The sequence below is a fragment of the Protopterus annectens genome, chromosome 1.part2 (assembly GCF_019279795.1).
Source record: "Protopterus annectens isolate FY-2018-M chromosome 1.part2, PAN1.0, whole genome shotgun sequence".
Lineage (NCBI taxonomy): Eukaryota > Metazoa > Chordata > Ceratodontiformes > Protopteridae > Protopterus > Protopterus annectens.
In genome coordinates, this window is record NC_056727.1 from 381497168 (window position 1) to 381569256 (window position 72089).

Sequence of the window (72089 nt, forward strand, 5' to 3'; positions counted from 1 at the left end):
TTCCCTGCTTGGGGCTCCAATAACAGTTGCTGGGGAAGGGGGATTGGTGGGCTGAAGAAAGCTGTAGGGCTCAGCTGCCATGGGACTTTAAAGGAAAAAGAAGAAAACTAGAGCTTATTGATTTGCATACATTTATGGATTGCCTGTAAAATTAAGTCACTACAGCTTTGCTAAGCATACTCTGGTTCCCAGTTTTCTCTGTATCTCACAGAGCCCTCCCTATTTTTTTAAGTGTGTGTGTGGGTGTGTGTGTGTGTGTGTGTGTGTGTGTGTGTGTGTGTGTGTGTGTGTGTGTGTGTGTGTGTGTGTGTGTGTGCGTCTGCACGTGCGTGTATGTGTGAGTCCCATGAGTCACAGTCATAGTTCCATTCTTCTATGCTAGAAGTGTATATGTATGAGTATGTATGTGTGTGTATGTATGTATATATATATATATATATATATATATATATATATATATATATATATATATATACATACATACATTCATATATTTTACTTATTTATTTATACACAAACCCCATTCATACAGACACACACACACACACACATATGCGAATTCGTACATATATCATTCTGTAGACAGTAATGTGTGCTTCCACCTACTGTATGCTTGAATGAATTGAGAATGGATTCAAAAACTACTGTAATCTATTTCCATGTACAAAAATCTCAGACAAATAAATAATACAATACTCCACAAAATGCAGCAAGATCACATTACTGTACAAAAAATAACCTATAAGCAACCTGTTATATATGGCATTTCCATTAAGTTTTCTTAATATACCAGATATTACAAAGATTGTTCCATGCAAAGTACATTTGTTTCATGCTTATTTCTTCTGCTTCATTACTAATAATGTATGTGGATTTTTAAAATCTTCTACAAGTTTAAACATGTGCATCTCATCAATGTCAAATTCAGCACAGAAGGTCTAGATGGAAACTAATCAAGTGTTATCAAAAACATCACTTGGGTGAACTTCAAAGGAATGTTTGAATGCAAAAGGCTTTGTGTTCTACAGTTGTAATAGAGAACATTGGGAAATTGTAGAATCTTAGAAGGCAGAAAGACACCTTCTAAAGATGCTGAAAGCAATTACCGAAGCAGGTGCCTTGAACTGACAGAAATGAAGGCTGTGTTCTGCTCTTTAGTTGTCATGCCACAAAAGAATAAAGCATATGTTCGAAATGCCTTCTTTTGCAAATGTGGTTTCTTGTTTTTGTAATTTATGCAGCACATTTTTTCTTTGTTAACCGCTTTTCAGATGCTCTTTGAAATATGGTGTTTCATTGCTTTAATAATAAAAAGTCCATAAAGAAAATGGAAGCAGAAAAAAAGAAAACGAGACAAAGAATAAAAAGACCCTTATGAAAACTCCAAAGCCACTTTATGTTCTATGTTACCTGTGTTATTACCATAAATAATGCTGACTGTTGAGTGTGTGTGTTTTTTTCCCTTCCCAATGTAGTTTTAAGCTTTTTTTTTTCTGTGACTTTCCAAACACAGAAACTTTAATTATAGCATCATATTTATCAGTAGGCCCTTTTTGGAATCCCCCTGTGTGCTACTTCACCCTCAGTTATACAGTTGTATCAGTAATTTAAACTGTGCATCTTTATTCATTTATGGGGCCCTGGATAAACATTTCTCTTCTGCTACTACATCTTTGCATTGCTTTTGTGTATACTTACCTATCACTGTCATATATTTGCCTTCAAATACATCCCTAGTGTTGCTGTATTCTTTTCTTACAGGTACTACACCTAACCTATGGAACACCCCCCATCAGGTGCTGTGAGTAACAGTAATGCTCCAAAAGAGCCTGTTGGCAGTCAGCTTGCCCCATCCAGCAGCACTGTTGCATTAACAGTTCCTCCACCCCCTCTCATAGCAATAGTGGCACTCCACTACCGCCTCAGTAAACTCCAACTTTGTACATGCCAAGGGCACACAAAAGTGAGGCAATGTACTCCATCATGGATGTCCTCAGTTGTGACAATGCATCCAACATATTGCCTCTTTCTACCCATCAGCATGTGTCCTCTGCCTGAGGTTATGATGACTGCTCTGTCTCCTTCTCCTATAGTGGTTAGGAATCTTACTAACCTGTCTGATGCAACAGGTCATCCTCACATTCCTGTTATATCTGTGTAACTCTGCAGCTGTTATTCAACATTGAGGTAGTTGCACTCCTATATGTATGCAGCAGATATAGCAAGGTTTTTATATATATATATATATATATATATATATATATATATATATATATGGTTCTACTTCACATGTTGGAAATACCGGAACACTGAAACTCTGATCATCAAGACCAGAGGATCGAAGTTCTGGAATATGAGCGACAAAAAAAAAAAATTAAAATATGAAAGTTTCTCATTTTAGGTTTTTGCAGGGGGAAGCCCCCCTGCTACATAAATATACCAATTCCTAGATTGCACAATAATGAAGATAATGAGAAAGTTCCTATTCCACACTGTACAGTGATCTCCATTCACAAGCTTCTATATTTCTGAATTTTGATCCTCTTATCTTCGATGATCAGAGGTTCGCTGTTCCGTACTGCTGTGCATGGCATTTATCTGCATACTGCCAGTCTGGTTCTGTGTTCACTGTCTGTCATGCATAATTCCACAACTCTGACCATGTTGACCATTCCACAAAGTTAAGTCTAAACAAAAAACTCCAGTCTTAAAAGCGCTCTTCACCCTAGAGAATGCAGACATCTGTGTGGTCATGGAGATATAGTTTAAAGCCAAGCAGAGCACAACGATAGTACAAAGTTATAATGCCTTCTATACTTTTAGATCAGCTACTATGCAGACAGGGACTATAGGTGTAGGTGTCTCTATTTATTTCAGAAATAAATATACCTCATGGCTGGTTAAACAATACAATGCACTTGAACTACTCCATGTTCAAATCACAGTAGACAATATCCAATACCACTTCCTTGCAAGCTATATATATAAGTCCCCCTCTATGACACAGGAACCCCATACCATGTATTTAACCTTATTGGAAATGCTCACCATCCAACCCAATACCATATTCATGGTTGACTTTAATTACCCCACTATTAACTGAGAATCCTATATGATACCAAACATGCAAGTGCAAAGATTCCTGGATTTTGTAAACATAAACTCCCTGGACCAGATTATCAATACACCTTCCAGGGGTGCAAACATAATGGATCTGGTCCTCATTAATTTGGGAGTGTGCTGCACACCCCTAGTGTAACATCTTCCCTGGTAAGGTCAGACAACAAAATGGTCAACTTTGAAGTAAAAATAAAACCTGGACCCCCAGCTAATCCTGGAATATTTAGGAACTACTCTAAGGCTAACTTCTTGCTGTTAAGTGATAACCTGACTGAATTTCAAGCCCCCATAAACCCTGAAAACACTGCTGTCTATGCAAAACTGTTCACAGAAACCTTATACATGTGTGCTAATAGCGGCATAGAGGCAGCTGTACCCACAGGAAGAAGTACAGAACTACCTCCAACAAGCCACACTGGTGGAATCACAAAATCAATAGGCTGTATAACAGAAGGAAGAAAATAATTTCAAATATTAAGGGGTGCACCACCCAGCAGGATAAAAACACTCTCATCAAACTAAACAAACAACTCAGAGGACAAATAAAGTCTACCAAAGACAAATTTGAGGTAAATTTGGCATCTCAGTCCAAGGACAACCACAAGGCATTCTTTAGCTATGTCTGCAACCTCAAAGGCAGTACATAATTGTGTGTAAAGCTCATTGTAAATGGAGATACCTATACTGAGCCAGAAGATATAGCAAACTTACTGGTTGACAAATTCAGCTCCATCTTTACCCGTCTCCCCCTCAGTCTTCCCTCAGGAAATACCATCAAATACAACTCCTCCTGCTATCAGTAATGAAGTGGTCCTTAATGCTCGCACTAAGGCCAAGAACACTGCATCAGTGGAGCCCAGACAATATCCCAGGATGCCTTCTAAAGAGCATGAAACATGACCACAGTCCTTCTGGAATTGCTGTTTAACTATAGCCTCCAAACAGGCTTCGTGCCCCATGAATGGAGAACAGCAACAGTCATCCCTCTGCACAAAGATGGACCATCTACAGACCCGGGAAACTACAGACCTATAAGTCTTACTAGTCTTATATGCAAGGCCATGGAAATAATTATCATGTAAATGATCAACAATAATATAGTAAACCACCAGACACCCTGTTTGGTTTCATCAAAGGCAGCTCATGCCTACTCAGCCTGGTGGACTTCTTTGAGAAGGTCACCAAAGCAATGGATCAGAGCAAAATGGTTCATACTCCCTACCTTGACCTGGTCAAGGAATTTGACACAATACACCACTTGGGCATCGTTGACAAACTCAGAAGGTTAGGTACAAACGTGTATGTCACCCAGTGGATAACCAACTGGCTCACAGGCAGGACCCAGGAAATGGGAATTGGGTAGTCCACCTCAACAAGGAGACTAGTCACATGTGGAGTCACTCAGTGATCAGTCCTTGGACCACTTTTTTTTGGTATTTACTTCTCTGAAGTCAAGGCCAATGTCAGTGGTTTCTGGCTGACTAAATTTTCAGACGATTGTAAATTAGGAGCTGTCATTGAATCCCACACTGACACAAATGTTCTCCAAGAAGGGCTGACACAGACAAACAACTGGTGTCAGAGACATGAACTAAAAGTAAATACCAAGAAATGCATAATAGTATCCTTTGGGAAGTCATCCACCCCTGGTAACTATCATATTGACAACCTAACCCTTAAAGTTAACCCAGTAGTCAAGGACATGGGGATACACATAGACAGTAATCTAGCCTTTGACTATCACATGTCTACAACAGTGAGGAAATCATTCGATGATGCACAACTTATAAACAAAGGTAGAGCATCTAGGTATAAGGAAGTCATTGCTCCACTGTATTCAGCATTCATCAGACTTATCATGACTTAACATATATATATTTATGTGTGTGTGCGTGTGTGTGTATGTATATGTGTGTAAATGTATATAAACATTTATTTATTTTATTTTACATTTGTTTACTGGGAAAGTCCAACTGGGCCAGTGAGAAAAGCTCCAAGTAAAAAAGTTACAAAATATATGAAGAATAAAACAGTAAGTTAGAGATACATTAGATTTTGCACAAAGACAGTGAACATTACATAATACAACATAAAACAATACATTGCACATGAATACATTTAGAATTAGAAGCATAATTTACAATTCAAAATCATTCTGATAATGCAGAGTAGTGCAGAAAGAGTACTAATGCAGGTTTTGATAAATTAGCAGTGACATTTTGGGTAGATTAAGCTGTCAGTACAGCTGAGTAACAAAGTTGTAATAAGTATTTGCAGGTGACCTTATCAGCAACAACATATGCAAAATCCATAATTCACAGAGAAAGAATAGAGGGATGATAAAAAGAGATCTGTTGAGTATGACCTCCTTGGCCAGATAAGTTAGTAACTATCCTGGACTGAAACAGGGGCATAGCCAAGTACCCACCAGATAGGCTTTGACAAGTTTTTTAAAGTTAGGTTTACTGGTTGTGGATCTTATGTCTAGGAGCAGGTTATTCCAAATGTTTACAATGCAGTTAAAGTAAAGGGAGCCACCTGCAGCATTCGTAATTCTGGTTATGTTTATTAATGATTTGCTACTGAAATTAAGTACTTGATTATTAGACTAGTGGTTTAGAAGGGCTTTAAGTGATGGTGCTTTATCTGGTTGATAGAGAATTTGATGGGCCATTATGAGTTGGTTGAGGACTAGCATACTTTGAAATTCTAGCCAAGAAAGCTGTTTGAGGGACAGACAATGGTGGGATTGGTAAGTTACTTGCAAACTTTCCTATTTTATTGTAGGATATGTTAAGTTTGGATAAGTCTGATTTGTTAAGACTGACAAGTATGGGGAATGCATATAGGAGAGTAGAGAGTAAATGGGTTCTAGCAATGATGGCTTTAATATTACTGGTTAGATATTTTTACTCCTGTATTTGGTTCCATTTTTATGTGGACTTTTTTATAGTTTGGGCAATGTGTGAGTCAGAGCTCATGTTGTTGTCTATAACAACCCAGAGGAGTTTACTTTGGGTGACTAGAGTAATGAGAGTGTTGTTAGAGGAAGATATTTTGAAAGGAGCGATGGGGTCTAGGGCTTTTGCAGGGTGAAACAGCATTAGCTTGGTTTCATTAGGGTTGAGTACGAGCTATGTATTGTTTAGTCAGGTTTCTACTGCTGTAAGGGATTCCTAAGTTATATTTTGAAGTTGTTGGAGTGTAAGGGCTGCGCAGATAAGGGTAGAGTCATCAGCATATTGTTCCAAGGTGGCATGCAGAGTGGCAGTGTGGAAGCTGTTAGCAAATATAGTAAAGAAAAGACAACCCAGGATAGATCCTTGGGGAACACCCACAGTAACAGGCAAGTGAAGGGATAGATTATTTTGCCATTTAACAGCTTATTTATATCCTATTAAATATTCTTGGAAAAATGAAAAAGTGGAATAGCTTAAGTTCTGGAAGAGAGTTTATTAGTTTGTTACGTGACACAGTGGCAAATGCCTTAGAAAGATCCAGAAAGATAGAGGAAGCAAGTTTGCTTTCATTATGACGTTGATTAACAGTATTAGTAAAGCTCAATAGGGCAGTGGTAGTACTGTCATTGGGCCAGAATCCATGTTGAGTATTTGCTAGTAGATTGTTAGTTAGGAGATAGTTTAGAATTTGAGAATGAATGAATCTTTCCAGAATTTTTGCTAAAGGAGATAGAATAGCTATTGGACAGTAGTTAGAGATTTCTGTTGAACACCCACCTTTGTGGAGTGGTATGATATGTGATATTTTCCAGATTGTTGGGACATGTTGTACTGAGATGGCCCAGTTTATGAATATTGAAACTGGGTATGTGGCAGCAATTTTGAGGTATTCAGAAGGAAGATTGTCTGCTGCTAACCTTGTGGGTTTACGTTTGTTAAGGAATTTAAGTATAGTACTTGTAGGGACTGGCTGAAAGGAAAATGCATTGACATTTGGATCTATTGATGGGAGGGGTGGGGGAGGTGAAGGCCATTTGTTATTTGTCAGAGCAAGTATGGATTTAGTGAAATAGTCATTAAATTGTGTGGCATTATCATTAGATCTGATGGCAGATGGAGAGGATGTGGTAGCTTGACCTGGCTGAAGAATTTTGTTAACGGCAGTTCAGAGCTTTTGTGGGTTATTTTTATGCTTTGATTGTATGTGTAATATTTTTTCAAGTCTAATTTGCTTTTTTGATCTATTTCTCAGTTCAAGGTATTTTTGTTGGTTTGCTATGGTTTTGTTTTGGATCCATATTTCCCATGCCTTATCTCTTTCTTTTAGTAGTGAATTTGTCCCTTTGGTGACCAACCAAACCCCTGTGTATGCCGAGCATCAAAAAAACAGTTTGCTGAGAGTACATATAAAATGTGTGTATATGTGTACATTACCATGTTGCATTTGGTTATTAAACATGACCAAATAAGTTTATACCTTACAGCAATGTAATTTGGAAAGAGTCAGTGCAAGATATACTACCGCATTTGCTGCATGTGCAGATGACAACTGAGATATTTCTTTGTACACTATGAAAAGGAAGAGTAGCAATGTAAATGACAATAGATACTACCGCCATACTGTAAGTAATAGTACTATAATGATGTGTACATGTACATATCATGCATATCCAGTTATGTGTCAGTAAGCTAATTCCTGGAGATACTGATGTCCACAGCTTATTGGTAGACAAATGTTTTGTGCATGTCAGTGCTGTGTATGATTTGCACTTCCCATTTAAAAATCCTCAGGATTTTACATTAGACATGCAGTCATTAAAAGGCATCTGTGACATTGTCAACAGAAAAAATGTTATCCATTCATCAAAATCATTTGTGAAAGATGTGAATGCAGCCTTTATATATGTCAGTTGTTGCACATGCTAGAGACATTGTTATAACGTTTGTGCTCAGACGGGGTGTGCATTGCTTTGTCTTCAAGGGGCAAGAGAAGAAAATATCGTGACCCTTCAAATCAGGCAGATGTGCCTCACTGAGATTCATGATATCGCCTGATCAGGCAGATGTGCCTCACTGAGATTGATAATATCGCCTGCAGCATGTTAATTAATAACGATAGTCCACATATTCTTGTGCACAAAGGACCTAAGTCTACACCAACAAATAAATAAAACTGAAGTGATAGGTTCCTAACTCAATATATTCCAAATCTATGGGATAAGTTATAACTACAGTCCAAAAAACAGTACTTTGATAACCTTCTTCTTCTTCTTTCAGCTGCTCCTGTTTGGGGTCGCCACAGCAGATCAACTGTTTCCATTTCTTCCTGTCCTCTGCATCTTGCTCTGTCACACCAACCACCTACATGTCCTCTCTCACTACATCCATAAACCTTATCTTAGGCCTCCCTCTTTTCCTGTTACCTGGCAGCTTCATCCTTAGCATCTTTTTCCCAATATAGTCTGCATTCCTCCTCAGCACATGTCCAAACCAACGTAATCTTACCTCTCTGGCTTTGTCTCCAAACCTTCCAACCTGGGCTGACCCTCTAATATACTTATTCCTAATCCTGTCCATCCTCGTCACACCCAGTGCAAATCTTAACATCTTCAACTCTGCCACGTCAAGCTCTAACTCCTGCCTTTTTGTCAATGCCACTGTCTCCAACTCATATAACATAGCTGGTCTCATTACCCTCTTGTAGACCTTCCCTTTCACTCTTAATGGTACTCGTTTGTCACAAATCACTCCTGACACTCTTCTTCACCCACTCCATCCTGCCTGTACTCTTTTCTTCACCTCTCTTCCACACTCACCATTACTCTGAACTGTTGATCCCAAGTACTTAAACTCATCCACCTTTACCACCTCTACTCCCTGTATCCTCACCATTCCTCTATCCTCCCTCTCATTCACACACATATATTCTGTCTTTGTCCTGCTGACCTTCATTCCTCCTCTCTAGAGCATATCTCCACCTCTCCAGGGTCTCCTCCACCTGTTCCCTATTCTCACTACAGATCACAATGTCATCTGCAAACATCATAGTCCACTTTGATAACTAATAAAGCTAATCTTGATAGCTAGAAAAGCAGACGCATAATTACACCATATTTGTCATTTATGACCATATGTGAGAAGTGAACATTACTGAGTCCTTGAAAAGGGTTGTGAGATCTTTTAAGTGTCAGTTGTGCAACAGATAGTACACTCACATTTGGTGCAGAAGGCTATGGGTGCTATTTCCACACCAGGTAGATGACTGACATTGTATGCAGCATAAGGGGAGTGCTGCACTTCTGAGTGTGCCATTCTTTGGATGAGACATTAAACCAAGGCCTCATCTGCTTGAGCTAGTGATAGCTCAAGTAGATAGAAAAGATCAAATGGCACCTATTAAAAAAGAGTAGGGGTCCTTTATTTATATATAAAAAGAACTCTTATTTACAAATATTTATACATGTACAAATATAAAGATGGACAAATCTATTTACAGTTGTTCATAACTTGTTTATAATCATATTAAATTGTATCCCTATTAGACCTCCACTCCTTTTTCCATAATCATCTTATTTTATTATTATTATTGCTAAAATCCATTTAACATTAACCATAATTTCATTTATTCTTTCATTCCATATAACCCATATAAAATAAAATACCCTTTTTCTATTCTTTTAACATAGTCTTTACTTTGATTCTTTTAATATCCATATTTAATCATATCCATGTTTATTTTTATCTATTTATTTTATATTTTTGAAAAATCTTCTTTAGATATTTTCCACATAACTTTTTTATTCGTTTACATTTCAAAAAAACATGTTCTGTAGTTTCTTTTTTCTTTTTATATGGCATTTTCCTTTTACTAGCAATTTATCTATCACCAGTCTCCAGAAAAAAAAATATTCACTTTCGATTTTCTGATTGCATCATTTGCTTCTTATCTTTATAGCTTTAATTTTCCATTTATTAGATTTTTCAATTTTTTTTATTTACCACAAAAATATTTTTTCTTTGCAACATTTTATTTCTTCATTTCCTCACTCTTTTTTTCTCTTCTACTCTTTCTTACCATACCCCAAAATGTATCATACTTATATTTATACAATGTTACTGCCAATGTCTCATATTTTTCATTTATCCCCTATGAAACTTTGTACAAATTTAATGAAGCAGCAAATACCACTGGGTAATTAACCCTAAACCTCTTTCCTCTTTATTAACATACAAAATTCCTCTTTTTATTGTGTTTAATGTAGAATCCCATATAAATGGGAAAATACCTGCAATAATAATTTTTCAAATACTATTGACAACATAAATACACTTGGTAAGTATGCTATGTTTCCTATTAGTACAGAATTTATCAAATGAGCATTTTTTTCTTAATGATAGTTTATATTTTCTCTAGAAAAGACATGTTTGTTTTATTTCTTCTATTGATTTTCCCCAATGAAATCTACATACATCTTTAATCCCAAATTGTATGCCTAACAGCAATTTCATTCATTGTAAAGTCTATACCCCCTGTCTTTACTACATCACCTAAACCTTTACTTTTCTCTTTATTTAAAGCCATCCCTGTGATGCCTCTGCACTGGCCCAGTAATAAAGGAGCCTCAATCCTCACCGCTGACAACAGTGGGGAGCATACACACTGGGAGGATGACAAGTACACACACAGTAAAAGTCAATTTCCCTTATGAGCACACAGAAATCACAGTCAGTCTGGGGCTGGTTTCTCCCTCTTTCTCCAGATCTCCAGTAAGACTCTCCACTGGCACAGCTATAGAGTTGATATCTCAGGTGAGTGTCCAAGCCAAGACCACCAGCACCCTCTCTGTTCAACCAGTGCTTCATGTCCCTGCCCAAGTACCTGACACACACAAATACTTTGAAGTTTGATTTATGCACACACACACAAACACACACACACACACACACACACACACACACACACACACCTGAGAAAGGTTGGCACAGGTTTATTAGCTATGCCCCCTTCTGCCCAGACTATAAGGTAGTTCCAGCTGCCACCAGCCACTACTTATCAGCTAATTAAGTCCCTTAACAAAAGGTGTCCAATCCTACTGTGTAATGTTACTATTAATCCAAATGGTAGTCTGACCAAGAGCAAGGCTATTTAGGAGTGGCCTGTACAGTGACACCAAATACATACACAAATACTCTCAGAGCTTAATTATGTCTCAACTCAATAACACAGTTAGTTCAGAGTTCAAAATCACAGGAAGTATTTAAAACAACAATACAGAACAGTCTCAAATAAATGCAGAAAACATCTAAACCAATATTTACTATATTCTTAACTATATCTAAAAGAGTTACTATGCCCCAAAAACCTACTTACAGAGCAAGGCATATGCAGATGGTGAAGATGAGTGGATGTTTCCAGGTCAAAGACAACATACAAAATGACCAGTCTCTCTCTGAGAGAGTTCTTAAACTAATATCAAATATTACTGCTGGATTAGCTTGGATGACATCACTTTTTGTCACCTGACTTCAGTTTCCAGGCTAAAGAGAAACTAACAGAATTTAACATCTCTGTGTGAAAAATACATATCTCTCAGATGTTTGCATATCTTGTAAGTTGTAAAACAACAAAACACTTTTACATTTTAAACCTAGTAATTACTTCTTTTCCAAGACAATACAAAATCGTCAAGCTCTAGGCATTGTGACTGCTACACTGAAAATGAGAGAGACCTTTTATAGCACAATCTTAAAGCAATTCAATTTCAACTTATTTTCTTGAAGTTTTGCAAATTAAGCCTTTTATGTTCTAGTTTCTACTGTTAAAATATACATTTGCACAGGCATATAGTTTATATGCATTTCTGTTCTAAGTCAGCAGGGCATGCTGTGGTTACATTTTAGCTCAGTACAAAACACACAGTTCTGTATAAGTAATATCAATATTCACAAATTACATAGAATTATTTATAAAATTCCAGATAGCTGGACTGGCTGTATGTCCTTATCTCACAATCCCTATCACCTTTTTCTGTCTATTACCCTTTTATCAATATAATTCTTTTTTTCTGTTACTTTTTTTAATGGGAAGTCTCTGGGACAGGAATCTATCCCTCCAGCATGTTCTGTTTATTGTGTTGACAAGTTTAGGTCCCTGGAGCCTGTGTTCAGAGAGATTGGTCCCTGGAGCCTGTGTTCAGAGAGACTGGGATTTCTTTAAGTGTAACATGTCGTTTAACATAGCTTTGTATGTTAGGGAGAGATCGCCTCTGAGTAGGTGATATGCGATGGAGTAGATCTGGAGCTTTTTGAGATGGTCTGCATATGGCATCTGTTTGAGGCTGGTAATCCTCTTAGTGAGGTATTTCTGTGGCCTTTCCAATTGTTGTAGGTGTCTTGTGAGATACATGCCAAATGGGGCATTGTATTCTATAATAAGTCTGATGAGGGATGAGTAGAGAGGAACAATGACCTCCTTTTTTCTAGAGGAGAACCCTTTTGTGATGAAGTGTGGCACATAGAATGATTTCCTGACTACTGTGGTGATGTGGTTATCAAAGTAGAGACTACTGTCCACCTGTGTCCCGAGGTCTTTTATCACACTTTCAGTGTTTAGAGAGCTACCGCTTATGTGGTAGTTCATGGGTACCGAGCTTTTCCCAAAGGGGATGACAGTGCACGTCTTGGCATTGAGCTTGAAGCCATGACTTTGACACCAAGCATCTGTCCTTGTGAGGCCTTTTTGTAGAATGTCTACATTATTAGGTGATTCTATTATGGCTCCCAGGTTGCAGTCATCTGTGAACTTTGGAAGCCAAAGATCTTCTATGTTGGCCTGCACTTCAGAGAAGTAGATGCTGAGCAGGAGACGACCAAGGACTGAACCCTGTGGTACTTCACTCATCACTGGTTGGACTTTGAGTCGGCTACTTTTACTGTGTGGGTTCTGTCAGTGAGCCAGTTGGCCACCCATCTTGTGACATAGGGATTTATGCCCAGTTTAGTGAGTTTATCTATAATTCCAGAGTGGGGGATGGTATTGAAAGCCTTGGCGAGGTCAAGATAGGCTGTGTGCACTACCTTGCCCTCATCTACGGCTCTGGTGACTGCTTCAAAGACGTCAATCAGGTTTAGTAGACATGATCTACCTTTTACAAACCCAAACTGAGTGGGGTCCAGGGTTTGGAGGTTACCTATGTCTTTGTTTAAAAGCTCCAAGATGATACATTCCAAGGCCTTGCAGACCAAGCTCGTCAGGCTAATGGGGCAGTAGTTTTCAGGGTCCATGGTGGCACCCCTTTTGTGGAGTGGGATAACCATTGCTGTGTGACATTCAGTAGGCACATAGCCTGAGGTGAGGCTATGGTTGAACATGGTACTTAGGTGGGTGCCAGTTCGTTCTGTAATTTGTGCAGTACACAGCCTGGGATGTTGTCTGGTCCCATGGATGCTGTGTTCTTGACTTTGGAGAGTGCAGTCTTTACTTGTTTGTCCGTGATTAGAGGGGCTTTGCATTCTTCTGTTATTAAGATGGGCCCTTTTGAGGGTGAGGGGGGTAAAGTTAGCACTGAACCTATCTGCCAGGATGTTGGCAATATTGGTTGGTTCTGTATATTTAGTGCCATTGTGCTGTAGCTCAGAGCAGATCTGAGCATTGCCATTGACATTCTTGACATAGCTGTAGAATGCTTTGTGGTTGTCTTTGGAATCAGTGGTGATTTTATTTTCATAACTGGCTTTGGAGGATTTTATGAGGGATCTCAGCATCTTGCTGAGGCTGACCAGGGAGTTCCTCCATTCTTGGGATTTTAATCTTTTTTGCAACAGCTTCTTCCTTCTGTTTTAGAGTTTGTTTATGGCAGGGGACCACCAGATTGGTTTCCTTTTTTTGGAGGATAGCATCTTGGTTCTGTTAGGGATAGCACAATCCATGCACTCGTGTATGTGCTTATACAGTGCATTTGTGTAAGATTCAGCAGTCGTACCTCTATTTTCCATCTGCATGGGTGTCGTGAAGTTTGCCACTTCTGTCTTAAGAAGAATGAAGTTGGCTTTGGAGGAGTCTTTGACAGTGGTTTCCTTAATGGGGGGGTGGGGGAGGGATATGAATGTCCTGGGTCATTAGCTTGTGGTCGGATCTGACCAGCAAGGAGTTGACCTCTTGTGTGGAACACTGGTTACCCATATTGGTAATAACCAGGTCCAGGATATTGCTGCTCCTGGTGGGGTGTGGACAAGCTGATCCAAGACTTTGAAATTTATGAATTCCATAAAACGTTGAGTGAATGAGTTGGTACATGAGTAGTTTTCCCAGTAAATGGTGGGGTATTTTACATCGCCATAATTAAGGTATTGGATTGTACCTTAATATTTTCCATTATCTTATAAAATGAAGAGTGGGAATCCTGGGGTATGGTGGAGGATCTGTAACAAGCTACATCCTGGATTGTAGTCTTGCCCAGTGTTAGTTGCACTTGGATAATTTTGGATGCATTATGTTGAGCAACTAGCCTGGAGGTATGGATATCCTTAATGAATATGGACAGGCCTCCACCTTTAATGCTTTGTTCCAGGTTAGGTGGCCAAAAGGTATGGTATGAATTATAGCCTGGTAATACAGGGGTGCTCTCTGGAGCCTTGAACCAGGTGTCTGTCACTGCACCAATGTCGATGTTCTTCATTTTAAGGAGAGCCTCAAGTGAGTGCATTTTGAGGTTTAGACTTCTAGCATTGAGTAGCATTACCCGCAGAGTTTGCTTGCTTGTACCTGTTATAGTGGTGAATTTGGCATTTGAACCTTGCCTAAAAAAGGAACTATAGGGGTGGCAAGAGCCTTAGCCAGTATCCGGAATCCCAGGGGTGACAGGTGCAGGCCATCTCTGGCAAGGCATCATGGTCTGTCAAACATGTCATCACATGCAGACAGATACTGGATCCCCTTAGAATGACATCAGAAGCCTAGCCAATTGTTGAAGTCAATCATTTTGCCCTTGTACTATGGTATCATTCTGGGTGATGGTGGGATGCTACTCAGGGCTAGGGTTATACTTGCCTAGGCTACAAGATCTGAGAACTCCTCCATGTCTCTTTTCATGTAGGCCAGGGAGGTACATCTCACATCATTCACACCAACATGGACAATGACAGAGTTGTATTTGTACTTGCTGTGGAGTGACCTGAGTGCGTGTATTATGTGGCGGATCCTGGCACCCGACATGCAGCTGACAGTAACTTTCTCCTTGTTTAGCCTGGTGAGTGGGACATCAGTGTGCCTGACTATAGCATAATCTAGTGTGTTGGGTATGCTGTTTTGCCTTATGGGCTGAGGTTGAGTGGCACACTGATTTTGTGGGGAATGTGTCATTTGGGTAGTGTTGGGGGGTGAAGGTTGTCTGCATTTCTGCTTGGGAGGTCTCTGTTTCTTGGGCAGATTTTTATTGAGAGCCTCCGTGAATGTGGGTGTGTGCTTTGTGTTTCTATGTGTGGGTTTTGAAGGACTATGTCTTGAGTGTGGTGTGGTGCAGGTGTTAACCTTCTCCTCTTGACTTTCTAGTCCAGTAATGGCTGGAGAGAGCTTGGCTTCCAGTTTGGCTATATAAGTGCATCTCTCACAGGTTGTATTGTTGGGTGGTAGGAGGAGAGGGTTGTCAGTGTACATGAGGCAATTGCTACATTGCCCCAAGATGCCCAGATTCATCAGGTGGACAGGAGAAAGCACCGGGAGCTGACCCATGGACATGCCTGGATAGGTGCTTATTAATTTAGGTACTAAGAACTGTTTCCTCTTGACAAGTGAGGAAAGTCGAGTGCTGTAGTAATTTGTAGTTTATTTGGTGCTTTCAACAAGTTCTGAGCAAGTGCTGAGCACAAGGAAACAGTTTTGAGTGCTGAAACTAAAAAACTGGCTAGTTCTAAGGGAGCAGACTTTCTGGCACCAGGAATAGTTTAACCGTAGTTAAATGGTGCTGCGTGATGTGCAAAACCACGCAAACACAGGTTTTTAAACAGAAAGATGAAAAGGATAGAAATAGCCCAAAATGGCCAATAAAACTACAGATTCTGAGCTGAAAGCACTCCTCTAATGACAGATAGACTGCTCAAATCTCACCACTCTCACTGATGAACAAAGAAGCTTCCTTCTATCTTAGTAAGGTCTGGGCAACATAGAAGCTACAAAACAGCCCAGAATTCAGCAATATCTGAAAACTGGACTCCACTGGTTATAAAAAGGTGGGAAACTGTTAGAGAGGATTTTTTGTATTTTTTTTTTTTTTTGAAAATTAAAACAGATACAGTAATACAAACACTTTCAAGGCAGAAAAATGGCTAGCGCACTTGAGTGCCCTGACCAATTAAACAGTTGAAAAACACATAAAAATGATCAGTTAAAGTGCAAATAGTAACAGAATTTAAAAACAGTTCAAATAAGTAGCAAAGTTAATAAAAAAAACAATAGCAATAGTGTGGTTAGCAAAATAAGCAATAAAAAGCAAAAAAGAGGTACTTAATCCACTCAAAGTCTCTCTTTTCTCCTTTTGCTGCTGTAGAACTCTGCAGGACACCCAGGCAGGCTCTTGCTGAGTTTCTGCAATGTTCAGTACTTTTTTTACATAACATTTTCAAATCTCCTTTCAAAGTCTCTCTTTCTAACTCTGTTTGAAATTGTACATGAATTTTCTTTTTGTTTCCCTGTTAAATACTATGACATTAAGATTCCATGGGTTACATATTCTCCAAGGTAAATTTCCATTGAAAAAAACAGCCTCAAATATAATGCCACAAAATGTCTGTTTGTTGATAAGAATAAATCCTCTTATCTCATGTGCTTTTACACCCAAAGGAGCTATTAAATTGTCCCACACTTCGTATCTGTCCATTTATTTGTCTTATTTACTTTGAATCCTTACCACGTACTTCAGTTTTTCATTTTCTTCTGCCTTGTTCTCTGCTACTCACCTTCTGCCTTCTTTTACTTTCTCTACATATGGTTTATTTTCCATCTCACCACCATCTTTTCTGCAAGGAAACTTCTACTTCATTTTCTGGGTCACTCTGCACCACCATTTCTTTGAGTAAATCATCCTGCAGCCCTACAAAGTATAGGGCCGTATTATACATCAATCATTTGTTGTCTCATTTCCATCAAACAGATTTCTTTGGAACATCTCATCAGAAACCTGCACACCTCTCCATCATCTCATTGGACCTCCATCTGCCTCCCTGTTTCTCTGGGTCACCTCTGCACCTGAATGGAAACAGGAAGTGCTCCTGCAAAATAGGTCCTAATCACAACAATGATGAGTAGCAGAAGTTCTTCAATCCCCTGGCCTAATTTTCCTTAGCAGTATAAATACCACCTTGGGTCTCCCCTGAAAAGAGTATATTACCCTAGTGGGACTAACCCAGTCAACAAAGGATAAAAAATAAAATAATTAAATAAACAGTGTCTATTTAAAGGTGTATATGGTCAGGCACCGTATGGTCCCTTTGATCAATTGTCTAATGTTTTTCTATGCTACTATGAATATTATGTTGATATAATGTTACTTGAACTTCTGCCTTTCTATTTGTCATATGTCACCTCTGAAATTCAGCAGCCTAGGAGTTGGAGAGTCAGCCCATCTGCAAATCATTGGAGTACTTCTCATATTAATTTCTAAGGCCACAACATTCCTTGGATATAAGCCATCCAAAAGCAGTCACACAGCAGGCTGTAGTTGAGGTACCTGTTCATAACTTGGTCAGTTGGTTAGGAGTGTGGTGGTTAAAATACTGCCTCTTATTCTTGCTGAGATCATGCTGTACCAGAAACATTATGGTCTCTTGTCAGTACAGATGTGCCTGGTGGTGGTGGTTGGCGGGGAGGACTTTAATTAAAAAAGAAAATCTGTATTTATTACTAACATTGATAGTCACGATTATCATTGGCTTTACTTGTGTTAATTAATTTCTATTGTTATTGATGACAATGCTTATTGGTTGAATAGTGGCAATTTTTACTTTGCATCGATTGCAATAATTAATCATGCAGTCATGTATTGCTGTGCACTCAACTTGCTATTCTCCTAACAACACGTGTCGGTATGTAACAAAAAACACTGAAAAGCAGAATAGAGGACACAATGTCATTTAAAAGGCTGGTATCCCTAGCTTTTCAGAAAAAAGCATACAATTTCAAACTTGATTTTCTAGCAGAAAGCAAAGACCACCCACCTCCATGGGTACCTGTCTAACATCTTCTTTCATTGAAAAGGATGTTGACCCCCTTGATATGAAATAGACTTCAAAGCTACAGATATAAACAGGATGCTGTCCTGTTCTGTAAAAGCATCAATGAGGTCATTAAGGATTTTATAAGTCACAGGATGTGAAAGAAAGAATGATGTCTGCAAAGGCAGTACTCCCTCTGCTCTCAGCCTATATTTTTAGTCAACAAACATAATAAACTGGGGAGCTACAAATAAGCTATTCCAAAGGCTGACACTGGAAAATAATTAGGTATCCACAGATGAACTCACTCCACTGCAAGGGTAGAGCAAAGGAATTGGAATTCCAAAAGCCTTACCTCCTAATGAAAAAAAATTGGAAAGAACATAAGTCAGCTTTTCAGATAATCATACTTGCCTCTTTCTGCAGTCATACTTAGATTTCTGCTAGCTGGAAGCTAAAACAGACAGTTGGACTCTGAAAGAACTTTACTGGAGGACTGTTGTAATGGTTTACACTCTGGTTTACTAATTGGCTAGACTTATATAGGCCCTAGGGCCAATAGCCTAGTACCTACCTATGAACCTATGAACCTATGAAAAGGGAACCAAAGACTGTGACATTGCATCTTGTTAAATCAGGGTCTGGCCAACCCACAAAAGTAGATCCATTTATAGTGAAGAGGGTATTCAGGCAAGTATAGCTACAATGAATTGGACTTCTACCTTCAGTGGAGCCAGTGCTGATGTACATGGAAATATCTTCAATTTTCTGAATTTTCCAGAGACAATGAATATTGAATGCAGTACTATTTTCTATTACTCATCAAGGATCAAAGGTCCTTGAATAAGGAAAATATGGCAACAAAGAACTATTGATGAAAATAAAATAAATGTTTTCATTTGTTTGGACTTAGCAATGTTACGTTGCATGCCTGACTACACCACATGAAATTATGTGATTTTTCTGATTTATTACAGTTGTATTGTATGTTTATTTGATTAATGCCTACTCATCGTTAAGTAATTAATTTCTTTTTAATACTTCTATAAATTCTGCTTTGTATAAATCAAACCTGGTAAATGCTAGCTGTTTTAAATTTTAGCTTGACTGGAATGAAGAACAAATGGTTTGGAAGGAGAACAAATATGTGTTGAGTTAGATTATTCTCACCCAAAGATTAATGCATAGCTTGTAATGTATAATAATGAAACCTAATAGTTCTGACACACTGTAACACAAGAGGCTCACTTTAACAATTACCATCTGTGCCAGGTGAGACAACTAACCATCTACCTGTATGGTATGACAACCAAGAGGTGTAAAAGATGCATCATTAGTGAGCAGGATTTGGCATCCCACTCTATTACCTGCCATTACCAATTTGGCAGAGACTGTGATGCAGGCATTATGAATTTTCATAAAACACCTTAAGAATCAATGCTATCAGAACAACTTTACACAGCTTTTTTGAGTAACTAGACAAATATCTAGTAAGGTTATCTAAAGTTTATGTGAGGCTGTTAAAACATATTTTTAATATACAGTGATGCTCCTGCTTGATATGCATTAAGTCTGTAACTGGAACTGAATATATACATACTTTGTGTGTACAAAGTCCTGTAAAGTTATAATACTGTTGGTCCAATATAGTAACGGTATGAGGTTGTAACCATAGTCGAGTAACTTGTTTAAGGCCATCTATCTCAGTGAATTCTTTTGCTAGCCTGTGACACTGCATGGCTGTTTAGCTTGTTCTCTATTGTTTTGTGTGGTGCTGTGTCGAATGTTTTGCTGAAATCTCAGAAGTCCACATGTTGAGGCACATTTGTTTGCTACCAGTGTTACCCAACCAAAAAACAGCATTAAACTTGTTTGGCAACGCTTTTCTGTTGGGATGCCATGCTGTCATGATTACAGATTGAATCTATTGACTGAAGAATTTTCTTGATCAATATTGTTCCTGATTTTATGTGCACCTGATGCAGGTTTCAGCATCTTCCTTGAGTCCCCTTTTCTGAATGAAAAATACAGACATTTTCCAGATGTCATGAACATTTCACATCCAAGAGAGTTGATAGGTTTTATTAGAGAAATTACTTGTTCTCCCCTAAGTTTGCCTATGTATTTGGTAGGGTTTTTTACCACTACCATTTTACATTTTATCTTCACCATTTCCATGCAAAAAATCGGACTTACCAATTTTATTTCTGGCTAATTCAACTGAATTAACATGAAACATCTTCATTGTTTTCCTCTGAAAATGCCATGAATGGAAAAATTTCATGATCCCTCTTTTTAACTTTTTGCGGTGCTTTTTATATTTATTTAGATGACCATGTCCTTTCTTAATGAAACTGCCCATCTTCTGTGTTCATGCATTTTCTTTTCTTATTAAGTTGGAATAGTGCTATAAGCAAAGTGGCCCACAGAACCTATCACTGTCTGTCACCCAAAGAACCAAAATGTCTTAAACTACCCTGCTACTTTGAACACTCTCAGCTTCTCATCAACAACAACCTCATCAATAAATCTAAACACTGTTCTGTCATTTCCAACATTATCCAGTTTTATAATCCTCCCAGGGCCTTATATTCTACAGATAAACTCCTGTTATTAATGTTAAAATCCAACAATACTGGAGAGATAACTCCATCAATTCCATGTCCAAAATCTGGAACAATATCTCACTCTCTTAATAAGACTCACCCATGCACACTGTCAAAACTAGACTAACATCCCACCTACTAACCTCCTGGCTCTACATCTGCTGCTTCCCTCAACTAGCACACCTTTAAACCTACTGTTAAGAATGACTCCACTTCTGTGTCATCTCAGGGCAAGTGACCCTATAAATTCATTCCCACAATACCCACCTCCATGTTTCTCTCCTTTTATCAGACTCTTGGCTTCTATAAAACAACATTATCACCTTTATCTTTACTTCTTCCCTCACATCTTTAGGTTTCTTCTATTTTCCTTTCCTCTTACTAACATCCCTATCAATCTTGGTCCTTCCCACTTCCACTTATTTTGTACCTTCCTTTTCCCCACAACGCTTCACTAATCATTATCACACAACACCCAATTTTCAACTGCTATAGATGGCTTTCCCTCTGAGCCTCAACATCTCAAAGAATTTATTAATTCTTATAATATCCAAGACAATTCTTCCATCTGCTTGAGCAACAAAATAGTTTTTTCTTTTCTGGCATAACCAGTTTTGTATAAGTTTTGTAAAAAAACAAAAAAACACTGATATTATTACCTACTTCTAATGCATGCTTCTTTGCATGTAAAAAGTATCATCTAAGTGGAATCAATTCATGAATCACATGATCTCCATCTTTGAGCTCACTGAACTTACACAGAAAAAGTTAACTGTAAGGGGGACTTTTTTTTTCGCTGTGTACTATTCAGAGTGCTGATGGCTGTGCAATGCAGCAAGGTTTGTTTGTGCTACCCAAGGCAGCCTAAACTAAATTTTTCACTTTTTTTCCTTAAGCTGTAAAAGGGAATTACACTCTGCCAAGTGGTGCACAAATGCAGAAGGCAATATTTAGCCAAAGCATTCAAGCAGCTCTTGAGGAATAATAATCTGAGACACATGAAATGAATCACACTGTGTATGTAGCAATGGGCACAGCATGCATTACAGTGATAAATTCAACCATCTCACATTTCATTGCCACATCAATACTAACATGTATGTCTCACAAAACCAGGGCTTTAGCTCATGCCATAGTAATAGAGAAGGGTATGGGGACCAGGAGAAGTGCATTCTTTGTTCACACAGCACACACAATTCATCCTTAAACTTATCTGTGGGGCAGTTTTAGTGAATTCTGACCTTGCTTAAGTTTTCCACATCAACACATTTAAGCAACAAAATGGGTGTGAAGAATTATTATGAACTTCCTCAGTGAAATAATCTGGGAACAGGTTTTGATCCCTGCATCACCTGTACTGTTTCTCTAAGCTGAATACTCTTGCAGATTATGTCACAAAGATAGGAGAGTAACAGCTTTAATTTATTCACTCAGTACTGTTCAAACTGCTGAGTAAAACCCAGCAATGCCACTCGTCCTTTTGCTATTGATAGCAGTCCAAATAAAATTTGTCAATTTTCACTGTGGGCAGTTAAATGCAGTCCAGTGCTATTGAATGCTGACAGTCAGTGGAACACAATGTCAAACCTACTGCAATTACTGGTACATGGCTGCTAACTATAGTATTTCAACTGCTGAAATTATCTAGCAGACTTTGTTACTCAGAAAAATAATTTCTGCTAAGATTTTAAAGTTTAATCAAATGAAAAAAGCACATTTGGGAAAACAGTGACCGATTGTTACTTTTCCCTTACCTTGTCGTGAAATTTCTGAGAACGGTGTAGCCCCTCCTCCCTCCCTCCCCTATCCTAGCTATAGCTTGATTATTAGTCTCACTCTCACCTACCCCTAAGCGGCATATTTGAATTTCCCACTAAACTCTAACTACTCCTGTTCCCCAGATGCAGCATGCTCTCCATATAAGGTTTTTGGCTTTTTTGGCTTTCCTGAACTAGGACCAGCTCTTGGTATTGCTTAACACCTAGGCGGTAAATCTAGATGCTTATTACAAGTCTAAGGCTGATGTTAGTTCTACTTGTTTGTATCTTCATGCGACTCTTATAAACAGCCTCCTGATACTCTGAATGAGGTCTTACCAATATTACATGTACTGAAATGATGAAACTATATAATAGCAAACCCTTGCGACTGAAATGTTAAATCAGTTTTCTAACTAATTAGTGCTGACAACACTAATACCAGGTGACTAGCTCTAAACCAGATACTTACTGTTTAATGTTGATTCTGTACATTTACACAGGAATTGCTTGTAACAGAATAATTTTCTACCACTACTCCTCCAAACTTATTTCACCCCCCTTGTCAAAATGACACCTAAATCAGAAACTTTATTCCTACTACCTCTACTATTAATTCCTTACTATCTCACCTGCTATCACTCACAAATAAATTCTTCCTAGTTCCTCCCTACAAATTTCACAACAAACTCTAATACAAAACCTACTAAACATATCTTTATCTGTCCATACATCTTCCCACTTAACACACCTCTTCCTAAAATAAAGTTATCTCCAACAACACCAATCCCCTCAAAAGACAAAATAAAGACACCCCTTATCAAGCAATTACTCTACTCTAGACACCTAATCCTATCAGGTGACATCCATCCAAACCCTGGCCCTCTACCCTCTACCCAGAATCCCAATCTACCTTCATCTACTCATACAAATCCCTACCCCACAAAAAACAGGTATCCTTCTGTTCCATTAATCTGAGAAGTATTGTCAACAAAGTTCATGACTTCCATGCCTGGCTACCTATTTACGCATCAGACATAGTAGCACTAACAGAGACTTGGTTAAAACCCCAGAACCTTGACAGTGAATTCATTCCCCCCTGGTTATAACATTCTCAGACTTGATAGACAAAGAAAAACAGGTGGAGGAGTAGCAATTCTCTACTCCAACCACCTGACTCTCATAACATTAACAATCCACCCCTTCTTTCTCACCTGCTGAACTACTACTGACCAATTATAAACTTAACAACTTCACTACCATCACCTTAGCTGCCATCTATATCCCCCCTGGTGATAATATCACCTTACTAGAGAGCATCCAATCGTATATCTTTCACACAATTCTAAATGAGACCATCATACTAGGTGATGTAAATACTGATTGGCTAACACTCCAGACAAACAACCCTACCTCTTTTATTAACCTACATGGGTTTGAGCAGCTAATCACTACCCCAACTTATCAAAAGAAATCTCACCTCCCAAGCTCTCTCCTTGACTGAGTTCTGGTTTCCCACCCTCACAACTACCAGAACCCCCATACCCTCCCAAATGCCCTAAGTGACCATTGCCCAGTAATAGTCACTCGGCAGACTCCTCACACTACCAAACCACACAAGCATATTGATACCCGTAAATTAGAAGGCTTCTGCCCCTCTACCTTCATAAACCAACTCTCAAGAGTAAATTGGACACATCTTACAACTCTTCCCCTAGATGAAGCTGTCCACTCCTTTAATACCACCTTTCTTAATATCCTTAACTCCCTTGCCCCACTTTGTAAAATCTAAATAAAATGTAAAACAGATGCTTGGATAACTAAAACCACTCATACCCACATGAGAAACAGAGATAGGGCATGGAAACTCTGGACCAAAACCAAACCCCTACCTCACTACAAACCTACAAAGAACTCAGAAACCTAGCCTTAAAACTTATCCACAATGACAAAAAAAAACTTTTACTCCAACCCTCCAAACTCCTTCAAATCAGACCCAAAGATATTCTGGAACTCCATTAACCACATACTAAACCTAGGAAGCCTTTCCACTCCAAACCCATGTCCAAACAAATCACCAGAGGAAACAGCCACCATCTTCAACCATCATTTCATTGACTCTATAGCCTCCCTAATAAACTCACTCCCCACCTGCAACATAACTAATAAACCCTGTCACTCTCCTTCTCGTCACAACCCCCATGACTCTTTTTCCCTAAAGGGCATGTCAACTAACTACATTAAGTCTCTACTGTCTAAACTAAAATCTTGCTCCCCCTCTGTTGACAATACCCCCTCTTATTTCCTACAGCTTGCAGCTGAACCCCTAGCCTACCCTGTATCCATCCTAGTCAATTGCTCAATCTCCAAATCTTATGTCCCCGCCATCTGGAAAAAGTACTATACCTTGCCCATACACAAAGGAGGTAACTCCTCTGAAATAACTAACTTTCGACCTATCGCCATACTATCTCCCCTCCCTAAAATACTGGAAAAATGTATCCATAAACAGGTTGTGCACTACTTGCTCCAGGAAAACCTACTCACACACACACACACATGGCTTTCAACCCAAACACAGTACCTCTACTACTCTAATATCTTTCATAAACACTATATCTCTTGCTTGTGATAACAATAAACTAGTCTCATGCTTATTCCTGGACCTCTCCAAAGCTTTCGACACTGTCTCTCACCCTGACCAAATTTACAAACCTTAACTTTTCTTCCCTCACAATATCCTGGTTTGCTAATTACCTATCCAATTGCCTACAATCAGCCAAATGGCTCACCGCTCAATCCTCCCCTCTTGCATTAGAAATGGGAGTCCCCCAAGGATCCATCCTTGGGCCTCTACTCTTTAACATTTTTCACCAATCAGCTCCACACCTCTTGCCCCCAGTCATCACTGGTACAATATGCTGATGACTCTACTGTCATTACCATTGCAAATAATCCATCAAACCTACACTCCTCTACACAAGCATCATTCAATTCCATTGAGACTTGGCTCACTAACAACAAACTAATACTCAACCCAAAGAAAACTAAGCTCTTACTCTTTCCTCTCAGCTCTCAAATCTACCTTCTCCATTCAATCTAGCAACAAAACAAACATCACTGCTGAACCTAGCACAAAATTACTTGGTGTCACTATAGATGATCAGCTAAAATTCAATCACCACTTTACAAATTGCATCAAAAAGACACACCAGAAAGTGGGCCACCTCTACCTCAATAAGAAATTATTAACAAACAGGGCAAAAATAACTATCTTGCAGGCTTTTCTTTTCCCTACTCTATTACATAGCTGTCAACTATTCACAAATCTCAACAATTCACTTCTCTCCAAACTCAAAAGCACCTACAATAAGGTTGCAAGATTTGCAGCAAATCAAACCTACAAGTCTCACCACTGTATCTCTCTCAAGCAACTTGATTGGCTTGAACTCCCCCACCTACTTAAGCTCCAGCAACTTCAACTCGTACACCCCCTCTTATATGTGCCCTCTTTTTGCCCTAGCCTCACCTCTATCTTAACCAAACATCTACCTGCAAGACCACTTCAAAGCTCTGACCTTGACCTACTCCAAATCTATAAACCTAAAACCAAAACTGGCAGTCTACTCTATAGCTACAATCCTGCCACATCCTGAAATAATCTCCCCCTTGAAATTAGATCACTAAATCAAACTAAACATTTCAAAATTGCCACATGCAAATTCTTCAAGATAAACTGGTCTTGCCACTGCACCCATCCCCCCTAACCTCCTTCACCTCCTCTGACTCCCCAAGTACCCTACTCCCTTTCTACCTTACTCCACCTCTCCCTCCCTTTTCTCATCTCTCTCCATTCTCCTCTCTTCAAAGTCTAATCCCCTTTCAGTACACCCCCCCTTTACTTCCTTTTATCGACTATTCCCCCTGTTAATCAATCCTCCCCCATTCCCTCCTTACTATCCCCATCTCCTTCCTTAGTCTCTCCTACCTATCTCTCTTTTTCCTTACCATCTCCACCACCCTCTACCCCCCCCCCCAACAGTTCTCATCCTACTCTAGAGCCTACTACATCCTTTGCTGGCCTTACTATATCCTTTCTGCATGTGTATTTTTTTTCTCTTCCATGCTATAACAATTGATCTACAAAACCTGAATCTAGCATTCTAGAAGACCTATATTTGTTACCAACTACCGTATGTACAATTATCCTACTGTGAATGTAACTTAATTATTAACCACTTCTTACTTGATTAATGTCTTATTACTCCTGCCAACTCAAGTGTATTGATTTTCTTATTTGTAAATAACTCGTATATATTTACCTAATATGTAAACTATTTTTGTTACAATGTACAATGTTTGCATCTCTATTGTGGAGTTTTTCTCCTCGGATCTCTGCTGAAAATAAGCCACAAGCTTAGACAGACTAACCCGGTCAACAAATGTAAAATAAATAAATAATAAATAAATAATCTGCTTGCAAATGATGTAAGAAAAAAAAATTAGAAAAAAGTTATTGTAGATCAAATACTTTACATGTACAGGTTTAACCGAATTTGTTATGTTGAAAAGGGGGTCCGTATGGATCTGAATCCTCAAATAAGGGTATTGAAAGCTTCTTCTTCTTCTTCTTTCAGCTGTTCCTGTTAGGGGTTGCCACAGCAGATCATCTGTTTCCATTTCTTCCTGTCCTCTGCATCTTGCTCTGTCACACCAACCACCTGCATGTCCTCTCTTACCACATCCAAAAACCTTATTTTATGCCTTCCTCTTTTCCCCTTACCTGGCAGTTCCATCTCTTGCATCCTTTTCCAATATATCCAGCATCTCTCTTCAGCACATGTCCAAACCAATGCAATCTCGCCGCTCTTGCTTTGTCTCCAAACCGTTCAATCTGAGCTGACTTTCTAATATACTGATTCCTAATCCTGTCCATCCTCATCACACCCAGTGCAAATCTTAACATCTTTAACTCTGCCACCTCCAGCTCTGATTCCTGTCTTTTCATCAATGTCACTGTCTGGAAACCCATATAACATAGCTGGTCTCATTACCCTCTTCTAGACCTTTCCTTTCACTCTTACTGGTACTTGTCTGTCACAAATCACTCCTGACACTCTTCTCCACCCATTCCAGCCTGCCTGTACTCTCTTCTTCACCTCTCTTCCACACTCCCCATTATTCTGAACTGCTGATCACAAGTATTTAAACTCATCCTTCACCAACTCTATTCCCTGCATCCTCACCATTCCTCTATCCTCCCTCTCATTCACACACATATATTCTGTCTTAGTCCTGCTGGCCTTCATTCCCCTCCTCTCTAGAGCATATATCCACCTCTTCAGGGTCTCCCCAACCTGTTCCCTACTCTCACTACAGATCACAATGTCATCCACAAACATCATAGTCCACAGGGACTCCTGTCTGATCTTGTCTATCAACCTGTCCATCAGTATTGCAAATAAGAAAGGGCTGAGAGCTGATCCCTGAACACATCTGTCACTCCAACCTCAGACTTCACCACTGTCACAATACCCTTGTACTTATCTTGCACCATGCTTACATATTTCTCTTCCACTCCCAACTTCCTCATACAATACCACAACTCCACTCTAGGCACCCTGTCATATGCTTTCTCTAACTCCACAAATACACAGTGTGACTGACCTTCTCCATACTGCTCCATCGACACCCTCAGTGCAAACATTGCATCTCTAGTACTCTTTCCTGGCATGAAACCATACTGCTGCTCACTAATCATCATCTCCCTTCTTAACCTAGCTTCCACTACTCTTTCCCATAACTTCATGCTGTGACTGATTTATTTTATCCCTCTATAGTTACTACAGCTCTGCACATCACCCTTATTCCTAAAAATTGATACCAAAAAACTTCTTCTCCACTCCTCAGGCATCCTCTCACTTTCCAATGTTACGTTAAACAATCTGGTTAAAAACTCCATTTCCATCTCTCCTAAACGCCTCCATACTTCCACAGGTATGTCATCTGGACCAACAGCCTTTCCATTCTTCATCCTCTTCATAGCTGTCCTTACTTCCTTCTTGCTAATCCATTGTACTTCCTGATTCAATATCCCCATATCATCCAACCTTCTATCACTCTCATTCTCTTCATTCATCAGCCCCTCAAAGTACTCTTTCCATCTGATCAACACACTCTCCTCTCTTGTGAGTATGTTTCCTTCATTATCCTTTATCACCCTTACTAGCTGCACATCTTTCCATGCTCTGTACTTTTGTCTAGCGAATCAGTACAGGTCCTTTTCAAACAACATTTGACATTTTCAAACAAGGGTATTGAAACAACCATTTCATAATATTTCCTAGAGTTGCCACAGACAAAGACATAAATTAATAAGGTGAAAAAGAATTTAGATGTAATGATGACATAGCATTGTATTAAGTCACATTGAAAGTGCAACAGAAATTTATGAAAGTTGTCCTTTCACATTTGATAGTGAATGTCTGGATGATTGGGATACTGCAAACTGTTAGGATATGCATGTACTCACATGATATTAAGCAACAGCTGCAAACACTCCAGGTATATCCCTTTATTTATGTCTATTGCCTCATTTCATTAACTATGCTTTCATAATAGCAAGTGTATCTCTGTTTTATTGCCATATGTTGTCTTTACCAATGCTTAAAGTACACTATTCAGTATGAACAACATTTCTTACTATGGGACAATGCTGTGGCAATTAAAGCCAGCATTTGGCAGTTATGACTGTTGATCCCCTAAATCACTCAATGTCCATACTTTCAGACTTTTTGTTAAGTCTCTTATACCTGGCACACCCTCTGTAGATGTATATGAAAGAGGAGAGACCATGAAAGCTGAACGTTCTTGCAGTCAGAGTAATCATAGCCACCTGCAATGTAAAGAAAAAGAAAGGAAACATTTCTCACTGCTCGTCCTTGCATTGCTAGGACATGTGCATGTAAATGGGTAGGTCCCTACACCATGTTTACATTTCCTAAATTGTACACCTCATTTGCATACTCACAGTGCTGACTCTGCACTATATATAGGTAATTGTTTCCTAATGCCCTTGTATCATACTGGGGAGACTGTTCTGAAACACAGAGCTAGAAACTCCTAGTAAAACAAGACTTTGTGAGATTTATCTATTTTCTATAGTTCTGTATAGTTAAAGTATGGTGTTATTTCTTAACTAATGATTTTAGTTTAATATTAAAAGGTGAAATGCAGTTACCGCTGAAAAGCACTTTTATTATTTTACATTTTTTTTCTTTTATCCTTTCCTTTTGCCATGGTCATGTCTGCATTTCTACAATTATGCTACTGAATGCTACATAACAAATTATTTTAGTTTGCATGTCATGTTTGCATGCTTAATGCTGATGATTGTACTGTACGTTTTTAGGAAGGTCTGGCATTTTTATCTGTGTTAGCAGAAAAAGAAACAGTTTTCTGTTTAAGTATTTTTAGCTGACTGAACTCCACACCACTGGATATGTCAGCTTTAAGAGTTTGGTGTTACTTTTCTAATGCTATGTTTCTAATTGTTTTTGTTAATGCTGCAATGTATGACATATTATATGGATATGTCAGTTTTAAGAGTTTGGTGTTACTTTTCTAATGCTACGTTTGTAATTGTTTTTGTTAATGCTGCAATGTATAATACAGTTAAACCTGTGTTATCGCCATTATAGAAGTGATATAAGATCTGTGCTCATAACCGAGTTTTAAATATGCTTTTTTGTTGGGGGTCCTAACTTGGGTGTAGTCATAATGAATAATTAACACATCTAATGCAGGGATTTGGCACTCAAGAAGAAATCTGTACCCTATAAGTGACTATAGAGTAATGCAGAAAATGGGGTTATTATCTAGGCCATACGTTGCCATGGAACTTTTCTGTTAGGGAGGTTCATAGGTTAGTACTAAGCTAACTGCCCTTGTGAGCCATTTTAAGCCTAACCAATTATCCCTTGTGAGACTCAAACCCTGCACCTTGTGTTTGTAAGGCAAACACCTTAACCATTAGGCCACCCTCCCAGGTAAAGATGTCCAATCTGCCTGAGGCAGGATATAGCAGCAGGTGGAAGATGGCAATAATGCTGCTAGAGGGCATGGGAGAATCTACTCCTAGATATGACAATGGGCAAGTGATATGATAAACTCTGGGATGGGTGTAGTCATAATGAATAATTAACACATCTAATGCAGGGATTTGGCACTCAAGAAGAAATCTGTACCCTATAAGTGACTATAGAGTAATGCAGAAAATGGGGTTATTATCTAGGCCATACGTTGCCATGGAACTTTTCTGTTAGGGAGGTTCATAGGTTAGTACTAAGCTAACTGCCCTTGTGAGCCATTTTAAGCCTAACCAATTACCCCTTGTGAGACTCAAACCCTGCACCTTGTGTTTGTAAGGCAAACACCTTAACCATTAGGCCACCCTCCCAGGTAAAGATGTCCAATCTGCCTGAGGCAGGATATAGCAACAGGTGGAAGATGGCAATAATGCTGCTAGAGGGCATGGGAGAATCTACTCCTAGATATGACAATGGGCAAGTGATATGATAAACTCTGCACACCATAGGGCTGCTGCAATTGCCCAGGAATAGGTAGCTACAGGAGGAGGCATTTCTACCAAACCACCACGTACTGAAACTGAGGAGTTCCTGTTCACTGTTAGAGATCAAGATAGCTTGGCAGAAGATTCCACCAGAATCCTTGATGTTGGTGCAGATGTAGATGACAGAGACAGAGTGTTATAAGCAGACTTTCAAGGTATGCAAAAATCAAGTGTCATTGTTATATCTTTATATGCATATATCTAAGATGTCTGATATAAATATATAGAGAGAGTCAGCAATAACTGTATGTTAGACTGCAGACATACAGAAATAGTATAGTTTGTGCTGGGTTTAGGGGGAATCCAACTTTTCCATACATTTTTATAAGAATATTTTTAGTCTGCACTTCTGAAATGGACTTTCTTTTTCTTTGTTTCATTTGCAATGTGATACTTAGCAGACCTGTTTCCTTTCCATTCCTCACATACAGACTATTCTGGATTACAGGCTGCCAGCCCACCTGCACATCATAAGCACTCATTTGTTAATAAATAATGTTGAATATAAGGTAGATTCATGTCTATACTACAATAAACTTTTTCTAGCTTTAGCATTTGTTAAGAAGTTTAACATACCTTTATTATCAGGAAAATATATGATTAATTTTTTTCTCCATTTTTCTGTTTGTTGTGTTTATTGCTTGTTATCATAGCTAATCATGAGAGTGGCTTAGTGGAATTTCTACCACCTGATACTGGACTACTGGTAGCCTGTGATGATGATGGTGGTGATGAAGAACAGTCTAATGGTGCAGAGGGCCAGTGTTAGACTGTGGATGTGACTCCTACATCCCTTGCCTATGTCTCAGATACAGCCAGTATGCCTACGCAGACCCAGGACACGGAGGTCTCTGATATAGGACAAGTTGAAGCTGACACAGTTAATAAGGCTGGTGAAGCCTAGCTCTGGTTGCAGAACCAGTTGTTTCTCCCTTTAGCCATTGTGAGGGCATGTTGCCACACAGGAAAGTTGGTAGGTGTGCTCAGAGAAGGCCTGCTGTTCATTCTCCTCCTTAAGCTGATGTGTCATTAGGTGCCACCACATATATGTATAGGGCGGCAGTGGAGGCTCAGGCAAGTTCCATCCAGGCCTCATAGGAGAAAATTCAACTACTAAATGTTATGCATTCTGATGTGAGTGACTTCCTGATCCATGTGGGCAACTCCTTAGACAGGATGAATGATACAATGGATCGGACAGTTTCTGTAATAAAACATCTGTTGTGGGTGAATGGACATCCATGTGGCTGTAGCTGCAAGATCCCACTCCTACAGTGACACTACATCCTCTGCTCCATCTGTGATTGCAGTCTACACCCAGATATGCTAGATCATGGGGTTGTGGTTATGGATGAAGTTGTGAGGAGAGCTTGTCCAGCAGACATCACTCTTGTTCAGGTAAAATCCCAACTTCTAGTCAGGGCCATCAGAGTAGCAGTGCAACTCATGGCAGTGGTGGTTCTCATGGTTGGGGTGATGATGTGGAACTGAGTAGTCTAACATGTATGGCTCATACCTGTCCAAGATGCCAAGATGTAGTGTTAGGACAGTGCTTGATTGTGTTTATGCAGACAATGACATATTGAAAAAGTAATTCAATTACCTATACCACTTCACACATGTGTAAGCCATCTAAACATTACTGTTGAGTGCTATACAGCTGTTGTTACTTGCCCTGAAGAGTGTATGCTGTGGAGGATAAATGTGTTTCTTACTCACACGCACTCACTTCTTTGTTGACAGCCTGGCCCTCATACCTACCCCCACCCTATGCAAATGATGATGATGACTGTGCCCTACCCTTTGCCCATGGCTTTGTGACTTAGGGCTGCACATATGCATATATACATATATATATATATATATATATATATATATATATATATATATATATATATATATGGGCCCCTATCAAATGATAGAAAGCTCATTTAATAGGAACTCATTTCACTGACACCATAAGATAGAAAGCTCAAAACACTGAAAACTCATTTGACTGAAACTCAAAACACTGAAAATGCTATATGCCCTTTTTCCCACGGTAGTGCAATCCTGGCGTTAGTATATATAGTTGGGGGGGCACAGCCCCCCACATAGTTTATATAAATATTGTTTTCTCCAAACAGTTATTCATTGTAGTTATAAGAATCCATGTGTAGTGTTTAAAATGTATGAAGTATGTGGGGGGCTATGCCCCCCTCCCCCCTAACTATATATATATATACTAACTCCAGGATCGCACTACCGTGGGGAAAAGGGCATATAGAATTTTCAGTGTTTTGAGTTTCAGTCAAATGAGTTTTCAGTGTTTTGAGCTTTCTATGTTTTGGTTTCAGCCAAATGATTTTCCATGAAATGAGTTTTCTACCATTTGATACGGGCCCATATATATATATATATATATATATATATATATATATATATATATATATATGTGTGTGTGTGTGTGTGTTGCACATAGTTGATACCTAATGCTTGCTTAGTCACAAGAATGGATTTAACAATATGTATTGCAGAGCAGGAGTTGTTGATTTCTTGTTCCTACTCATTTGGAATGACTATTTCTATAAGTGTTGAACCCCATTGTATTCCAGGTAGTATTGACATTACAGCAGTGGAAGTAGTACCTTCTTCAAACTTGTTTTTTTCTATAGTTGCACAATTGAGGGTAGAATTGATCTGTTCCATATTTTATAGGTGGTTGTCAATCGAAATGCTTGATGCTCGCTATTGTTTCTAATAGGTAACTGTATATTATAAAAATCTTACAGAAGCGATATTACTGACATAACTCTACACCTCAAATAAATGCTCTGCTTAGGTGCAAATACATATTTCCATATGAGAGTTATCAGTTATATAACTTTTTTCTTTACATATTCCACAATTACCTTGTCATTATTACAGTTACAAATTGTGTCCTTTGAGGGATGTCCCTGCCTGATGCTATCATAAAACAGCCATTACATAGTTAAGTTAAGGGTGTGGAGTCTGACAAGCATCAGTTTTCCTATATGTATGTGCATGGCATCTTGGGCTTTGACCTAGTACTGATTGTGTGTGCTGTCCTTTGCCTCTTAGCCAGAGCCAGGGCATACTGTACACAATTCACCTGCCAATATCGTCTGCAGCTGGTGGTTCTCCCTCAGTCTCTTCATCTGTACCTGCTGCTGCCTGTGGTCCTTGAAACTGTGAATCTGCCCCTTGCTTTCCCTGTTGAAGATGTTGCCTGAATATTATATTGTGTAAAATGGCATAGGCTGTAAGTATTTTGGCACAGGTTCCTGGACCATATTGCTGTGTACCTCCTGATGGGTCTAGATGTTGGAACCTTAATTTAAGCATACCAAACACATGTTCTATGATATTCATACTTAGAACATGGGCCTAGATGTATTCTTGCTCAGTGGGTTTCTGTGGATTTCTCATAGTTGTCATGCGCCAGGGCTCCAGTGCATAATCTTCACCCTCCACTAGCTGCTCTAGAGGAATGTTACCCCCTAGAAAATCTGGAGCACAGTTCACAAGTGTGCTATATGTGTAAGTCACGGATACTGCCTGGGTTACCTGAACATATATTGCAGATGATAGCTTGGGCATTACAGACAGCCTGACAGTTTATAGAGTGGAAAACATTTTTGTTGATGTACCTCCTTCTCTGTTCACTGGGTGGGGCTTTTATTTCTATGTAATTACAATCTATAACACTCAGCACTTCAGAGAAGTGTGCTACTCCTTATAATTCCTGAATTGTTCTTGCTGTCTCCTGTGGAGTTCTTGGGAAAGAGATATGCTCCCTTGAATGTAGTAGCATTACATATAAAAACTGATGCAATATTCTAGAGGCTGATGACTGTGACACCTGTAATATATCTTCTGTGGCTGTCTAGAAAGTACCAGTAGCTAGTATATGAAATAATAAACATACCTTTGTTTCCACTGGGAGGGGTTCTTCATGATTCCCTGTGGGGGAGGGGCAGAGGTGGCATATTTCTCTCAGTGTTTCCCTGTCCACCCTGTAACTCTCAACAATTTCTGTTTCAAGAGAAAGGCCTAAGATAAGGTTTATGGATGTGGTGAGAGAGGAAATGCAGGTGGTTGGTGTGACAGAGCAAGATGCAGTGGACAGGAAGAAATGGAAACAAATGATCCGCTGTGGTGACCCCTAATGGGAACAGCCAAAAGAAAAGAAGAAGAAACAGTTTATGACAAGTGAAACAAGGTCTAGACACCCTTCTTCTTCTCGCCCAAGATCTGGCAGCAGCAATAGCAGCACCCTGATGTAAATCCTGTCGCATATATAACGTAATAACTGCAGCAGCAACCACTAACATGCCTGTAATTCTAAAGAACTTTGGTATATATGGCAAAGCCTAGACTGAGTGCACATGATTGCTTTATAGCTTCATGAATTCCTCCACCATGTTAGATTGGTTAATTAGCATGTATATGAATACATATTTAATCGCACTTTGTGAAATCAGTCTGTTGTTTAAAAAAAAAAAAACTTGTTGTCACTCTTGCTAATAACATGTGATCATTAGTCTGTCAACTTTCACATTTGTCATTAATGAAAAGTGTAAAAATGTGTTACAGAAAGTGCATGTCTGATGTTGTAAGGAGATTTATGAAGGAGGAATGTTTCACTTGAATGTACTTCTTGCTCTGGTCATTGCTACATATACCAATGTGTTGCATTTACTTTACTTCATGTATTTATCTATATAATATATTCATTTTCTAATGTCTTTTCAATTTGCTGTCTGCTCAGCACCATACAAACAGGGTTCACTACCTAAGTAACAATCTGAATAATTCAGATTAGGCTGCCTTAGGTAGAGTAAATATGCCTGGTGTGGTTGAGTGGCCCCTGCAAAAGGGAAAATACTTACTTCAATAAATGCACCTGATAGATGTCAAATTCTGTGGTACAAGGTGGAACTGAGGTGACTTGAGAGAAATAAGGCCCACAAAGTATGGTTCAAATCCTGAGTAGAAATTGCTTTGCCATTATTCACAATATGTCATTTTTTTAAGGTTCAGTTGCTCTTCATTTGGCGGTGCACATACTGGGTTCAATACTTAAGGAATAAAGTAAAAAATTTAGTTTAAATTGCCTTAGGAAGCTCTAGCACACCTGGCTTTCCTCAGTACTGAGAAATTCAAAACATTGCAAAGGTATCTCCATGGAACAAGGTGCAATTGCAGATACTTCAAATCAAAAACACAACTGATTATGGGTTTGAATCCACCTGCAAGAAACCTTTTTAAAGTAAGAAGCCCATTTCTCACAACTTTTTGATAGAACTGTAACACTAAATAAAATTGATAATGTTAAACCTGTTTATTGAAAGCAATGTATCAGTAAGCCTGGCATAACAAAACTGTACTACTTTGCATATGTTTCACATATAACCCCAAGCTAATGAATGTCCAGTTTCCGAGACAAAACAATGATTATATTTAATATAAACTTCACTTGGATATGTATGATGGACACAATTGTTACAATTATCATGACTCATCACATATCCCAACTATATGTTTAGGACACTTATATGTAATGAAGTATGTATTTAATTTAAACTAACCTGGTTTAATCAGCGCATTCACCTGCATCCATTTGAAACATATTTACTAACAGAAATAATGATTTTTTACATAGGAATGCATTCCAATGAATAATTGCGACCACACACACATATAGGCCTCTCTGAAGTGTATCTCCATTCGTTCAGAAATTACTATGTTTAATTTTCATGCTAGAAAGGTAAATCTCCTGTGGCAATGTCAGTTACTGATACTTCCATTCATTCAGAAATTACTATATGTCTAACTTTCACACTCCAAAAGTAAATCACTCATGGTAATGTCAAGTACTAATACAAGCTGCAACTTTTGCATCCTTTATCCCATGGGTTTGATTCCCACCTGTTACAATATGTTAACATTGTGTAAGCCACAATATAACAATATCTCATAATTTGTCATCTTTCACCTTCCAAAGTTTAACTCTTAAAAGCCATGCCATTTGAGAAGTGGCTAAATGTCTTATATAGGCAATATTCACAAAGTATCCAAAATATTTTCTTAATTTCAAAGGTTTCTTTAAACTGGGTTTCTGACAATTATAGTTTAAAGAACACCTTTTTTATTACATTTCCATAGCTTATACACCAGATTGCCTAGATACCTTCAATATCAATAAGATGTGGAATCTTAAAGAGAATAATCTAAAGTTTTGGCATCAGTTTATAGACATTAAGAACATCCAACCAATGAACTTTCTCTTTACCAGATATAATGTCTGTCAATATAAGTGGCTCTGTATTCAATCTTTAAGACAGTTTGTTGAAAATAAAGTGAGTGTCATTAAATCTCATAAAGATTAATGGTGAACCTTTATCTACCGATAATAAGAAACAGTTATTAAATTCAATAAAAAACACTTCATCATCTTTATATTGGAGACTATATACCTGGAGATTTATTCATAGAAGCTGTTACACTCCACACAGACTTGACCTTATACCAAGAGTAATGAAGCAAATTTTGGAAGTGTGGTGATATTCTTGAAGCCAACTTGATTCATATGTTCATCGAATGTAGAACTCTCACACAATATTGGAGTGATTTTAGACATTTCGCAAAAGCCCTGTGGTTTGATAACTGAAAAATTACTAGCTCTTTGATATTCAATGTTCCTACCCCACATGTAATTCCTAGACATCAGTTACCTATTCTTTGGTTAATTCTAGCTATTGCTCGAAAAATAATTACATCGAACTGGAAAAATAAGCATGATCTTATGTTTACTGAGTTTATTTCAATAGCAAAATCTGTATGTAAAAAAGAAATGCAAACTATTTATCAGAGATCATCAAATGTAACACACAAAAGACTAGCATGGTAAAAATTGGAAAGATTGTTAGATAAATATTGATTACCTTTCTTGGATAAAACAAATGTTTATCATGGATGTTTATACATAGTGTAAATAGTTATTATGTTTTATATTATTTATTTCTAATACTTTATGTCCATGTTTATTAACAAAATTTAATAAAAATGTTTTGGGAAAAAAAAAGCCATGCCATTAAGCATTCCATTGTTAAACAGTGGAATCTGTGATCATGGGTGGAGCATCAGACATGACAAAGTTCAATGCCATGTTTTTACACACCTTTACTGCTGCAAGGTAAACACCTTAACCATTATGCCATCCTCCCACCCATAGTAATTTCTTTGTAGTGTAGTGAGCTAATGCTGACCTGTATAGCAATATATTTGAATAATTTCAAGGGCTCTAATCTACCCATTAGCTAAGAGTTACTGAGTGTTTTTGGTACCTTAAGATAGGTGTACCTATTGGCTACATATTATTGTGATCCACCATTACCCTTCTTCATGTCATAATATACTTTGTTCCTGCCTCTATGTCACGCTCTCAATATATTTTCTCCCTTCTGTATTATTAATCTTTCTCCTCTGCATTTACACAATGTCTGGCATTGAACACCAACTGCAACTAAGGCTAAATGGAAGTACAGAGCCGATGCCTAACGCTTGTGTTTTTATTGCCTTCATCTGCATTGCTCTGTCTCACTTTGCACTGCTGTGCTAAGCTATGTTTAGTCAGTTTAATGTTCTTTTGAACAAAATGTAGAGTTGGATGTATGGACTGCAGTGGTCAATAGTGTAATAAAGCATAACTCTCAACTATCCAGATTTTCGCAGAATGTCCAGATTTTTGCCTCATATTTTTGGTCTATTCCTCGTAATATTTGTGGTTTTCTGGCAAATCATTGGGATGATCTAAAGATTAAAGTCACTAAATAATGACATACATTTCAGTTTCAGATTTCAAATCCTTCAGAAAATGTATGTTAACACATACCCTGTTGCTCTAGCAACTTTCTAAGTTTATAAGAGCAATATTTAAATTCTGTCCCTATTTTTGGGCCTTTGTCTCCCCATTTTGTCAGGCTTTGTCCAGATTTCTTGCACTAGCAGATTGAGAGGTATAAAGATGAATACATGCATTCACGTTTGCTGAAATCTGCTGTCAAATCATAACTATCACAGTTGTGACTTTCTATATGATGTGTTTAGGTAATAATCATGTAAAATGTTTTTCTTGGCATACTGTAAATGCTCAAATACATATGGATGATAATATATTTGAGGATGTGTTGTGTGACTCTTGTAAATGTTGGTTACAGCTTTAATTAACACATTATTGTCCTGCTGCTATATTCGTGTGCCTGATATTTATTGTGAAGCATGTCTTGTGCAGATATTTGTGCAGATGTTGGCACAGAGCAGCACAGAATACTGCTGATTACCACTGTGAGTTCAACTCTTCAAGATATGATTACGCATGCACTAACACCTTGCCACCAGCAGCACAACTGATCTTTGCAGTACTGCACTCAATAAGTATAATAAAAAAAGAGAAAATCAAAGAATTATAGTTGTCAACAGGTGATCTTTATTTCAGAATGATGTTGATTCACTTAATTAATTTGTTTAATTTATGTCTGCTATACAGAGCTTACACTTGCAATGTCTAACCAACTTACTTAACATATTCTCACAGAATCTATCACTGTCATTTTGCAGTGCACTGTCCTATGTATGACTTGCATGTTTGTCTTGCCAATGCACATAGTGCAAGCATGAGACAATAGAAGTGTGCAATCATCCTGGCATTAAGTCCCAGGAATGTTTGATTGATAAGCCATTGGTGTACAACAGTCAATGTGTATGTCATCCCATTATGGGGAACATGTCAATGTCTCTCACAGTAACACAGTAAGGAGAGTATCTATATTTCAGCATGAAAGTATGTCATTACATGTGACAACGATAGTGATGTTACATTGTCCTGTGCACACATATGCATTTGTTGCACAACCTGTGATGCACAGCCATCTTTTCCAAACATTGCATTTTACAAATATTCCAGTGTCTAATTGCACATATGTATTGTCCATAATCTCCTGTGGTGCTTTTGACTAATACAGTGCTCTCTAGATAGTGTAACGTGATATATAGTAGGTTTAATGTTCATCAGGTAAGATGTGTGTGTGTGTGTGTGTGTGTGTGTGTGTGTGTGTGTGTGTGTGTGTGTGTGTGTGTGTGTGTGTGTGTGTGTGTGTGTGTGTGTGCGTGTGTGCGTGTGTGCGTGTGTGCGTGTGTGTGTGTGTGTGTGTGTGTGTGTGTGTGTGTGTGTTTGAGACTGTGTGTAATACTTGGTGCTCTAGCCGCATCTCTTGAGAAGAATAAATTTAACTGTTCTCACAGCTCTGTTATCCCAGTTTTTTCATAAACATTCTTTGTCCCAATCACCTTCAATAAACATATCACACCGAATGACATTTGATGACCTTTATTAAACTTTCATAAACATAACTTTGTTATCCAATATTGATTACTTACAAATGAAACACAATATAGCTGATAACATCCACATTCTTGTAATATTAATCAGGATAGTGTGACCTTACTCATCCTTACCCAGTAAGCAGCGTCCATACCTCAAACTCACTTACTTATGAAGCAGTGTCTCACTACTCACTCCATTTACCATTTATTGAATTGCACATCCCACTTATTTTACTTATGAAGCAGCATCCCACTACTCACTTCATTTACCACTTATTGAATTAACCTCCAACCAAATAAGCAGTGTCCTTACCCTGCTTGCTTATTTATCAAGCCACCTTCAAACACTAACTTTCCTTTCCCAGTTCATTGGAACAACTATCCAAAACCAGAGAGGGAACAAAAGAGGGCACTCCTGTCCCTCTTCTCTGTCCACCAGCATAACAAGGCTGTTCCCCCTTTGTCTGATAAACATCCAGCAGCCTAACCACCATTAATTCATTACACCAAACATCATTCGCTGTACTCCATCCCCCAACCTGTCATTCCCACCCAAAACTCCATCACCAGGTCATTACCTGCCAAATGCACCAAACACTAAAATTCCCATGCCATGCAAAACCATGCAAAACCAATTGCACCATCAAGCCCAACTCCCCATTTTACTGCCCAGTGTATCTATTACTGTCCAGCTATACTACTCACAGCTAACTCCTCCCTGACCAACTGAACTGACTAACATTGTCCACAAACCAGAGAAATAACCAAATCTTTCCCACCAAAACTCCATCCCACCAGCAACTGCACAGCAAATTTAGCCATCAGGCACCCCAAAATCATCCAACCCAGTTTTTAACCAATCATCTGTAACCATCCCTTCAAATCTTACTTCCCATTTGTTACTTCTATGTCTGGTAATGCAGCAACCTGAGCCACATATGCAAGGAGTCCCAAAATCAAGCCTATGCTTAATCCTACTAACTTCCGTGCAGCCAACAAGGCCTGCAGTTCCTCACCTAGTACCAAACCTCAGACACCCAGAATGCTCCATCAAACTTTATTTACTTTTATCAAACATATACCAAACTTCCTTCTATCAGCCCAATGTGTAAGTCAATTGGCACTCATAGTACTCTGTCTAAAAACCATATCTGCTGTGTAACATTAGCAGAACCTGCTTGAAGGACAGATTTGTCCCCCAGAAGCTAGCCTCCTTTGGAATAACCCCCTTCATGTCAAGCAAAACACCTCATTAACCCTGCCCAAACATGATTTGAACAACTGAATAAGTATCCATAAATTCACCCCAGGAGACCCCAACCATGTCCCTCTTGGATAAGGGCAACAGGGGCTGCTCCTGAGAGTGAAGGCTGCCTTGCTAGATTATCAGCACCTTGGAGCCATTAGCCTAGCAACGCCCTACACTAGTGTCATTGCTTTGACTCTGCTCCACCAGTGGAAACCCCAAACCTTCATAAGTGATGCCTACACTGCATTTCCTTTCCCCAACAAATGTTCTCCTCCCTTGCCCCTACATTAATCCAACCAATACTTCACCCCAATCCTGAAAGCCACTCAACTACATATGTGCTACCCAAAATCCCCCCTAGCACAAACTAAACACATGTAAATAAGAGGTGAACTTTGCTAGGTTGCCTTAACTAGCTTGTAAGATCCCTAAAGCCATTAGCCTAGAACTTCCTACGCCTATGCTTGTTGTGCATCCACCCCACCTTAGAACCCCAGACTTCCAATAAAATTCCCTAGCCCTGCTTTACCCAGCTCCGACCTACTCTTCTTCACTTGCCCCTACACTACCCCCAGTACCACACCAAGTCTGACAGGCCTTAATGAACACTGAAGAAAGTAAGATTACCCATGACCTCATTGTGCATAAACTCCAGCAACCGGAGCATCCACCCCATCAGAATCAATTACCTTTAACATTCACTGTCTTCAGGCCAGTGACTGTTGTACACTTTGTGCTCCCCACCTTGGCTCCTTTGAACACCATTCTATCAATTGAGACATCCCCTGGCATCTGCACCTTCATCTTTCGACAACTGATGTCCACTCAGCTCTTCCCCACCTGTAAAAGAAGAGTAAAATTGTAAATTCTTGACACACACATATCCAAACATTCCTAAAGCCAACCTTAAGTGTACTAAAGCACCTGCATTGATCACACACCCCTACACAATTGCCCAGTACATTCCTATACATTTTAGCTGAGGTGCACCAAGTCACAGTGCAAATAGCTAAATTTTGGCAAACCAAACGTCTTCCCAAACCATATCATTAACCCCCCCCCCCCACAAGTTAAACTGTTGCCAGAGATCAAGACATCCATGGTACCCTCTGAGTGGCTCATCCCAAGTCCAAAGTCAAATCCTCTGATGCAGAGAATTTGTAACCACTTACTTACATATTAACCTGTTATCATTTCTTCATTTAACTCAACTACACCTTTCAATATATCATTTCAATTATTTCTAAAATAGTAAATGGCAACCAGTATAGTTTCCTCATGAGTAATGCTGCTAGCATATTCACAAAAATAATGCTTTACTGCATAAAGTCTTCATTTCTCATGAATCTTGTTACTCTGTGGAACATGGATATAACTGGAAATCCCAATATTAAAACTGGCCAGCAGCCCAACCAGTATCCCTAAAATGGGGAACCCTGTAGTGCAGTGATTCAAAAATGAAAACATGGCAAGACCTGGACCTTCTGCAAAAACTGGACCGGTGAGAGTCCTGACAACAGAGAGTGCATGAGCCGTCATTGTAATGAAGCAACAGCAAAACTTGTAACACATAGTCAAAATTGGGAAAAGTGAAACAACTTTCAGACAGACTACAGTTAACGGTTAAAGTAGGACCCACAGTCCACTACTCTAAAATGCCTTGTTAGTGTTCTTCTATCTACCTCCAAAACAAGTTGCCTGTCTTGGGACTCAGAACATAAATGCCTGCATGTAATGCTCTAACTCTAACCACTACACTACACTATTTTGGCTTCTACAAGTGCTAACTATAATGAACACTAACATGGTATACAATAACAATTAATAAAAACGCTACAACATTTGTATATGCCATTATTAACTGTAACTGAAAATGCTAAACACACGCATATGAAATCACATTCTCAGCTGCTAATTGTGCTGCCGCAGTACTATACAAAAACTGCATCATCACATGCCGGTGAAACAGCAATATCTGCCTTTACTGGACATGCATACCAGGAAGTAGCAGATGTGCCCATGCAACCATATTAACATTCGCTTTGTTTAAGGAGGGGGGGGGGGGATATGGCTGTCTGGACCACTTCAGTGCATTTAACATTCTACCCTCCCATCTCTACCTTCCCCTTCTACAACAGTCCCAAGCTCCCTTGTGTAGATTCCATCCCCAACCTTTATCCTATTAGTTTGCTCCCTAGGTTTATAAACATTCATATGGATAAGTGCTTTCAGTGATCCAGGGAGGAGTTATTCTGTACAGTGTGCTAATTGTTCACCTGCTTCACCTTTTGTCCCTTCTGGTCAGCATGACCTTTTTACATTTCCCTGACATGACTTCATAAACCCATATTATGTCATACCCTATTCCCTTGTTCTCTTGCACTTGGGTAAGCAAAGTTGTCCCGAATAAACATCAAGCTGCAAACACCCAATGGCTACTCTTTCCTGCTTGCCACTCGTTAGCTGAGCCCTCAACCCTCCGACTTACATATTGCAGTAGACGTGTATCATTTCCATGCATCAAGAACTTTTTTTTCCATTTATGTTTTATCACTTGCTGACTGAGTTGCGATGCTGCTTGCACATGCACCTCACCTTTCACAGACACACACCATGCCACACGCATCTAATAGAAAATGGCCATATGCTGAAGTGAAGCACCAATAAAGGAAACTACTCAACCAAAACCCATATCTGTGCATTGAGTCTATTCCTGTACTGCCAAGGACTTACCTGTGGTGCTTCCCAACCCAACTAACTATAGACGCTGCTTATTCCAATTGCACCACCAATGAAACAGAGCAGAGTGACTGGAAAGGTTTATGCAGTCCTCTAGGGCCTTTATGCCTGCATCTATTCCCCTCCCCCACAACCTGGAGCAAACATCAATGCCACAAAAGCCTATGAAACACTAACCACCAACAGGGCCCACTGAAGAAGTCAACATGAAATTCAAAGCCTCTCAAAGCCAGCGACATACTAATCCACCAATGAACCAACCGGAGAGGACACCATGAAAGTCCCTGCCTCTCACCAAAGTATTGGACATTTTCAAATCACCCAAAAGCTCCAGGATTGCAAGTAAATACACCAAAAGCAGCATGGATGCCATTTTACCCAGACAGAATGGAATCACTGCCTTCTTACCTCTGATACCATGAATCTCCAGTCCTATGAAAACGAGGCTGAAGTGTGGATCTACACGAACATCTATAGCCGAGTAGAATGAAAAGCATGGCTCAACAAAACAATAAAACTACCCCATGTCTTCAACCCCAGCAGACCCCACAAACCCAAACAGACACCAGGAAAACCCCCTGAAACAGCAACCATCATTGAATCCAACCCAGGCAAACATTAAGTGCCCACGAAAGAAAGAAACTTGCTCAACCAGGCAACCAACTGGAACCCGCAAAACACCATACTCTGTAAAACAGATGAACCCACTGCAACCACCCCACTCAGAACTGAGCCACTAAGAAGTATGACCTTAATGTTCCTGAACTTAAATCCCAAAATGAAAGAAAATGTTTTGTTTTTTTTTTTTAACAGAGGAAAAAGGTGAATGGGAAGATTTGAAATAACACTAGCTAATTAACCGCATGCAGTGTCGACTCACCCCTGAGCAGAGCCTCTCCACATTGAAGCCTACAAGCTGGCATCTCCCAACATATTATTGTTTAAATTAAGTCTCACCTTCAGTTCATGTACCTACACCATTAACCCCCCCCCCCCTTGTCAGCTAACTGTAGTAAACTTAATCCCAAAGCATAAAATAGCACCATTAGGACAACCATAGCTTTGAAAATGTAGTATTAGAGAAGGAATTAAATACTATACCACCCTACTCACCTCATTCATCATATCGCTATTAACGCAAAATCCTAACTGACCACCAAAATTCCTACTGTTCGTCTTGGATGTAATCCTGCTCTGTAGCAAGTTCACACCAAAATGTGATTTCTTACCCAGTTACACTTGCATAAGTCCCTTAAGCACCTCCCTGCCCATACCTCATTTTCTCCCAATCATCCCTCCCCAATTAACCCTTTTCTCCCTCCACCCTCTTTACTCCTACTAATATAATTAAAAAACCCACTCTGAAGATGTCCCAGGGCAAATTGGTTTGTTACCAAACCTCATATATGAGACACACTGATGGGGTAATTCTGACAAATGCTCACTCTCTCCCCTTTCAAGTCAGTCTTCTTCTGTGACATGTGTGACTTGTATGTTGCTCACTAGATTATGTGACCTAGATCGGTAAGAGGTTCAATGCCATACATAGAATACTTGTAGCTATGTGTAAGACTTGGTGCCGTATCTGCTTCTTCTGAGAAGAGTGCATTCAACTGTTCTCAGAATTCCTTTACTGACTTTTACAGAAACACCCTGTATGAAATATACTGATGAGATCATACTGACAACAGTGCACTCTCTCCCATTAAGAGACACACTTCACCTTTGGCACTTACAACTAGTACAGTACTGTTTAGATATGGCAAGGATTGATGCTCAACAGGAAAGACTTGTATGTGTGCGCATTTGTGTGTAAGACTTCATGCTACATACACTTCCCCTGAGAATGATGCATTAACTGTTCTCACGGCTCCCTTATCTCAATTTATATGGAAACATCCTGTATGATACACACTGATGAGGACATCCTGACAAAAGTGCACTCTTTCACATTCAGAGTCAAACTTCTTCTGTGGCACTTGTGACTAATACAGTGCTTTCTAGATTGTGTAACTAGAAAGGTGAGAGGTTTGATACCCAACATGAAAGACTTGTGAGTCTCCGTGATTGTGTTTAACACTTGCTACTGGATATACTTTCCCTGAGAATAATAAATGTAACTGCTCTCGCAGATCCTTTATCCAAATTTTTATGAAATCATCCTCTATGATACACATTGATAAGGTCATAATGACAAAAGTGTATTTTTCCGCTTAAGAATCTGACTATTCCTGTGGTTCTTGTGATGAATACAGTGCTCTCTAGATCTTGTAATTGAATAGGAAGGTGGTTTAGTGTACAACATGAAAGACTTGCATGTTTGAATGTAATACTTGGTGCTTTAACACTGCCCCTGAGAATTATACATTTAACTTTTGTCACAGCTCCGTTGTCCCAATTTTTATGGAAATGTCATCTATGATACATTCCGATGAGATCATCCTAAAAAAGTGCACTCTCCCCTTAAGAGACAGACGTTTTATTTGACGCTTGTGGCTTGTGGCTAGTACAGTGCTTTGCAGACTGTGTAACTAGATAGGTATGATGTTCAATGACCAACAGAGAAGATGTGTATGTGTGTGTGTGTGTGTGTGTGTGTGTGTGTGTGTGTGTGTGTGTGTGTGTGTGTGTGTGTGTGTGTGTGTGTGTGAGTGTGTGTGTGTATGTGTGTGTGTGTAATGCTTGTTGCTGTCTCCACTTCCCCTCAAGTGAATACATTTAAATGAGCATAGAGCTTCTTTTTACCAATTTTTATTGAAAGATCCTCTGTGAGTCTAGGGTCAAGATGATTGTCACTGTTGAAGTGACACCCCAACTCCATGTGAAAAAATGGGATAAAGGGGTTGAGGATGGATGGATATCTCCTTTGTGAAACACACTGATGAGGTCATATTGACAAAAGTGCTCTCTCTCCACTTAAAAGTCAGACTTCTCCTGGAATGCTTGTGATTAACACATTGCTCTCTAGATTGTATAACTAGATAGCAGGTTCAATGCACACCATGGAAGACTTGTTTGTGTATGTGAAGGTGTTTACAGTTAGGTAAGCATGTGCTCAGTCAACTTCTACTCTGGATAAATGTTTCAAAATGATAGATGACTCCACCATCCCCTAAGCCCACCTTTCAAATCCAAAACTTCTTTGCAATGCAAGGGTCTAGCTATACATACTGTTTATTCTCTAATAATTACAAGTTTCTCTTCATTGCTTAAAGAAATCATTGCTTTTTAGGGAATACTCTATCCATAAATGTGTAAAATAATGTTTCAAATAACAGTGTCATGGTTTTAAAAATATCGATGCAATGTTTTTATAAGGAAAATTATGCAAATATTTGTTAAATGGTGTGGTGGAGAATGTTTCCATTTATCAAATGGCAGGTGTTTTGTGTGGCATCAGTAATAGAATATAATTACAGCATTATATTGTCTGCCTACAACCCTGGTTCAGTACACTGATGAGGTAATTGTTTTGCATGTGAACTGTCACTATTTAAATGTCAGACTTCTCCTGTGATGTTTGCATGTCTTACACTATTCTCTAGAGTGTGTAACTAGATCAGTAGAATGTTCGAATACAGTAATGCTTAACTTCTGTTAGTGTGACTGCCAATTAATTCATGTTTGTTTTACAAACATTTGCAGTGGCAACTTTTATAACCCCTGATTGCCTGTTTTAATTGTACTCATTATTCTTCTGTGACACAGGCAGTGATAATGTGTTATACAGCTGGTGTACATGGATAGGTAGGTACATTTATTCCATCACTGCTTCAGTAATGTAACAGTGATTACTGTCATATACTGTTGGCCACTTCACAACCACCTTTATGTGTATTTCTAATTATACGATTGAACGGCACTGCCACTCTGTAACACTAGCAAATCCTAGCATCCCCAGGGAAAATAACTTTTTGGCCACATAATGATTCTATACTGCTTAAATGCCTGCAAAATGTCACATTTAGAGTGTAACTTCTCCAGTGTTGGGTGACTTTGATGATGTGCTTTGTTCATTGTAATGTAGGATGTTTGAGTCCAGCTGTGAGTGTGTCTTTCATATTCATACTGGGTATACTATTTTGCAAAGACATATACAATGTATCACTGCACAGTGCTATTGTGTACTTCAAACACTTTTTAGAGTAACCATCCAGCTAATGAACTGTGGTGATGTCATACATTTAACTATGCGCTGTCTCATTTGTACCTCAATATAATCATGTGGTATTTGCAATTTAGACAGTAATGTTTAGCTTGTGATCTTGGGTAGTTACCTGAAATCTATCCATAATTGTTCAGGCTACATTTTGTCAGTGTTATTGTGATTGTACATTTCACTAGCACTTTTGTCAAGCACAGTTGCTTTGTACATGTATAGATGTTGCTACCTCTTACTAAAACCTAGGACAGTTTTTCACATAGCAATGCTTGTATTCACAATAATGATGACATTTTCCTTACATAACATATGTGGGAAGTGTTAAGCTCTGACAGAACGGAACAAGTCAGCATGCTGTCTGTTCTTGACTTACTACAGCAATTATAGGCACATATATCTCTTGCAGGAATAACATGATGTAATACCTTCACATAATGATATGTCTCTTAATTGTACTGACATTTCTACCATTGAGCATTCATCTTGTAAAATATCATGTATTGTCTGTTGTCAAATGCTCATGTGGTCAAGGTCCACATTCAGTTCCTGTTAGCATTGTTATACCTTATACTGCAATGCATAAATCACCTCTACCACAGTTATGATGTGTCCATTTACAGTGTGAGAGCCTTCCGACATCCTTTTCATCTTGGAGATTGTTTACCACAAATACATGTAATAAGTTAGCACAGCTGGATTGTTGTGACCATTTTAAGACTTACACTGTGGCATTTGCAGTTCATTCAGATGACATTAATAAAGTCCCATGACTTGATGTTTAATTCCTGACAGGGCAACATTACATGAATGTACTGATGTTACATAAATACCATTGTATCTAGTTATTAATATCTATTTTTATGTTCGACAATGATATATCATCACAGGTTGTGATTGCATGGCAGTGAAATGTTTATTTGGGGCATGTCATGCTGTGAGTGCTACTGTGGCATGTGCATTGAGTACTGGTTTGTATAACATACCTACACAGATGGAATATGGTTTTATTCTGGAATAGTGTGTGTCCTACATGATGTTAACAGCTTCTTTGTCAAAGAAGCAGTCATACTGCAATGCTTAGTGTTGTGTGGATAGTAATATGTGTAGCTCCTTTCCAGCACTGTGAATAAAATCCAATTATTCGTACTATATTCATACCTCCTGTCTTAATGCACACATTCATTTCAGTTATATGTGACATCCTCCATTGCTATCTGATGTGACACATGCAGTCAATACAGAGGTCTGGAGAGAGCCTTGTATAACAATCAAGGGTATGAATATGTTTATAGCTGTCTGCCAGACAACGGTGGCTTATACACACACATGCAATATTTATGGTACGCTCAAAGGGCCACCTTTTTCAGATATTTTCCTATCAGGCAGGGCATCAATATACCTTAGATGATAGGAAAGTGCTGTAAGCCTTTCAAGAGTATTCTTCATTACATGACTGATATGTGTATTTCTGTAGTGACTATGATTGTTATGTATCTCTCTGATATCTGTTCTGGCATTTGTTCAAAAATGGCATGATGCAAGTATTTCTTATGTCATTCATTGTTCATTGCATTACCTGTTTAGAACATAATTATGCTCTGTATCACATGTCTTCCTCTGAACATGTTTTTTAATACTGCAATTCTTTTCATCATACTGTACAACTTAATGGTAGGTGAGTAATTCCATAAACATTTCTTACTGTATGGCATGCGGTCAAACCATCAGAATCTGTGATTAGTCCTCTGTTACAATACTTTCTATTGTGCTGCTGCTGTTGAATTGCTTTTATGTTACTCTTCTATGTAATTCTATATGAACTTGCCCAGCATTACTATGTCAGGCATGTTTGCAAATCAGCAATGGTGAAATTGGACTCATGACACGTCATCCACTCTGTATTGTCATTCATCACTTGTGTATGTTGTTTGCTATTAGATTAGCATTTAACATTTACATACTATACAACAGTTGCTTGTCTATTGCATGCTTGCAGGTAATGAACACCTTTTCCATTGGTGCCACTGTCATTTCTTTGCAAAAACGTGCATTTCTGATTTACCTGACATTACAGCTGTAAGGTCCCTTTGCTCTTGTGTGTACATGCTGAAATGGATAATACAGCTGTGCTGTCAGCTTGCATGCATAAATTCTCTGTATGTATTGTCTCATATGCAATAACTGAATTCTATGCATTCATCCCATAAAGTATCTTCTGCCTTTGCTAACTGCTATCTTAAGTCAGCATTTAATTAATATTTATATCATATTTCACTTGCGTTATGTCCCTGTCACATCCTTTGTTAGCATGTCCATTTTTTATTTATGTGTATAGTTGTGAGACTGCCAATGACATTAATTGTCATTACATCAGTATTGCTAGATTTATGTCAGACATGCTTTTTATACAAATTCATCACATTTGACCAGGGGATATGAGTACACTTTAAACATTTTTCCTCTTCAACACTGATGATTCACTACAATGCAATTTAGTGTACCAATTCCTCCATTCAATTCCCCTTGTTCTGCATTCTTTCCCTGTACTTGCCTACAATATGTCTAGTGTACATCACTTGCTCCTTCCTGATCATTGCCTATATGCAAGCTGTTTTGTTTATAGTCAATGCTCATGCTTGCAAGCACCTTTTCATGGCCCTGAACACTATTGCTGGCCACAAAAAGGTGTGTGCAAATGAGTAGGCATTATGAGTAGCAAGCATAGTTGATTAGCATTGCTGCTCATCACCCTAACAGGCCTACATTGTCTAGACATAGTGCTGGACCTACATGATTGTTAATGAATCCCAGGGACAGTCCCATAATTAATGTAGTTGGGAACAGCCTATATTGCAGTTGGTGTAGGAGCTGTTTATCATGGATGTTGTTGATGGTTGTCATTTGCATGAGTTCTCCATGAAAAGAGAACTGCAGCTTTACAATGGGGTACAATATTATGAGTCCATGTCTTATTTTGGTCAGGTTTGAATTATATAAGGAACAGGACCATATACTAGCACTATTGTACAGTGTTTTATATGAATTGTAAAGGGCTTTGCTATGCCATTGTAATGCATTCCAGCATCAATCTATAGTTTTTTTCTTTGCTTCTGATTTTTGTTGTTGTTTCTGTTACACAAAGGTCAGTTGCTTCTTTGACTGAATGTTTATGTATCTCAATTTTTCATCTTTAGTACCATCATTTATGTGTGCCATAGATTTTATGAGGCACTATTCTGTTTTTTTTTCCTCCTCTCCTAGCACGTTTTGTTGCTGTGGCGCTGTAGTGCTTCTTTCCTGCTGCATTTGAGACAAATCCAAAACTGCTCCTTCCTAACTGATTTGTTGTACTGAAAATCAGAAGGCTATTCCTTGGAGGCAATCAAAAATATTATTGCTTGGATTTACAGAGATTGTGCAATAGTGAATGACAGGGATAGCTTCTAGGTAGTGTGACTATAAGCTTTAGATCATTGTCACTGTTGAAGTGACACCCTGACCCCATGTGCAAAAAATGTGAAAAAGGGTTATGGATGGATGGATGGATGGATGGATGGATGGATGGATGGATATATGGATGGATGGAGGAAGTGATGGATGTGTTCTGATTACCCCCAACAAATATATAAAAAGTTTAAGTTCTGTCTGGTATTACACCTTTTAGTGCTCTTTAAGTCAAAACTGTTAGCAGTTATAGAGCTTCCATGTTGGAACACAGTAACTCATTGGAAAAAGAAGCCATGAAGCAGTTGGGTTCACAAAAATATTTAGACATGATTTTCAGCCATATGGTGAGAGAAAATGAGTTCACAGAATCTGGTGAACTTTCTGCTGCAAAGAGTGGCTCTGATTATCATGATTTATTGGAAATAATTATTGATGGGCTTTAGAAGACTGAAGTGAGACTAGATCATTTTAAAATGCTGAATAATAAATAAGATGTGGAGATGGTGGAAGCCATGAGATGCATTTGTCATTTTTGGCATGGTAATATAAGGGAGCACTTTATATGCATTTTATTAAAACCATGCAGACTTTTAAAGGCTGTGTATATTGAACATATCCTTGAGGTGTTTTGTGTTTGATAGAGGCTGAGTTTTATTACTTGGAATGTAAATTACTTGAATAATCCAACAACGTTATAAAGAGGATAATGTGATATTTGTGGATTTTTAAGGCTGTGAGTTGTAATACTACAGGTAAACAATTTGAATGCAAAATAATATAATGCATCAGAGTGAAGTTATTTGGTAAAGGATTTGCTTCCTCAGTACAGAATGAGTCTAGAAGATGGGTAATGATGTTATTGGCAAATACTTGTCTGTTATCAGCTGAGTAAACCTTAAGATTTCTTTGGGTAACTGAAAATGTTTGAAGAAGATCCACATGGATCATTATTTATCATGGTTATCCAATATAGATAAGTAAATAAACTATTTTAGTATATGCATGCCACCTCAGATCACACATCAGAATCATATGAGACAAATGATTATTTTTCATAAAGGTGTGTCATTCTTTATGAGTAACTGTATATACTGTTGTGAGTACTGATGTCTGAGGGTGACCCAAAGCCATTTGGCTTTCCACATTAGGAAGGTATAGGAGTCATACGCGAAAGTGATTGGTCATGGTAATGGTCATTATGCCAAATTATTCCTGGTCAGAATAAATAAAATATACCTTATTGCAGAAAATGTGTTTCTGTTGAAGTTAGGATATATCTTATACTTTTTTTGACATTGTCCCTTTGCAGTGTATTTCAGGTGCAGTATAATGGGATTGTATGGAAAATCACTGGCATTTTTTCACCTGTGTATATGAACCAGCTTTCATTTACTGATCAGCTTGAGTATGGCAGATAATATGATGGAGAAGAAATCAGTTTGAGTTTGGTAGATGAGATGATGCAGAAGAAATTGTTAAAACTGCCATAAGACATGTTTTTATTGACATGGGATAGGTTTAAAAGGATCTGCATTTTTCAGTGTTGAATTACATAGGTGATCTATGAAGGAAGATGAAAAAAGCTGCAGAGTAAAAGGAAATAAAAGTACTGCAGAATGAAGTATTTGCTATTGAAAATGAAAGAAGACTAGGCATGCAGAACATATAGATAGAAACTGAAGATTTGATTGATAGGATATTGCAATTCTATTATGAAATCATGAAACATAAGCATTTTTTTAGCTCTTATTAATATCAAAAGGTGTTAGAAATTAAATGATGTAGCAACACTCATAGAGGGTGACTGCAGGGTTGCAAAGTAAGCTGGATGTTTGTTTGAAGACTGCATTAAAAGCGAAAGTATTGAATATGAACTATCAAAATTAGTATGACAAAAAGACTAAGTGGAGGCAAAATGAGAATGGCATTTATCTGCAAAATCTGGATTTAAACTAAATTTCAGGTCGGCAAGCTAGACTACTATACATGTTACACAGGATGAATTGCTGGAAATAATGAACAGACAAGCAGGAGGGTAAACAGAGGGTGATGATGGCACGCCAGCAGAAGTATGGCTATTTATAAATACAGGTTTCTCCCTTGTCTGTTAAATTTATATAACATAATTCAAGGTAGGGAAATACCACCATACATAAAGCAAGCAGTGGTTGCTTTGATCCCAGTAGTTAAAAAACAACCATGGTATCTTTTTAAAGGCCAGATTGCATTTGGAAGGATTATAAATTGTTTTGCTCACTGGCTTCAGGATATAATTTATCTTGTCTGAAACAGATTTGTTATTGAGATGTACCCTGGGATTCAATAACCTTATTTTTCTGTGCAGGAATAGTGTAGCCGCTCCTGCATGGAATATGGCCGCCGAGCGATCCACTAAACCCCCGTTTTGACGTGCACGAGTCGCCTACACTATTCCTGCATGGGCACCACTGCCTAATGCTAATTACTTCATTTGCTGATGAAAACCATGCAAATGAGGTGAATTAGTGATTCAGCAAACAGGCAGGCATCCGTGCAAGAATAGTGTTAGTTGCAGAAATGTATTCGGTAACTAGCCAAATATATTTCTGCAAAAATAAAAACGGGGGCATGACAGCTCAAATAAAAGCATGTATTATAATCTTTAGGCATGCCAATGGCCAAATATATGGCCATTGGAATGGAAAAGTGCTTCATTTACATAATAATAAAAGTTTTATTTTTTTTTTTGGCCAATCTTGGTTGTTTAAGCATAGGGCAGAGGCGCACAAATGAGATTGTGCAGAAAATAAAAAAAAAACATTTTAAGGCAAATCTGCATTTTTCCATTATAGTCTATAGCATGCAGAATCAAAACAATACCAGAGAACAGTGGTTGTAAAGGTGAAAGGATCCATGGTAGTGCAGTAATTATGGACTAAGGCAGTGGGGTATGCAAATGAGGGGAAATTTACTGAATCACAAAAATAATCTAAGTGCCCAACTGCACCTAACCGTGTAGGTGCTATAACATGATTGTGTAAGCATGAGGAGCAGCATACATGAAAAGGGAGTGTGTCATGCTTGGTGTGAGCACATCAGAGTTCCATGGCTCCCAGATAAGCTTACATAAGCTCAGCTAAGGAAGGGGGTGTGTCTGAGGTGGTATTGACTTATTCCAAGAAATGAAGAGCATGTTTGTGTCCAGGGAGGGCCATTATGTTTGCATGGCATGCCTAGGGTCTAAAACAAACAAACAAAAAAAACCTGGAAATAGCAGGACTGTTTACATTTGGGTACCGGGTTTGCATGGTGCACCCCGGGGCTTAAAAGGGGAGGAAATGGGAAGGGGAAAAAGAAAAAAAAAGGGAAATAGTGGAATAAAAACAGTCAAGTACAAATTACATACCTAGCATGTGGAATGCATCCTATTTAGCCAATCATACAGGCAGCATCTGCAGCATAACAGTATAAACTATGGAAACACCTTACAGTCTGGTTTTTCTCACAAACTCTGCACCATTTTTGTACACATGCGGGGGAATTTTAACTGGAAAAAACTGTTAGGGACTGCCATTGCTTTGATCCATCAGTATGTGCTAGGGGCTAAGGGTGGTGAGGATGATAATGCTGACATCAGCCACAGACTGAGGAAGAGAAGAGTGTTCAGACCCAGGGTAACTTACAAGGGGCTACATGATCTGGTGATAGTAGAGAGCTACAGGGTGGTCAGAGACATACTTCAGCAAATCATTGAGCTGTGCCAGCCTCAACTCAGACCCAGAGCCAACAAAGGGGAACCCATCTCAGTGGATACCAAAGTATGTGTAGCCTTAAGAATTCTAGCTACAGGTACTTTCTGAATACCTACTGGGGACATGATGGGGGTCTCACAGGCATCTGCATCCAGGGTACTCCATCAGTTCCTGGATGCCATGCTACCACATGCCGGTGAGCACATTTACTTCCCCAACACCCATGAGGAGACGACCAGCAATATACATCTCTTCCACCATGTAGCAGAATACCTGGAGGTACTGGGTGCGATAGACTGCATGCACATCTACATCAAAGCACCACCACAGGGTAGGGTCTACAAAAACCACAACTGCCAGGTCATGTGCAATGCCCAGGGCATTATCATGAATGTGTGCGCTAGCAGTCCTGGAAGCTATCACGACTCCCACATCTGGCATTCATCACAGCTGTACTAGGCATTTTCCAGTGGGAGCATCCCATATGGCCATCTGGTGGGGGGTGCTGGCTATGCACTAGAGCCGCGGATGATGACACCATCAGAAATGCACACACCCCTACACAAGAATGCCATAATGTGGCACATGCACAAACCAGGATCACTATAGAGCATGTGTTTGGGATGCTCAAGTCACGGTTTCCCTGCCTTGACATATCTAGTGGAGCCTTGCAGTACTCTCCAGCCACATGTGCACACAGGTTCATAGTATGTGCCATGCTACACAATATGATCCTGTGGAAGCAGCTGCAGCAGGAACAGCACAGGGAAGAGCCGCACAGCCCACCACCATTGCCAAGGTCCCCACAGGCACAGAGGGACTCAGAGGAGGAGGCCACTGAGCCTGCCCCTGTAGTCAGATGGAGGTGTGCCCAGTATGCTCAGACTTTGTCAGAGAGGCAATGCATAGCACTCACACTGACACTGTGGGGACTCAAGAGACTGACACCTCTCTCTGACTCACACACACAGTAAAATGGATGACACACACATCACATTACCTGTAACTTACCATGTATAGGCAGTGTACTGTGTGCATCCAACATAGGCGGCCCTCAAGCACTGTCTTCACAACAGCCACAGGCATAAGGTAAGTTAGTCTTCTTAACAATACATGAATGGATTAGTATGTTTTGCTAGCATATCTAGGGTAAAGCTGGATGCATGCAAAGGAATGGGGTGGCCTACTGGGATAGCAGCAGACAACTGACAGCTATGTGGGACACCAGGAAATGTCTGCACAAAACTGGCCTCCACACACTATGCAGTAGAACCCAAGGTGGCAAATCCCACTACAGTATATGTGTGGGGACAACTAACTGGTGGGGTCATAGGTTACAGGCATAGATGTCAGTGTGGGAGGTCCCTTACCCACCCCTCACACCCACACAGCAAGTCAGCTGTAGAAAACCAGACACAAATGTCTGGTAAACCACACAAATGGCAGAAATGTTGAATCACCCCCCCTACAGACTTATACAGTGATAGCACAGCAAGACTTGCAGTTGCAGTAAGGCTATGAAGGGTAAGAAGTCTGAAACTCAAATGTATGCCATTAGAATCTGACCTGTGCTCTTTACTGTTATGCCTCTAGTTCCCAAGACAGGGCAAAATAGTATGGTAAACGTAACCAAAATATAAAGCAAATATCAGCACAGTCTGTGCAAATCTGTACATTCGACAGGTGTACCCCCCCCCCCATATACCCACAGAAATGCAGTACCATGTATATTTGCAGGGAAATAGCAGCATAGCACACATTGGCAGGGCTGTACCAATACACATGAAAAGATGTTGCCTGGATGTTGCCTGTCCACAGTACGCAGGGGTCAATGAGCTATGTGTATGTGTGGTTAATACTGTCAGGATCTGGCCAGCACATTCTCTTGGCAGTTGTCTTGTAGTGCCCTAAGTACAGTGCCGTCTTTGACAGGGCCATGTGCAAATAACTGCAGTGCCAACTGTTATGCATATCAGTGACACACACTGCTCTGCCAATGACATACCTGGAATTCACAGTGCCATGTGGAATATACTACACATATAATGGACATGTTGAAGGATGTGTAGCCGAGGTGCTAAGGCTTTTGTGAATATAGTGTTTTTTGGTACTGTTGCCAGCAGTTACTTGCAATAATCCTTTTTACTAATGTTTCCTTTACATATAATGGACATGCCTTCACAGTAGAATGAACTCTGTACCCACACCCATAACTCCCAACCTCTGACAGCAAGACATCTGGACAAGGGCAGAAATAAAAGTGGAACAAAGGCATAATGATAGGCATGTGTTGCAAATATCGCCCTTACATACCGAGAAAGCTGGTAGGTTGTGGGGTTTGCATTAGCAGAAATTGTCTGAAGGTTATGTAGTCTGAAACAGTAATGTTTGTCATTATTTTGTAACATCACTCTTCAATCATATGTAACTAACTTGCCATAAAAACACAAGTTAATGTAGACAGGATGAAGCCTCTAGCCAAACACCTGGACAACCTATCAAAACAATGTACAGGTGAGAGGTATGAGCACACAAGGATTTGACATCTCAGGTTAGAAAGATACCACACAAGCAGGAGATCCCCAGCCAGTATATCACCAAGTTGTTGGCCTGTCTACACAGCATGTCATCACTCAACTGGCTGTAGCCACGCCTCACAAATGGCCTTGTTGGGCAATAATGTACAGAGCAACCCTCATAATATTGATATATGCATCATACAACTAGTGTTCCTCTGGTAAAGCACTGTGATGATCCAAGGATGTCTGGCACTAGCTAATGACACAATTCATTGCAGTGTCAGACTACAGATATGTCAGAAAATGTCTGCTAAACAAACCCAGTACCCCAAAGAAAGCCCTGTGTACTCCTGAGAGGTAGGGCTGTAGTACACAAAACTCTAGACTGGAGTACACCTATCTCTGGAATGGAGTTCCACTCTAACTATAGATGATCACAGGACATGTTGGAACCCACATCAGCCTATATCACTGTATTGTGTATATATGTCTGTGCATACAGACAACTATGTACACCGTAACTGTTCCCACACACACACACACACACACACACACACACACACACACACACACACACACACACACACACACACACACACACACATCAGACCGGATTACCCTCAGCTAGCTGTAGGTGGCCCATATGTGATATATCTGCATCTGTTGCGTGACATAGACAGACATATATATGGGCAACAGATAACATATGTCAAGCATACACACACATAGATGTGAGGAAGTGAGATACACAGGGGGACACAGACAGAGTGAGTCACACATACGAATACCCTGAATGGCATACAGTGATGTCCTGCTGTGGACAGTGGCTTACCAGTTGTAAACAGTTGCACATGCCAGCAGAAAAGGTGAGCCCCATTGTGTAATAGTACTGAGATTGGGTTAATAATATCACATCACCTGCGCGCGCATGTGTGTGTGTCTGTGTGTGTGTGTGTGTGTGTGTGTGTGTGTGTGTGTGTGTGTGTGTATGTGTGTGATAGTTGAGAGTGAGAGTGTGTGTGTTTATTTGTTTGCTTGTTTGTAGATTAAACAGTTTTAGGCCTTTTCCACCCACAACACTTCCCAGTGCCCCACTTTATTAGTCCTGCTGATATCATTCCACTTATCAGCACTTTTGGCCAGTTGTCAGCCCAGTAAGCTCTGTAGCGCATGCAATAACTGTGTAAAACTATAGTACAAGTCACTAGATAGGCAGGGGTTCTACTCGCAGATATGGCAAATGTGTGTGTGGGTGTAGTGTGCATGTTTGTAAGAAGAAGTATTTTGATAAGTTTCTCACCCAGTGCCCTACTTTACCAGTCCTGCTGATATCATTCCCCTTATCAGCACCTTTGGCCAGCCATCAGCCCAGTAAGCTCTGTAGCATGTGCGATAGCTGTGCAGCACTATAGTACAAATCGCTAGGTAGGCAGGGGTTCTACTCTCACAACTGGCAAATGTGTGTGTGGGTGTATAAGTGTGTGTGTGTGTGTGTGTGTGTGTGTGTGTGTGTGTGTGTGTGTGTGTGTGTGTGCGTGTGTGTTTGGGTTGAGACACATATCCTGTGTGGGTTATACCATTTTGAGTTGTGTACCACCCTGTACACTTCCCATCACCCTACTTTACAAGGCTTGCTGATGTTATTCACCTTGGAAGTAGCTTGTGACAAGGTGAATTGGTATAAGCTCTGTGGCACATCTGATAACTGCATAACTGGCAACTGTGTGTGTGTGTGTGTGTGTGTGTGTGTGTGTGTGTGTGTGTGTGTGTGTGTGTGTGTGTGTGTGTGTAGTAAAAATAACTAGATAGGTAAGCATTCTAGACTCAATACTGGCAAGTGTGTGTGTGTGTTTGGGTGAAAATCATATCATGTGGGTTATACCATTTTGATGTGTGTACCATCCATGCCTGTTTACCACCTCCTGATGGAATTACTTTATATAGAGTGTTAATGGCATCCACCTCACATGCAGAATGTTAAACCATTGTACAGGCCATACCAGCCATCTGTACAGATGTCTATTGAATATCAGGATTTTTGCAACCCATATGTGGTCTGTGTCCCCTAACAATAGCCATGTATGTGATATTGTTGCCAAATAGGTCACAGTTAGTGTGCTGACACACATATGCCAGCATCAGATATCATACCTGACTGAAACATCATGCTGATACAATGTCTGCCACCCTAGCACTTGTCCAGGCTTGTAGGAGCAATAAATGACTGCAGTTGCTATTTCTGGTGGGTTATCTCACCATCCATGAAGGCATTCACAACATCATGCGTAGTAAGAGGTAGTGGGTTATATCACACACATATCATCTATATTGGGCATGGCATGTGTATGTGGCACTGTAGTACAGTAAATTTATTTATTTTATTTTACATTTGTTTACCAGGATAGTCTGACTGGATACATGTCCATTTTCAGCAGAGGCCAGGGGAGAAAAGCTCCACATAGTCAAACATACAAAAGGTTACACAAGAAGTTAGAAAACAATTAGAATATATACAAAAGTGGTAATATACCTTATATACATTGGTTTAGAAGTGTTCCGTAGTAGGGACTCACAGTTCTCATGCACAGACGCAATTACAAGTAAGATTAGATACATAGCATGGTGATGTAGTTAGATGTTATGATAATTACTGATTATGCTATGATAACTACTGATTATGCTATTGTTTTATAACTTAATCTGGGTTGGTACATGGGCATAGCCAGTTCAATTTGAGATACTGTTTGAGAGTCTTTTTGAAGAGACTTTTGAAGGATTGTAGGGTTTTATAGTTTGGCAAGGCATTTCAGGTTTTGCCAACAAAGTTGGTGAGCAGGGATTCACCCGCTGAGTTATTAACTTTGTGGGTTTGGACCATTAATTTGTCGGCTGACTGTAGGGATCTCAGGTTGCCATATGGCTTAATAATATTTATAAGAGAGGGGGTATCTTTAGGGTGGTACAGAACTTTGTGCGCTATTAAGAGTTGCTTGAATTGAATTAAGCTGGGCAGGTCAAGCCATTCTAGTTGTTTCAGGTTGTGGCAGTGATAGGTTGTATAGGTGGAGCCAGTGACGAATCTGGCAATATGGTTGTAGCTATGGGACAGCTTACTTAGTTCGGTTTTATTGAGGTTTGAGAGTACAGGTGAGTCATATAAAAGAGTAGAGAGTAGGTGTGATCAAGCGATTTCAGTCCTAGCCAGTGGGGTTAAGAGTGTCTTGTTTCTATACAGTGATCCAAGCTTCTTATGATGGTCTGTATGGTTTTGTTGGCCTGTAGGTCAAATTTTAGATTATTGTCTATGATATCCCCTTGAAGTTTAGTGTGTTGATCTGGAGAGATAGTGATGCCATTGTTAGACGTGACAGAGAATGAAAGTGTAGCAGATCTACTAGTGGGGGGTGAAACGTAGAAGTTTAGTTTTATTCGGGTTCAATAGTAGGCTTTGGTTGGTGAGCCAGTTCTCAATAGTGTTAAATGTATTTTGGGTTAAGATTTATAGTTCAGATGGGGAGAGGGCTGAACAGATGAGAATGGAATTATCTGCATATTGAATACAGGTAGCTTTAGGGATAGCAGTGTGAAGATTATTGATAAAACTAGAGAAGAGTAGTGAGCCTAGTATGGACCCTTGACGGACACCAAGTGTGAGAGGTAGCTGACTGGAGAGTTTGCCCTGCCATAGTACTGCCTGTTGTCTACCAGTTAGGTAGAACTGGGACCACTGGATAGTGTGCATTTTGAGGGAAATTGATTTTAGAGAAAGAATGAGAAGTTCATGGTTGACCATGTCAAAGGCTTTTGATGGGTCAAGGAAGAGGGTGGGGGTTAGCCTATTGTCATTTCTGTTATTGTTTATGGCATTAGTAAAGGAAAGAAGGGCTGAGGTGGTGCTGTGGTATGGCCTGAAGCCATGCTGGGAGTTGGATAGTAAGTTATTCTGTGTAAGGTATTGCAGTAGTTGCTTGTGTACACATTTCTCCATTATTTTGGCTAGTGGGGAAAGAATGGCAATGGGTCTGTAGTTGGACATGTCTATTGAGCTACCACCTTTATGGAGTGGGATGAGGTGGGATATTTTCCAGAGGGAGGGGATAGCATTTTCGGATAAGGTTCTGTTGAAAAGGATAGATATGGCATATGCAATAGCATCTGCAACTATATGTAGGTACTCTGCAGGGAGGAGGTCAGCAGTGAGGGTGGTAGGTTTTAGTTTTTTTAAGAGAATTTTGATAAAACTAGATATTGGTTGGAGGCTAAATCCGGGGTGATTTGTGAATAAATTAGGCATGTGGTTTAAGTTTGTGGAGTTAGGTGATTTGCTGGAGATTGGATTGTTTCGGTGAAAAAGTTATAAGCACCAGCTATGGTTTCTGGGGAACTATGGGTATGGTTAGCTGGGGTTGGGGTGGTAGAATATCCTAGATGAAGCAGTTGATTTAAGCCTGCCCAGAACACAGTACCATGCATACCCTTGCCAATTGCACCAGGGTTGAGTGTATGGGAAAGACATGGCAGGTGCAACAGGTGCTGACACGTGAATCTGTAAAGTGGTAAAGTGGATAGGTATGCTTACGAATCTGTCTATTGCCAACTGTGTTTGTGCTACTGTATGTACATCCCTTTATCAGTCTTTACTGTGTGTATGCAAAGGATATACCATTTTGTCACCCTGTTCCACCCTGTGAACCCAGAAATACATACTACAAACCTGTCATACACAGTACCATGTATACCCTCAACAATTTCACCAGGGTTGAGTGTATGGGAAAGATATGGCAGGGGCAAGAGGTGCTGACACGTGAATTTGTGGTGGTCAATCTAATGGCTAGGCTTGTGAGGGAACTATTGACAGTACTCCAGTATCTTGTTCCATATCTATGAACCTATGGTACTACACAACCCTGAGGTGACATGTCTGAAGACTACCTGTCTGTGACAAGGGCTATGTATGCCAGGTCACACTGTCTGACAACAGTGTCCATCACATACTGTTGTGTGCATACACAACTGATAACGTACATATAAAGCTGTACCTTGGCTATGAAATGGTCAGTGCATTTCCACTCTGCCTTACTCCACATTGATAATGTGTGCAGGACCACAGCCTGCAGACACACAGTCACCTGGAACACAAACAGAATACAGCATGTAAGACTACAGTCAGTCAGTGCTACTAACAGCAATAATGCATCATGGCTAATAAGGTGCATACACCATTATGTGTACCCATAAGAAATGCAAGCAGATAGCACCTTGCACAGTATTACATAGCCATCCTGTACTATATTCACCCTGTGCATCAGACCCATATTAGCCTGTCCCTGTATCAATGGTATGGATGAAAGGGATGTGGCACAGGTATCATCATATGCACAGGGTGTGGTGTGGTTTTGCCAGAAGCCTAGGCTGGGCCATATGATTGACATCCATGTGTGTGTGTTTGGAGGGGTATCCTATAGATGGGATGTGCAGAGGTGCTGTGTGTGTGTCTGGAGGTGACACACCTGTGGTACAGATGTGTGTGTGTATGTATGCACACAGTCATGCCATGTGGCGTCCCTACACAGGGGTATGTTGGACAGCTGTGGACTGTACATGGCAGGTTGTCCAGTTCACTGTTTCCGGCCATGGACATGTGACCTGGTCCTGCCAGGGGTCTCCCTAGCACCACCAGGCCCAAGGCCAGATGCAGTACTGCTTCCTGATGGCGTCTGCTGTCTGCTGGATCCGTGTCCCTCATGGGACCGGCCAGGACCATGTGCCCATGGCCTGCTCTGTTGTGATGTGAATAGCAACCCGCTTTTGGTAGTACTGGTGTCACTGCCACTATGGGGGTGTGACTGTGCATGGCCCCGTAGACTCTCAGCTGATGTTGGTGCTGATCTACATCCATGTGGCCGATGCCCATCTCCCACCACATGCTCTAGCACAGACATATCACGGATGAGAATTGCCAACGTCTCACCCCACCATCTATTCATGATCTCAGTATTTTGGTGTGTGGCCTCAACAAGGTCATGTTTGTTGCCACGTAAAGCAGGAAGAGTTGCATCCACCACCTTGAGTATTTATCTGGTGTTGCATTTGCTACATCCCTGTGCATCCATGACAGCCCAAAACAAGCATCTGGTGACACCTGCTGTGGGACTTGCAACAGCGGCTTTACGAGCAGCAGTCCTCCTGCGAGCACCCTTGTCCATCTGACTGTGTGGGACCTTACCTGCACTCTGGCTATGGATATTGTCTACACTCACATCTGCCATAGTTACCACACTAGCCTGCTGCATGCCACTACCTACCAACTGTCCATCATCTGTGGATGCTGGGGACAGGGCATGTCTGCGCATTGTGACTGTGTTTGGGGACATTGTGGATATCAGTGGGATGCCAACCGATGGCACAGATTCAGCCCCTGACAACACCACCTGTGCCTGAATATAACCAACATCATTGCCAGAGTCTACAGAGACACTAACATCAGATACTGAGCAGAAGGGTCCATGACCACCTGTGGGGGAAAGACAACATATGTAAATTAATACCTGCACTATACCGTTTGCTGCTGCACATGCACACACATGCACACAAATACAGGGGAGGTGGCAGACAGGCATTACACAGACCTCACAATAGCCAACTGGTGACATGCACAACACAGTCAGAACACTACATACACACGCTGGACAGGTGCTCAACATCATGCAGTGCAGCCCTTTCAACTTCCTGTTACTAGTTATATACACCTCTATGATATGTGAGTAGTGTTAGTAGGTGATGGGCCTTCAAGTAGCACACACAGCACCCATGTACACATAATTGCTGTTCACCTATATAGCACAGTGGCAACTCCCACAGAACATGCCTCTCAACTGTGCAGCGTGTTGCTGAATGTCTACATGTTTGGCGCAGATTTCTGGTCTGTTTGTCATAAATTCTGTATTTGTCTGACACATTACTGGGATGATATGAGGACTAGTGCCACTATTTAATGACATATTTTGAGTCTCACACTTCAAAACCTGCAGTACATGTATGTTACAACAGAACAGGTTACACTAACAACCTCCTAAGCTTACAGAGGATCTTATAAGTGTAGACACCCCTGTTAACAGGCCAGATTTGTCTGATATATAACATGAGACCACAGAAATCATGTGATAACATTTCCCACCTTTAATGTGACCTATAACCTGTGCAACCCAATTGAAGAACCAACACATTGGTTAGGGATAACATGTAGAAGTTGAAATACCTACAATAGGCTGGTTGCATGACTGTGCACACCCTTAAACTAATACTTTGTTAAAGCACCTTTTAATTTTATAACAGCAGTCAGTCCTCTTGGGAAGGTGTATATAAGCATGGCACATCTCACCTTAGCAATGTTTGTACACTTCCCTTGCAGAAGCCCTCCAACTCTGTCAGATTACAAGGGCATCACTTCTACACAGGTCTCTTCAGGGCACCCCACAGATTCTCTATTGGATGTCTGTGTGGACTGTGGCTGGGCCATTCCAAAACATTGATTGTCTTCTGGTGAATACATTTTTTATGGAGTTGAATGTATGGTATGGGTTAGTATTGAGTGGAAAGGTGTAATTCCTCCCCATCCACAGCTTTCTAGCAGACACATGATGGTGTTGGGCCAAAAGGGACTGGTAATTTGAACTGTTCCTAATCCCCTCCATCTTGGCTACAGGCACACTTCCAGCTTATGAACAGCAACCCCAAAGCAGGACACTGACATTACCATGCTTCACCATGGGGATGGTGTTCTTTTGGTGATGCAAAGTGTTGTTCTTGTGCCAAACAAATCCTTTGGTATTGCAGCCAAAAGGTGTAGCCTTGGTCTCATTACACCATAACACATTTCCCCACATGCTATTGGGGGACCTGATGTATTTTTCTTGAGAAATTTGCCAGACCTGAATGTTGTTCTGTGTGTGGGACAGCTTCCATCTGCCAAACCTACCCCATAGGCCAGACATGTGAGGAATACGGGGGATTGTTGTCACATGTAGTACACAAATGGTACTTCCCAATGATTCCTGCAACTCCTGTAATGTTGCTGTAGGTCACCTGGCAGCCTCCCTGACCTGTTTGGGTCTTGTCTTTCCCACACATTTGGAAGGAAGTCCAGTTCTTTGCAATGTCACTGTTGCCCATATTTCCACCAAAATTTGATGACTGTCTTCACTGTGTTCCATGGTATATGCAATGCTGTGGAAATGTGTGTGTACCTTAAACCTTTCACAACTGAAATCCCTTTGCTGCTTCGTAAGCTGTATGTGAACTATGGCTGTTGCTGTAGCAGGCAACTAAGTAAATTTAGGATAATCCTAGTAGGACCGCTGACCATTATTTGCAGTTAATCAAAGAGTCTCTGTAATTGATGGCAGGTGTGTACCTAAGAAGACATAATGCTGTAATAATGTTGAAAGCTGCTTCAGCACAGTATTAGCTTCAGCCTGTGCACACGTATGCATCTAGCATCTTGTAAGTTGTTTATGTGTTATAATTGTTCCTCTAGCAGATTTGTTTCTTTTACAATTGAATTGTACAGGTTATAGGTCACATGAATGGTTGGAAGGGTTCGTAAATGTGTTATTGTGCTCTCATTTTTGTATTTCACAAATACCTGGCATTCTAACAGGTGTGTGTACACCATTTATATGCACTAAATAACACTAATTTATAACATATGTCCCTAGTTTTGGGCATTTGTCCACACATTTTGTCAGTCTTTGTACAGATTCCTTGCAATGACAGGTTGTGAGGTATGCTACAGGTATGTGACATTTCCTGAAAATAGGCCGCTGTAATGAGCACTGTGATGCGATGCAGTTAACCCCAACACAAGTGAAGGTGCAGATAATGCAAAATAGCTGAAAGTAATGGTTGTGAGCATGGTTGCATTGCATGACCTTAACATGCCTGGGGTACTGGTGAGCCACAACAGGAGAATCCCATACTCACCGGCTTCAGGCTTCTGTCCCACATGCATACAAGAGGGACCTATGTAGTTGTGGGGGAGAGGTTTTGTCAGCAGACTCACATGTGGCATTGGTACAAGATGAATGCTACGTGTCTGCACAGGTACAGTACAAGCCATGATAGTACACAATTTGCTGTCCCTCACCATAGATGTGCACTTGTGTGCATTACTAAACTCCATCCACAAATGCAGTTTGAACTGACATATGCATCTAAATACTCTGTTGAAGACAGTATGACTGCTACATGATGAAATTGATATGCACTGTGGCATTACCTGGAAGCTCCTCGCCTGTTGTTTGGGTGCCACCCACCTCCATGACTGGTGTTTCATGTGTTGGCTGTTGTGTGGGGGCTGCCCAAAGTTTGGCAAGGAGCTCCTCTGTTGTTGTAAGTGGAGCCTGTGTGGCTCGACCCCCACCTGCAGCAGTATGGTCTCTGGCCACGAAAGCAGCCCTTTGCCGGGTGCAACGTATTAGGTCAGTTGCCCGATGCCTGACCTGATCGTATGTGCTGCTATGGTGGCCAAAGGTGTTCACTCTGTGGACAAGATTGTCCCACAGGGCAGTTTGCTTCTGCAGATTTTGCCAGCTCCAGCCGAACAGCACTGCATGGTGCTGTATTATTGCTTCTGTAATAACTGCATTCTCCTCTGCAGTGTATGCCGACTGATGTTGCATGGCACCTGGAAGGCATAAACAGGAAAATACATCACAGGACCTCAGACATTGCCCAGAGTTATTTACAAAGCTATTTACAGAGCCAGCACATCAATATTGACTATCATTAGCCAATAGCCACCACGTACAACCACATCATACCCCTGTCATCTATCAGCACAGTATGAGCCTGCATTGCACTCCTGGTCCTGATGTGTCATGTTTCCCCCATGAGGGCCAGTACATTGCATAAACCAACATTCAACTTACACATTTGTGTAGAGGGATGACAGTGGCTATCTCCCATGAAGATGGGATGTCAATGGTGCTCAGGCTTTGCTTGCATACAGTGTCTAATGGAGCTGGAACCATATGCTTGAGTTCATGTAGGATGCAGACAGGAATGTTCTCATGTCCCATGGAGACTTGCTTTTGTTGTCTTTGATTAGGCAGTATGCACCTACTCCCTGATGATGAGTGGAGGGATGCAGGTGCTGTGCATATCCACCTACATTGATGGTGTGCCAGGGGAGTGATGTTTGCCGTAAATCTGTCTGCAGCAGGTTGGTTATAGCTATTGTGTGTGTGCATGTGTTGCTATTGACCCCCATTACGGGGTGGGTTGGGTTGTTGCATCTGAGATTGCAGACATATGTGAAGATGGCCTTGTGATTGCGCTTGGTAGATGTTTCCAATTTGTAGTCATAGTTAGCCTTACAGTAATCCACCTGTGGCCTAATATGCTCATTCAGAGAAAGGTTGACATGCTGCCAAGTTGGTGCCTGCTCCTACTTTGGCATGTACAGGCAATATAGCAACCAATTATGTGGTTTGTGTATTGCTGCTGTCCAGCAAAGGGGATTACTCTACTTTGGTGGGGCCACATTTTACAGGTAATGTATTGCTGAGGCCAAACAGCTATGTTCGTGATCATATAGCTGTTTGTAGTAGGCATGGACACAAGGTCATAACACAATTGGACACCTCTCCAATTTCAACCTGATAATCATGCTTATTCTAGTACCCATGTCTGTGTCAGGGCAATGCAACAACTAGTAGCTGTAGAAATCTAACTCTGTTGAATGCACAGAGACTGAGATTACACACGTGTACAACATGCACAGCTTATTTACCTGACATCTTGATCCCATGTCTGTTGTTGTGAGGCAGCCAGGTACACCTACTCATACATACATACATGTGCAGAGGTAATACCTAATATACATTTCTGTTCTATGTCAGCATGGAACTCTGTATTTACACTCTTGCTGCTCAGTCATTCCTGTCAACCTGTTAGAGAAAGACATCTGGAGGACACCGCACAAACATGGGGGGTGATGGGCAAAGACTAGTGGCACTTTCTTAATATTGCTGTAACACACTTAAGCCATTTGATAGCACAGTAGCCTTTGCAGTCGCAGGCATACCCTGGAGGATGTTCAATGCTTATATGGCAGGATGAGAAGAGAAAGGTTAGGAGTGCGGTAGTGAGAGTAGGGACTTTTCATGTTGGCAGTATGACTGGAATGGGGCCAGAGCTAGCTGATAAGCTGGACAGAAGGAAGGCTGATATATTGTGTGTGCAAGTGACCAGGGGGGTAAGGCTAGGTGCGTTGGAGTCAGATTCAAATAGTTCTATCATTGTGTGGATGGAAAGGGAAATGGTGTAGGGGTTATCCTGAAGTAACAGTATGCCAAGAGTGTTTTTGGAGAGGAAAAGAGGGTCAGATAGAGTGATGTTTATTAAGCTTGAAAGTGATGGTGTAATGATGGCTGTTGTTAGTGCATATGCTCCGCTAGTTGCATGTGTGATGGATGAGACAGACAACCTTGGAGTAAGTTGGATGAAGTGGTGATGACTGTACCCAAGGGTGAGAGAGTTGTGATTGGAGCAGATTACAATGGGCATGTTGGTGAAAGGAACAGAGGGGATGCAGAAGTGATGGGTAGGTATGGTGTTAAGCAATGGAATGCAGAAGGTGAGATGGTGGTGGAGTTTGAAAAAAGGATAGACATGGCTGTGCTGAATACATATTCTACCGAGACAGAGGAGCATAGGGTGACATACAAGAGTGTAGGAAGATGCACACAGGTGGATTATCTCCATGCAGGAGAGCCTGTTTGAAGGTGATTGGAGACTTTAAAGTGGTAACTGGGGAAGGTGTAATTAGGCAGCATGGAATGTTGGTCTGTGGGATGACATTGGTGATCAAGAAGTGGAGGAGGAGTGTGATGGCAGCACCAAGGATCAAATGGTGGAAACTGAAAAAGGGTGGTTGTGAGCCTGAATTCAGGGAAGAGTTAAGACAGGCAGTAGGTGGCAATGAAGGGTTACTGAATATCTGGGTAACTCCAGCAGAGCTAGTAAGGGAGACAACTAAAAGTTGCTTGGTGTGACATCTGGACAGAGGAAGGAGGACAAGGAGAACTGGTAGTGGACTGAAGAACTACAGGGGAGTATACAGAGAAAGAGGTTGGTGAAGAAGAAGTGGGATTGTCAGAGAGATGAAGAAAGTAGGCAAGAGTATGTGGAGATGAGTTGGATGGCAAAGGCTTAGGATGAGGCATATGAAGGGTTGTATGTAAGGTTGGACACTAAGGATGGAGAACAGGACCTGTACTGATTAGCTGGACAGAGGGACCGAGCTAGGAAGGATGTGCAGCAGATAAGAGTGATAAAGGATAATGAGGGAAATGTACTCACAAGAGAGGATAGTGCATTGAGTAGATGGAAAAAGTACTTTGAGGGGCTGTTGGAGGAAGAGAATGAAAGAAAGAGAAGATTGAATGATGTGGGTATGGTGAATCAGGAAGTGCAACAGATTACCAAGGAGGAAATATGGATAGCTATGAAGAGGATTAATAATGGAAAGGCTGTTGGTCCAGATGACATACCTGTTGAAGCATGGAGGTGTTTAGGAGGAATGACAGTGGTCTTTTTAACCAGATTGTTTCATGTAATCTTGGGAACCGAGAGGATGTGTGAGGAGTGGAGAAAATGTGTTTGGGTACCAATTATAAGACTAAGGATGATGTGCAGAACTGTAGTAACTACAGAGGGATAACACTGATCAGTCACAGCATGAAGTTATGTAAAAGAGTAGTGGAAGTTAGGTTAAGAAGGGAGGTTAGGATTAGTGATCAACAGGATGGTTTCATGCCAGGAAAGAGCAGTACAGATGCAATGTCTGGTCTGAGACTGTTGATGGAGAAGTGCAGAGAAGGTTGGAAGGGGTTGTGTTGTGCCTTTGTGGACTTAGAGAAAGCATATGACAGGGTGCCTAGAGAGGTGTTGTGGTATGGTATGAGGAAATCAGGAGTGGCAGAGGAATCTGGAGGAGTGCTACAGGATCTGTACAAGGGTAGTGTGACAGTGGTAAGTTCTGCGGTGGGAGTGACAGGTACATTTAAGGTGGAGGTGGGATTACATCAGGGATCAACTCTGAGCCCTTTCTAATTTACAGTGGTGATCACAGGTTAACAGACATGATCAGACAGGAATCCCCACTGATTGTGTTGTTTGCAGATGACATTGTGATCTGTAGTGAGAGTAGAGAACAGGTTGAGGAGACCCTGGAGAAATGGAGACACACTCTAGAGAGGGGAGGAATGATGGTCAGCAGGACTATGTCAGAATATACATGTGTGAATGGGAGGGAGGATAGAGGAATGGTGATGATGCAGGGAGTAGAGTTTGGGAAGGTGGATGAGTTTAAATACTTGGGATCAACAGTTCAGAGTAATGATGTGTGTGGGGGAGAAGTGAAGAAGAGAGTACAGGCAGGATGGGGAGGGTGGAGAAGAGTGTCAGGAGTGAATTGTGACAGATGAGTACCATTACGGGTGGGAGGGAAGCTCTACAAGAGGGTAGTGAGGCCAGCTATATTATATGGGTTGGAGACAGTGGCACTGAC